At 27.5% G+C, this 52,629-nt stretch overlaps 3 protein-coding genes and 1 long non-coding RNA gene across 17 annotated transcripts; 1 reads left to right on the forward strand and 3 right to left on the reverse strand.

Annotated features, from left to right (window-relative positions):
* Window positions 1–24,218: 24,218 nt before the first annotated feature.
* Window positions 24,219–24,767, reverse strand: LOC126554339 (serine/threonine-protein kinase fray2). The gene has a single exon (XM_050209424.1). The coding sequence runs from the start codon at window positions 24,765–24,767 to the stop codon at window positions 24,219–24,221; it is 549 nt and encodes a 182-aa protein (XP_050065381.1).
* Window positions 24,768–26,910: 2,143 nt separating this feature from the next.
* Window positions 26,911–29,886, reverse strand: LOC126554334 (uncharacterized). Of its 2 annotated transcripts, XM_050209419.1 has the most exons (6): window positions 29,388–29,886; window positions 28,851–28,964; window positions 28,070–28,396; window positions 27,839–27,971; window positions 27,527–27,705; window positions 26,911–27,450 (listed from the first exon to the last, which is right to left on the reverse strand). In XM_050209419.1, the coding sequence occupies exons 3-6, from the start codon at window positions 28,138–28,140 to the stop codon at window positions 26,982–26,984; spliced, it is 852 nt and encodes a 283-aa protein (XP_050065376.1). In that variant the 5' UTR covers window positions 28,141–28,396; window positions 28,851–28,964; window positions 29,388–29,886; the 3' UTR covers window positions 26,911–26,981. The 2 variants fall into 2 exon arrangements, with proteins under 2 accessions (XP_050065376.1, XP_050065377.1); XM_050209420.1 differs by lacking the exons at window positions 28,851–28,964; window positions 29,388–29,886 and having other exon boundaries at window positions 28,070–28,559.
* A 1,807-nt stretch (window positions 29,887–31,693) lies between these two features.
* LOC114124800 (uncharacterized) lies at window positions 31,694–37,238 on the forward strand. 6 transcript variants are annotated; one of them, XM_050209415.1, is made up of 15 exons: window positions 31,746–31,764; window positions 31,901–31,979; window positions 32,445–32,504; window positions 33,474–33,606; window positions 33,672–33,899; window positions 34,033–34,203; window positions 34,279–34,375; window positions 34,442–34,543; window positions 34,843–35,043; window positions 35,118–35,204; window positions 35,392–35,677; window positions 35,812–35,923; window positions 36,418–36,482; window positions 36,592–36,760; window positions 36,834–37,236. In XM_050209415.1, the coding sequence occupies exons 2-12, from the start codon at window positions 31,970–31,972 to the stop codon at window positions 35,835–35,837; spliced, it is 1,401 nt and encodes a 466-aa protein (XP_050065372.1). In that variant the 5' UTR covers window positions 31,746–31,764; window positions 31,901–31,969; the 3' UTR covers window positions 35,838–35,923; window positions 36,418–36,482; window positions 36,592–36,760; window positions 36,834–37,236. The 6 variants fall into 6 exon arrangements, with proteins under 6 accessions (XP_050065373.1, XP_050065374.1, XP_050065372.1 ...); XM_050209416.1 differs by lacking the exon at window positions 31,901–31,979 and having other exon boundaries at window positions 31,694–31,764; window positions 36,834–37,237; XM_050209417.1 differs by lacking the exon at window positions 31,901–31,979 and having other exon boundaries at window positions 31,695–31,761; window positions 36,834–37,237.
* On the reverse strand, window positions 33,156–40,103 carry LOC114124807 (uncharacterized). Of its 8 annotated transcripts, none has more exons than XR_007606652.1 (10): window positions 37,290–40,101; window positions 36,608–36,795; window positions 36,182–36,542; window positions 35,414–35,569; window positions 34,793–35,070; window positions 34,687–34,728; window positions 34,268–34,559; window positions 33,912–34,196; window positions 33,665–33,829; window positions 33,156–33,576 (listed from the first exon to the last, which is right to left on the reverse strand). It is a non-coding gene; the product is annotated as an uncharacterized LOC114124807 (long non-coding RNA). The 8 variants fall into 8 exon arrangements; XR_007606649.1 differs by having other exon boundaries at window positions 34,268–34,710; window positions 36,182–36,333; window positions 36,403–36,542; window positions 37,290–40,100; XR_007606651.1 differs by having other exon boundaries at window positions 34,687–34,710; window positions 37,290–40,100.
* Window positions 40,104–52,629: the final 12,526 nt, after the last annotated feature.

Consider the following 52,629-nt stretch of genomic DNA (forward strand, 5'->3'; position numbering starts at 1 on the left):
ATTTTTTTATTAATTTAATAATGACAAATATAAAATCAATTACTGATTTAGATATTTGTACAGAAATTAAGGAAGATAAAGTGCTACGTGAAGTTTATTTTAGGGTATTATCTAATAAATGGCCGGATAAAATCAAAAAAGTAAATGATGAATTAAAACCTTATTTTAATCGGAAAAATGAATTAACCATTGAAGTAGGGTGTTTGTTATGGGGGCATAGAATAGTAGTACCTGGTAAATTTCAAAAGGAATTGTTAAATGAGTTACATCATACTCATATGGGCACGGTTAAAATGAAATCCGTGGCTAGGTCATATATCTGGTGGCCTGGCATTGATAATGATATACAGAACATCACAAAAAGTTGTGTTGCTTGTTTAGCTCATAGTAATAATCCACCTAAAAGTGTATTACATTGTTGGCCTTGGCCCGGAAGGACCATCACAACGTGTACACTTAGATTTTTTGGGACCTGTAGACGGTAAAATGTTCATAGTGATAATTTTATTGATGCCTTTTCTAAGTGGTTATATGTTAAACATCTACTTAATATTACTACAGTATCAACTATTAAAGTGTTAAGAGAATATTTTTCAATTTGGGGAATTCCTAAAAAATTAGTCACTGACAATGGACCTTCTTTATGTTCATATGAAATGGAAGAGTTTTTAAAAATTAATGGTGTGACACATATTAAGACTCCACCATATAGTCCTTCGACTAATGGAGCTGCCGAAAATGCAGTTAAAACCTTTAAAATGTTTCTTAAAAAGTGTGCTAAAAATTCAGATATAGAGGATAATATAAGTAAATTTATTCTAGCATACAATAATACTAACCATTGTTCAACTGGAGTGAGCCCTGCTGAGTTACACATTGGGAGACAGTTGAATATAGCTTTGGATAGGTTATTAGTCAAGGCAAAATATAATTATTCAAAAAGTGTAAGAAGAGCCAAGGAAAATTATTATAAGGGTGGTAGAGTAAAAACTTATGAAATTGGAGATGAGGTAATGTGTAGAAATTATGGAGAAGGGAATAAGTGGATACAGGGAAAAATTATACAAAAATTATCACCTGTTACATACTTAATTAAAATTATTAAGGGTAACATTTATAAGCGACATTTAAACCAAATAATTGATTGTATGAATAAAAATGGAACAGAAGTAGAAATTAATGGAGATGATTTGTTAAAAGAATTACAAAATGCTGATAATAATAAAAATAATATTAAAGAACACATAGTAGTAAGTGAAAGTGTTAGAGAGTTAGAAAAAGAAGTAGAACTGGAAACCAAGGATAAAGTTGAGGAGCTTGAATTAAGGAAAAGCTACAGAGTTATTAAACCACCTATTCGTTTAAATTTATAAAATATTGAATGTTAATTTATTATTATTATTTAATTATAATGTTCAAATTAATATTATGTACAATTACTATTATATTCATTTTAAACAATTCAAGGGTATTACCTATTTAATATTATGTTTTTTTTTATCATGTTTATTATGTATTATTATTTTTATTATGTGATTAATACTATATTATATTTAATAATTTTATATGAAACTTAATTCATATCTAAGTCGAGAGGACTGTTATGTATGTATTATTCCATGATGAATTAAGTTTTTAGTTTATATTTTATTATATTGTTTTATATGCTGCCTGTTAAGGAAGACATTAACTTTTATATTATATGTATCAGTAAAGTATTAAATAAAAATGTCTGTTACAATATACAATTCACGTGTTAATTATTAGTACTCGGTACACTTAAACTTAACATACATAAGTACATAAGTACACTTAACCTAACTTAAACTGTTTGTGCAGTTTATGGTTGTACGAATAAAACAACCAATAAAAATGTATCATTTTACCGTTTTCCAAAAAAAAAAAAAAAGTGCAGCAACAGATCTTCAAAAACTACTAGAGGACCAACGAAATATGTGGCTGAAATCCTTTCACAGACTTGATTTGAAGAATAAGCAGATTGATGCTATGCGTATATGCTCTTCTCATTTTAAAAGTGGTAAGAATTTGTGTAATTTATCAGTTTTAAAAGTGATTTTGTATGATGTTCTTACCTATTTTTGTAATACTTGTTCTTTGGGTAAACCTGCTTGCTGTACCAATAACAAACATCCTGATTGGTGTCCATCAATAAACATGGGCTACAAAACTAATAAGGGTAATTAATCATTTTATGTTTTATAATAGGAAGTATTAGTTATACATCTTTAATAAAAATATAATCATGCCATTTGATAGATTACAATTAAGAGTTCAATAACAAAAAATTATCATTTACTTTTTTTAGGTTGTAGATTTATCTAACGAAAGTTTGATTTTATTTAAAACTTATATAGGTGCTGCAACTACACCAGATATTAAGAGATACCATAGGGCTACTAAACGAATGGCATTGACACCAACTATTTTGAAAACCTTGAAAACTCGTCAGTATCATTATTTGGTTCTTCTTCAAGTAATTCATCAAGTGCTGTGCGTTTTTCTGTAGGTATACGTACATCAGTATTTCTGCTCAGAGGCGTACTGGGAGGTGTCCGGCCCAGTGGGAATACGGGGTTACCAGCCCAAATAGAAGTTGAATATGAAGGAGCATACCCCCCTCCCCCCTCAAAAAAGTATACATATTTTCTTTAAATCTTAAATCACTTCTATATTGTAATAAAATATATTGCTAAGGTCTTGTAACTAAACATTTTATTTATATTAGAAGGCAAATACCGTAATATACAATATACTAATCAACAAATAGTCAATATTAGGCTCAAATGAATTTTGTTTATGTTATCATAATTCATACTATGCATTATAATAAATTAGTAACAATAAAGTTGAGAAAAATTATTATGTTAAAATGTATTTAATAATAATCAAATGTTATTTTTTACAATGAAAACATATTTGACATCACAGTTGAGCTAGCTTTTAGGTAATCAATAATATTTTCAATTTTGATTTCATCGAGTAATTGTTTTTCAACACTCATAATTAAAAGTGCTTCTAAATTATCTTGACTCATATTAGCCCTAAGTCTGGTTTTAACAAGTTTTAGTTTGCTGAAAGTTCTCTCACAGTTTACCTCGGTGACTGACAATGTAAGAAAAAATTCATATGAAGCACATAATTGAGTATAAGCTGAGACATGCATGTTTAAATTGTATAACAGTTTATATACACATGGTAGACAATTGTTAGTGTCATGTATGATGTTTCTGTTATTACCTGAAATCAAACATAAATTAAAAAAAAAAATAATATTTCAAATTATTTATGAATAAATAAAAAGTACAAGCTTACTCACAAGAAAATGCTGTATCAGAACATATATTATCTTCATCGTTATCTGTATCTGAATCAGTATCAAATTGACGGTAGATTTGTTTGGTTTTTTCTATTGTAGACATTTTTAATTTGGTATATACTTTAGAAAAATTTTTAAGTTCTAAACAAAGTAATCCGTGATCTAAATTCGCTAAATTTGCCAAGTGTTTTAAAGCTGTATTTGGCATTTGTTCTATTTGTTTAAAATTTTTAGGGATCAAGTATTGAACATCTGCTATCAACTGATTATTGTCGGTGAAACGTTCATTTAGACTATTAATAATCTGATCAATTATTGTTTGATATGTTTCAACTCTAAATTTGTCTAATGGTAACTCCGGTGTTTCGTCTTCACATAGCTCATCATACATTCTTTTTTTTCTGATATTCCTAGTAACAGGTAAAGAAGATGATACTAATAAATCTTCAGGAAGATTCATACTATTAAGTGAGTCATTCATATTGTTCGAAAAATTGATAGAACTTTCTAAAATACTGTCAAAGTGAATTTGTCCAATTTCTAGTTTAACAGATTCTATCATACTCCAAGCTGATAATAAATCCATACCTCTTGTCTGAAGATAACGTGACGTTGGTCCAATAATTTTAAAGATTTTCAAAAATATATGAGCTGTGAGAATTATTTTAAAATTACATAAATTATCTAATAAAGAAGATGCTTCTGAACAAACTTTAGGTTCAAAATTTTTGGAAATAGAAATATGATGTAAAGCACTAATAACTATAGGAAAAAGACATTTATCACCATCAAAAATCCAAAACAGAGCTTTTTCTCGAGACCACCATCGCGTATTATTTTCTCCTATTTTTTAAAGCTTTTTCAATTTATTTGATCCCAAACTTGAATCAATTTCATTTAACCATACGTGCATACGTTTATAAGATTCACTAAAAAATGTTGATAATCGATTCAAAAATCCAAACAGTTTTTTAGCTTCCATACTTTTACATGTATCACATACACATAAGTTAAGCACATGACTGTAGCACCATATATAAATACTTTTTTGGTTTTCTTGACTTTTAATCTTAGATTGTAAACCTGAATACTCCCCTCTCATGTTTGCTGCTCCGTTAAATGATTCACCAATAATACGATCAAACTTAATGGAATGTTCAGAAAAAAGTTTTTTTAACATATCATAATAGCCATTTCCTGATGAATCAACCACTTTTAATAAAGCAAATAGTCTTTCTTTTACTTCACCTTCATAAATGTACCGTATGCACACTGCAGCTTGATCTACAACACCAACATCTTGTGTACTATCAATTTGTAAGGTGAAATTTTGTTCACCCAATTCCAATTTAATTCTATCCCTTATTGACTTCATGATAGATAAAACAACTTTATTCACGGTAGTTTTAGACAGTAAAGTCACCAGTGAACCCCTACCACAAGAAGTTAATGATTTTTTTTCCAAGTTTACTTTGCTGCGTTTGCTGTCTCTATAGCGGAATTCAAATGTTTGTATAACGTAGCATCACGTTTAGCTGTAAACTTCACCAACTCCAAAAAATTTCCTTTGTTCAAATTGTCTTCATCGTCCCACTTATATAAGCTTTCAGAGTTCTTAGGACCTCTGAATGGCAAATTTTGACGACCAAGAAATTTAACTATTTCAAAACATTCATTAAAACATGAATATTATCTAGTATTTGATTTTTTTTTATTGCCATTAAATTGTTATTGATACCAAATTCAATAGATTTATCATTAGATGATTATAAAAGCTTTACTGAGTGCCTGTGAGTTGACGATTTTTCGTGTATTTTAACAACTTCATGAATATGTTTGAAATTATTACAACCGTTAGAAAATGTAGTAGCAGATGAACTAAATGCAATGCAAATTGGACAGTATATAGCTTTAAGCTCAGTATTAACACATAGCACTGATAACCACTTTCGTGCAATTTTTTTGTTATCTGGTGTCTTTCTAAAATAAAGCTTTTGTAGATCTAATTGGATATTACTGAAAAATGATGGCTGAATGGGATGTTGTTTAACAAAGTTTATTTTTTAAGGATATCAGCATTATTTTCTAGTTTAAATAACTCTTCATTAGATGGCAAATGATACTCAAGAGATTCAACTTCCTAAAATATAAATCATTTATCATTAATAATTTATCGTTTCAATCATTTTAATAATATAGATCTTATACTAGTTATACTATCTAACTATACAAATTGTATATTAAATAAGGATTAATAGAAATACTCTTTTAAGTTAAACCGAATTAAAAATCATTTTAATAGATAATAAAATATTTTTTAAAAATGTTTCAAGCAAATAGTATTATTAAAAAAAATAATCAACTTTAAAATCAAAATTCAAATTCAATCAATTATTTATAATTTTTATTTTTTTATTAAATAAATAAATGATTATGAATATAATATACTAATATCAATATAAATATAAAAATTTAATTAAAGACCATTTTAAGTGCATTGTATACTATATTAATATGTATAGTCAAATGTGGCTATTTCATAGCCCTAATTATAACATTAACTATAAACTTTAATTTAATTAATTATTGTTTTTATATATGATTATGTTCTTTTTTTTATAAAGAGGTGCTTGGATTAGAAATAAGCTAAAAGAGGGATGTAAAAGTATAAAAAAAAAAAAATTGAAAGTTTAAATGATTTATCGAATTGGATATAATTAGAAAGAATACTCTAGCATATTTTTATAAAAATTTAGGGGGGCCTTATTATCCCACAATTCAAGCCACAACCACTGTTTTTGAGTAGATTTTCTAAAGAATAACAAGTATTTAAAATCAATATATTTAATTGTCAATAATATTAAAAACATTACCAATGATTTTTCTGTAGCTGTGTCTGTTTGATTTTTAGTCACAGTAAATGCTAAATTTGAATCAATATCAATGTCTCTTATTAAATCATGCTCGTTTTGAACTATAGCAGTAGAATTCCTATCACACTAAAATTTAAAAAATATATAATAATATGCTAAATAGAAAATGTTTATAATAAATAATTAACACATTTTTATTCATTTTTTTTTTTAAAGTTGAATTATTTCATTAAAAATTGGAAATTGATAGTTATACTAAGAAACTTACCAATAACTTCTCTGCAGCTATATTTATTTGATCACACTAAAATGTAAGCAAATAAAATCTAATTAATATGCTAATATTAATGTCAAATATATGTGTGTAATAAATTACATTAGGTAGGTAAATATGTAAATAAAATTATAAAAATAAATACTTACTGGATTTTCATTATTTGACTCATTACCACTAGGTTTTGTTTTCTTAAATACATCTAATATGTTTTGACATGATTGGGCTGCAATTTGTAATTTAATTTTCTTTTTTTCGCGTTCTTTGGCAGCTCCACCTTTTGGCTTTTTAGAATTCATTATTTAAAATTGTTACAAACAAAAATAAAAAGCGTAAATATATCCAATATAAGGAATGATGCGCTATTATAATATGTCTTAATACAGACTAGTAGACCATAGATAATAATACTATTATAGACAAGACAACAGTTTGTAATTTGTAGCGTTTGTACTCAAGCAGTAGTGTGCACAGTCGTCACTTCGTCACTCGTCTGTCAGCAATCGGAAATTCTGTACTCGCGTAAAAATAATTATTAATGGTTATTTTTGGATGTATATGGTATATTATAATAATATGCTCATCCACACTTATATGATTTTACACATCTACACAAATGTACAATGAACATTAGACCGTCTAGAACACTATACAACAAAAACCCGTCAGCCACCACCAACCACCCGGCGACCAAACGATGACCCGCATTTAAATGGAATTATTATCCATATTACATTGTTTATTAAAAGTTATAAATAGAAGTATCGCCGTACCAAGCTGAATTAAATGTATAATATTTTCTTTATTTTGTATTAATAAAAACTTGCATTTATATTTTATAACCATTTTATAATATAAGATAATCATAATAGACTTATTTTCATATAATTATTATTATTTTATTTTAGTTTAAAGATTAACATTTTAAATTTACATGGTTCGGCCCGGCGGCCTTAGAAAGCCTGCGGCCCAGTAGGACTTTTCCTACTGTCCCACCTGGCCAGTCCGCCTCTGTTTCTGCTTAACAAAACCATTTTTGAACGTACTATTTGTTTAATACGATTTTTAATATTTTCGGAAGATTCAAATGACATATTTTTGTATCTAGGATCAAATGCTAGCCATTTGAGTGATACTAATTTCTCTTTTGCAATCGTTGTCAACATCAATTTCTACAGAAAAACGTGTTGATAATTCGTGAATAATGGTCTCTTTGAATAGAGTTGAAAACCTACTATCTAGATTATTGGGTTTATAATGTTTTACAATAAGACTTTTAACAATTGGTAAAACCTGAAAATAAACACAACAATTTTATGATACTTACAAAATAATAATTATTGTTGAATATTAATTTATACTTATAATTTTTAATCAACTTACCATTGATATAGTGACATTTTGATCAGCACATAAAACTGTTGTTGCTGTTTTTAATGGTTTCAATAAAGTAACAAGTATTTCTATTTTTTCCCAGTCTTCTTCTAGTAATTCTTGATCTTTCGCGATCTTACTATTAAAAAATGTCCGATCAGACATAATGACAACTACAGCTGAACGAAGTTCCAACAATCGTTCTAACATATCTAGAGTAGAATTCTAACGTGTAGGGCAACTTTGTACAAGATTAAGTTTTTTGCACTCTTTCTCAGCTAAATAATTTTCTAAGGCATATGTTCTTTTAGAAGATTGTCGAAAACTAGCAACAATTTTTGATGCGGTTTTTAATAAAGGACGACATGTATTTAAATCTAAACATTTTTTCACAGCTAATTGTAGTGTATGAGCAGCACAACGATTTGAATAAATATCTTGATCGTAAAATAGTTTTACAGCATTTGAAATGTTTGCAGCATTATCATGACTAATTCCCGTTATTTTATTATTTAAATTCCAAGACTCAATAACATTCATAATAGGTAGTGTCTTTTAAATTTTCAGCCGTATGACTTTCTTGTATTTCTTCAATTGAAAGAGTTACACTATACAATTTCCAATTATCATCAAAATAATGAGCAGTAAATGTTAAATATGAATCAATTGCTGTTGATGTCCAACCATCAGTTGTTAAATAAATATAATTAATGTTTTCTATGCTATTTCTGATACTTTGTGATTTATCTATATACATTTTTTTCAATACGTGTAGTAATGCTTTTTCGCGATGGAATAGTATAAAGTGGCTCAATTATTGAAATTAATGAACGAAAACCTTTATTTTCAACTGTACTAAATGGTAACATATCAACAATTATCATTTTGCAAATACTTTGCGTAATAATTTCACATCGATTTTTATCTAATGGTCTTGAATTTCTTTTACAAATGTTATCGTTATGGTAGTGCTTTTTACGTTTTAAAACAGGGCTGATTGATGATGAGGAAGTTGACTGAGAAGAAATGAAAGTTGAAGATGTTGAAGCTATTTGTTCATTATCGCTATTGCTCTCATTACTATCAATTTCTCTACAAAAAAATATTTTGGGATTTTTAATCTAGTGTAATAACAATTATTCAATAATTAAAATTAAATAAAAAATCGCGAGACGTACCGTAAAAGTGAGAACTATATTTTCAGGTTAGATATTATGATGACATGGTATGATAAATGCAAAATATTATTACAATATAACAATCAAATATACATATATGTCATCTTAAAATTAATTATTTTCTACTAATACAATGGTAACACTTTCAATAGCTCGTGCAGGTTCTACATTAACTTTTAATTTATAAATTATCACATAAATATTGACTATTTTCTTCGGGTTCAACAGCAACGCTTTCAATATTTGGTACAAGTTTAACATCAATTTTATTATCATTTACGGGTTCAATCGTAATATTTTGTCAATTTTCTAGTGAAATTGATGTAACAATGGGCTTATGATAACTATAATACAATATAAATGTTTTTGATTCAAGAGTATCGATAAATCCAGAGAAAACTGCATATAATGTAGTGCCATATCTTGTTGTAGATTGCAAGGGATCATTATTCATTGTCATGTTATTAGATTACCTCGTTTTATTAAAAATCAGTATACTGACGGCAGCAGTATATTATTATCAGGTAGGCAATCTATCTGCGGTAGATCGCGGACCCCGTACTGTTTGTACGTACCTAAGTGTATGATTTAACTGTAAAGTATCAAAGTTTTACCAAGTTTGTTATTTTTACTTAATTCCGCCTAAGTTGGATTAATATAATTAAATAATACAAAATCCTAAACTAACCTAACCGTACTAAAATACAATGAAAAAAACCAAATTTAACACTCTTTAAATTAGCCTATCTTCTTACCAGAGGTCTAATCTACGCACAGACATTCATTTATATACATAAATATGTATATTGACAAAAAATAATAATAGAAATCAACAAATGTGCCAGATTAACCAATAGCAACCAATTATATATTTATTTACGCGGACGTTCAACGAAATAGGTCCCCAATTAAGCGCATATAGCGCATATTATAGCGCAATAAAGTTCTCACTTTAATAACTAATTAAAGCACAAACAGTGTAGTATTAATAACATGCTTACCCTGTATGTTCTTTAGCGTGCTGTTCTTCATTAATTTCGTTTGCAGTGGGCTTATGCCACCGATTATAATGCGACCATAAAATAGATGTAGATCCCATATTTTTTAAAACGTCGTTGCATACAGAACATATAACAGTTTTATTTGATTCGCCACGCGTAAAAAAATTCCAAATTTTACTTGGAGGCATTATAGTACAATTATTCAATGTTAACACGTTTGATGCAACAGAAATACTATTCCTACAAATATGTCTCCACTCTCCACTTGATATTTTTCGATAATTTTTATTTGATAATTGTAAAAGAACATGTCCGAGTAAACAATTATATCGATAACAATTATTGTTGTAAGATAAATTTAACTTATCTTCAAAAAACCTTTTTCAATGACCATCCGAAGGTTATGCAGTAAAGATTAATTAATTGGGTATACACTATACTTATCTATTTGAAATGTATACATTTCGAACGATTTTTATGATACGAACTTTGATATAATATAACATTTTGTTAAATTTTCATTATAATAAAATAATTTATTTTACCATACATTAAAAATATTTGTAAGTCTGAAGTCACATAAAAAAGCAAATCCATAAATCCGGATAATCCGGATAATTCGGATAAGAATTTGATTCAAATCCGGATTTGGATATCCGGATATTCGGATTTCATGCCCATCCCTAATCGGGACCAACAAAATGCGTGGGAAGAAATCGGAAAAGAGCTTAAAATAACAGGTAATTAAATTATTATTTCTACTATTTTTTTAGATTCTGAAGAAAAAAAAATGTTTTGATTTTACGAAGATGATTTGTTTTATTTATCTGAGAACAACGGTAGGTACCATCAAAATATAGCAATACCATTTATTTTAGTACTAGATTATTTTTATTTAGGAAAAATCCACAGTCCACTCATTAAACGCGATAACCAAATAAATATCTCGTAGCTGGACGCATGTAAAATCCCGGAAAATAATTGAACGGACTGTAGGATTCTGGAATGTAAATATTCAGACCGTAATATCACGGACAGTAAAAATCTGGAAAATGGTAAACCGTAAATTCCCGGACCGTAAAAACTCGGAAAATAAAAATGAACCGTCATATAGCGGACCGTAAAAATCCGGAAAGTAAAAACATGCGAACCATTATATCCCGGACCGTAAAAATCTGGAAAGTAAAAATGTACGGACTGTAAGAATCCGGAAAATCAAAAAAAAACGACACCAGCGCTCTCAAGTAGAGTGCCTTAACAATACAAAGTAGATATTTAAACTATTTAAAGCGGGGGTATTATTGATCTATGATAATATTGTTCCGCGACATGATATAATATGTGGTATATTAAAATAAAATTAGTACTAGTGTATTAATTCAATAAAATAAAATAGATAAAGTAAATAAAGATACAAAAATGATTTGAAAAATGATAAATGAATCGTTAAAAAATAATTAAAATAATAAATGAATATACTCTCAGTATCCATTTAAAAAGTTAATGCTATTGTTATAAAAAACGAAAACAAAACTAAATATGTATTTAATATATATTTATTTTTTTTTTGCTCTAGTAGGTGAACATTAAAAATAATAAAACGGAATATCAGATATACTTAGTATTTTTTAAACTATATCACAAAATATAGAAAGATAACATTTCGTTCTATGAAAATCAAAAATGGATTAGGTATCAAAATCAAGTGTTATTTTAAAACAAATTGCCGAAAACATATAATATGTTGGTATTTGTTTTTTCTTGTTATTTCTTAATTTACTTCTTTTAACGGAGACTATTCCACATATTCTAAACTAACTCATATTGTAGGTACTGCGATATTTAAAAGTGAGGAAAAACTTTTGTACAAATTTCTGCGCCCTTTCTTTAATATTTAAGTCAAAAATATTAGAAAAGTGTATTAAAACTCGATGACTTTTTTAGAGAAATCATTTATATTTTCTTATTACCTAGCGATTTGGGTTAAGGATGAAATAAAGTTACTTCTAAATTCATACAAGTCCTTTTTACCTTGTTAGTTTTTTCATAATAAACTATAGATGATGGTAATAAAGTACACTCAAAATGTATAATCGAGATAAATCAAATCTAATTCCAATAGCTACTAAGGTTCTGGTAGTTATTAAAAATGGTTTAACTACCATAAACTATTTTGAAATAAATTTCAATAATATAACTTGTATTCCATTTTCAATTTCAAAGCTTATAATATTTTTAATTTTATTGAATGTATAATTAAAATGTATGACTCAAATTAATTTCAAGCTATAAAGTTCTTAATATTTAATACCTAATTTGAATACAATTTATAACTGTGTCTCGTTTAATTTCGCAAACTCTGTGAAATACCAATATCGGAATCAAGTCCTGATTAATGGGAGTCCATGGAGGAGGGCACGGCAAATTAATAGTATTTGCTATGATAAAACTTTCCTTGCTTATTTACAAGCAAGTACTGCCTCCATTAATCACTTATGCCTGCCCTATTTAAGGTAAATGTGTACAAGCTCACCTTAAAAAAAATGCAAACATTCCAAAACAAAGTATTAAGAACAATAACAAACGCGCCATGGTTTGTAAACCTAAACATACATAAAGACCTCAAAATTCAATACCTTTAAGACCACATCAAACACTTGGCTGTGGGCTTCTTCAAATCTTTCCACAAGTGAACTGGCTCAATGTACTACCACCTCAACATCAGACCAGATCCGCTACGCCGCCTTCAAACGTGGACGCCCGCATGACCTAGTTCCTCAAGAAACATTGTAATTTAATCTTAAGTCTATAACTATAAGTCATTATCACTTAACCTAAAATTAACTAAATTTAGATATCGCACTTAACAAGTCAAACTCCGTATTATTATTTTTAATATCACTAGGTATAGTTAGTTCAGAATTAGACAAAACAATTGAAGCTTACAAGTTTGTTTCAGACAATTTTTTATTTTTTATAAAGTCGTGTGTTCCAATTATTGACACAATTAATTAAGAAGATGATATTGAGCAATAAGTATTTAGAAATTTATATCGACCTACACAAGGAAGATGTATAGATACTAGATGCTTACATAAAAAATTTAATTAAACATTTTCAAGAGTATTTTCCCTTATGCAAACCATCAATTAAAGACTGTGAATATTTTAGTATAGGTAGGTAATACTGTAGTAACTAGTTGGTACTTGATGTTCGGAAATGGTTTAATGAAAATTAAATAATTGATGTATTTTCCAATTGATATATTACACTTTAAATTTATTTAACTATACCAAGTTCAAATAGTTCAGCCGAAAGAGCTTTTTCAAAATTTAATAGAGTCAAGAAAAAATACAGACTAACATATCAATTCAAGACAATTTAATTGCGCTTATGATATTGGCATCTGAAAACGACATTATTTAAACTAAAGAAATGCCTTCCTTATCAATGGTTTGAATGATAAAAAACAAGTTAAACATTACATTATACTTGATATTTTATTTTGTAATGATAATACCCATAATCTTTATATTTGATCTATATCATTACGTGCTAATAAGTGTTTTTTTTTTATTACGGTCTTTACGACGAATGGTCTTTTTAAGACAAATGAGTCGCTAAAAGAATTTCCACGTCATAAGTTCGTTAACTCTGAACTAGGTACCCACACTTAAGTTAGAGAAAGCAACGATAAATTTCTTAACTATTAAAGATTGCATTTCAAAATCCTTATAAAATACGATTCACCGATATATTTTATAGAAATTATAATATAAAAACACTACAACTGTCTAAAACAACTTTATGCTAAGGACATTTTGCTAAATTTATATCACCTGAATAATTCAGGCTGAATTATAGCAAATTTTTGTTTAATCATAATTATCATACCCGTCAAAACACACTTAATGTTTTTAAATTAAATAAGTAGAATACAGTGTTTGATAAGCGTTAAGGACGCCGTCCGCCCTATCTACCGTAATATGTACGTGTGTGTAGCGAGTCAGTCACTGCTCCGAGTTCGATAGTGGTGTGCCGAGTGCGACCGTCCGATAGTCGTACCGCATAGTTACCGTTCACGCTTTACCGTAGTACCGTTACCGTCTATCATCACCTGTCTATGGTTCACGTCTCCCGGCACCTGTCCACTACTCACCGTCTGTCATCACCGTCAACCGGGACTGCAGCCGCCGTCACGGTTTTTATATATATATATATATCTGTGTATTATTCATTATTTATTATGTTAGCCGTAATATCAATTTAATACCCTTTTGCTGGCCAGCACCTATTGTGCCCTCTACATTTATTTTATTTTCTGTTTTGATTTTGTTAAATAGTAGGCCGCAGCCCGGCTCTTTTGAATCATAACAAATCGTGTTATTTATTATTTTGATACGAGTCTACCAGGCACCTACCATCATTGTTTTTAAACCTAATACAGTCCACTCTACCATTGAAGTACCGAACATACAGAATTTTGGAAAAGTGATTATTTTAATATAATTAGTACTTATTGGTATATATATGTGTAAATACTAGATAATCAATTTTAATAATATTAATGTAGTTACAATGAACTGCATATTAGTGTAAAACTGAAATTTGTATTGAAGTGTTACCCATGTCGTGGTATTATCTTATAACCTGCAGTTATTATTATTAGAAATTTTTGTTTTTGGATTGTATATAATATTTATATAAATAGTTTTATTCGTATATTGTATAATATAGGTATTAGGTATTCTAATATTTTACAAGTTTAACTAGTTATAGAACGTTATATCTTCTACACAAGCTTGCAGCATTTTGGAGACATCATCATTTTATATCATATTGTTACATTTAATTTGTGTTTATTTGTGAAATGAAAATTAAACTAACGTATTATTATTTATTAATATATATGTGTATCTAATTTATTACCTATTAACCTATTTGATATTTTAGATTCTAAGCGAATCGTTATAGCCTGTAAGTATAGGTAATTACTAATTACTAATTAGGTTATAGGTATATTGATTTGACAATGATTTGTGCTTTTCTATTTTTTGTGACAGCGTATGATAAGGTATTAAAATTGGTCTAAAATTTCGAGTCCACCCTATATAGTAAAATAAAACTAGTAATATATTATTTATAATTAATAATATTTCTATAGGTACCTAGTAATAAATCACGTATTAAAAATATAATTAAAATAATCTCATGGCAACCTCATATATCAAGTTCGCGGCACATATCTGTACACTGTACAATGTACAGGTATGTTACCTCAATGGTCTCAAACTCAAATTACCAACGGGCTATATATATTTACGTTAAGTAGTACGTTTAAGAGTAAAAAACTTTTTTTTACTCGTTTTAATACAAAATCTAAAAAAAACAAAATTAAATCAAAATTGTTTAACGAAATATATACATCGAAAGGGCCGCGTGTTTGAGACCACTGGTGTACCTATGTCCTATACATAGGTACAATATTATGTAGTTGTAATTATATATGCTTCAGATTATATACTTCAGTAATTTTTCTGATGGTGAAGTGAATCTATAATTGATGCATTCCAGAGATCAGAATATAAAATGCCAAGTAGTATTTAAAAAATTATATGTATTTATGTATTTATGTCTTTTCAGTATGTACCTACATAATGGAAAAAAATATACCTATTCTACATTTAATAATTAGTATAAATAAATAACTAACACCTACTTAATTTCTACTAGACTTAAATGATGAATTTAGATATATTGATTCTATAACTGTACATTTGTACCTACCACCTATATGGATTTCATACTTGGTAATATTGTCTTTTTGTACGTAATTTACGATTCGCCACGGTAAAATGTAAATGTGCTAATGCGTGCTTCAAATTTAACTTGTTTATCCAAATTCAAATTAGTTTCTTTTGAATATTATAATTTTATAATTTATATTAAATATAATTTATTGTAATAAAATTCCCTGATGGAATACTTGGAACACAAATTTTCAGGTTATTACAATTTACAACTACCTACTACCTATAAAGTTTAAAATTGTGTATTCCCAAAATTGCTAATTGAACTTGGACGATAGTTAGGGCGGACTGGCTCCTTCAACTGACCGGAAATTTTTTTTTAAAGTGTCTCAAATACAATCTATTATTATTATCTAATCTAATATCTAAATACAGCACTTATGTTTTCTCAGTTGAAAATTCAAAATATAAATAATGACAGTAGATAGATGACAGGTTTTAGCAATATAGGTATGGTAATGATTATTTATTGTCTCAAGGAATTAATAATAATTTATGAAGTTTAGTTTTTTAAATTTTTTAATCTGCAGTGTATATTTTTTGTTCTAATAGTTTTACAAAATATAACAATTAAGGATGTTTGATTTTGATTTATCCAATGGTGAAATAAGGATTAATAAAATACAATAAAACCTCTACTCAATTTTCAAGCCTTAATTATTAAAATTATATGAATTTTTTAAATCCAATATCCCAAAAATATTGCCCTTTAATTATTGTTTTTTTAGTTTTTATCAACATTTTTTTTTCGAATAGTATATAAATATGTGGTATTACAAAAACGTAACAATTAAACAATAGGAATTATAATTTCTATTTATAGTAGTAGGATTATTATCGTATTATTTATGTGATATTTTATAGATTATAAATAAACCAAAAACTATTATTATAATAGAAAAATTATAATAAGTTATTTATACAACCAAACTAAACAATATATTATGGTGAAATTTCTATTGCTGGTAAGTTAATCGTTCTTTCGATTTTCGACATCCTTAAGAGTCAAACCTCAATTAAATCGATATTTTTTAATTTTTTTAATTATTCAATTGAAAAAAAAAATTGAAGAAAGTTAAAAATGCAACACCTTGGATATAAATATGATAATAATGGCATCAAGAATGGAACAAGGTAAGTATTTTGAATATATTCTGATGTTTGGAAATTAAATTTAAAAACTTCTATAATAGAAATTTCTGCCCATCAAAGTTTTTGAAAAAATTTAATAAATTTTAACATTATATAGGTACTTAGGTAGGAAGTTATATACAGAATTTCGGTATATTATGTAATTTTATTAGTTGCCTACCTACCTATTTCTTTCAAATGCAGGTGGTTTTTAATTTTTTATAGTTCTTTTTAGTTCCTATCATCAATTAACAATTTGAATGTATATATTTTGGTTTAATAATAATAACTAGGATAAGAAGTTGATGACCTTCAAAACATTAAAAAATGACCTAAAAATTATAAATATTTATTTTAAGTTATTAAAATATATTATTTAAATATTTTACTCTAAAATTCTGTACAAATTTATCAATGCTTACAAACTACTCAAAATATGATATAAAAATGAAAAAGTCCATAAAAAATTAAATAAAAAAAATTACAAATATTTGTTAAATTTCCAAGTTTTAAGTTATCGGCATAATAATTGACAAGAAACGATAAGAAGTGAACTAGTGTAAAATTAATAAAAAATTACTAAAAATTTGGGAAAATGACGTAAAAGCAATAAACACCAAAAAGATAAATATTAGTTATTCAGATTCACATGCTAGAGAAATACATTTATGGCCAGGAAAACATCGTTTAAAATGTTCCAATAAAAAAAAAAAAAATGCAATATGCATCAACTTCCGAGGACTAATTTAATAATTATTAAATTATTGGAAGATTGTTTTATAATATAAAAGAAAAAATAATTAAAGAGTTATATCATAGTTTAACTTTGTTTAGTACCATAAATAAATATAACAATTTAATAGAATATTATGCTGAATTATTATAAACAACAATTGGAATAATCACTTTTTTACAAGTAAAAATAAACATTTAAATTATAATACAACTATACATATTACATATATTATATTTTTAAACTAAATAGGTTTTTCAAATTTTAGTCCTTTATACAATCATATGTTGTTAGTTTACTAGATTTACTATCTTTTTCAAAACTACTTGGTCTTAATGTTTATATATTTATGAATATACCTATTTCTTAATAAATCACTGCTATATTAATATTTCAGTTATTTTAAATGCAGCAAAGCTCGCACACATTTTTGTACCGGTCTTTAAAAAGATTACCGAATGGTCAAAAAATTGTTCTTAAACACACAATCACGATCCAAGTGAAAATGACAATTTAATTGTAAATTTTCGTGGAGTGTTGAAACAAAGAGCTTCTACAGAGAATGGGCTGTTAAAAATATATACGATGAAGAGGCAAGAAGGTAAATCACTTTAGTTTAGGTAAAATGTATAACAATTTATTAATATTATATTAATTTCATCTGAAACAGGCATATGGATACAGCAGCATTGTACCCATGGTCTACTGCTGAATCTATCATGCGATATAGTAGACGCAGTTCCATGCCTACAATGCCAAATTCTTTAGAAGACTTGGTGGCACAGTTTGAAAATGGAGAACTTCAACGTTTTTCTTGTTGTAATGCTCCATTTTTTAAGGCATGTGTACAAGATGTTGATGGTAGGAGAAACGTTGTTTTAGCCTGTACTAATTTAATCCAGAATGTAGTAAGAGATGGTATTTCTGAAATACATGCGGATGCTACATTCAAGGTGGTACCCAGAAATATGGGCTATCAATTGTTTACTTTTCACTGTATGATTCAGAACTATGTAAGACATTATTACATACACCTATCAAAATAAAATTTATAAAAATTAGATTTTAAAATTAGTAATTAATTTTAAATACTTACTTAAATATTTTTAGTCTATACCAATTATTTATGTATTGATGGAGAGTAAAAGCAGAAACTCTTACGATTGTGTCATTCGATTCATTAAAAATAATCTGTTACCAAATTTGACTCCTGAAATTATAATCACTGACTAGGAAATAGCTTTGAGGGATGTACTGATATCCATTTTTCCAGGAGCTCGTTCTGTTGGATGTTGGTTTCATCACAATCAAGTAAGTGGTACCTAATTAAGTATTACAAACAAATATGAATGTTTGTATAAATTGTATTAACATTCCACTTATGTTTTTTAGGCTGTTTGGAAAAAAATGCAGAAATTGGAATACTTACATCATATTAATAGCAACGAAAATGCATTGAAGGCGTTAAAATTTCTGTTATGCCTTCCATTATTGCCTGCCCAAAACATGGATGAAGGATTTAGATTAATCAGAGCTTTTGCACTAAATCTTAGGGTACATCTGGAAAGATTGTTCAGTTATTATGAAAGGTAATTCATTTTGTAAAGTAATACATTATATATTTAGTAATTATACCTATAACAATTATCTATTTTATAACTCAAATATAAGCAGGCACAAATCCAGAGCAAATATCGGTGGGGGGGGGGGGGGTGCGCAACAATTTACAATATTCACTTTATTCTTAGTTTGAAATTTTTTATATAATACTATATTGGATATGGTAATTCTTGTCTAACTTTTTGTAATTGTGTTATTACTTCAATTCTATTGTAGTCTGTTTCGAGTGGGTAAATTTTGTTGTCTAAAGGTTGCGTTGCCTCTGTTCCATACATTAAGTAGAATGGCGAGTAACCAAATCTTGCGTGCGGGTGTGTGTTGTATGCGAAAACTACCATTTTGTAATAAAGCGCCCAGTTTTTTTGATTATTGTCAACGTAATGTGTTAGGGCGTTGCATATAATTTTATTCATCAGTTCGGTCATTCCATTGCTTTGTGGGTGGTATGAAGTAGAAAAGATTTGAGTTATTCCTAATTTTTCGCAAATGTTTTTTACTTCATTGTTTTTAAAATGTGTACCTCTGTCGCTTGCAAGATATTTTGGGGTGCCGTAAGTGGTTATTATATCTAATAAAAAGTCGATTGTTGCTGCTGCATCTGCGTTTTTGACAGCTTTTGCGAAAGCCATTTTGGTTGCATTGCATGTTGCTACTATTAAATATTTTTTACCTTTTGAAGTTGGTAGGGGGCCTAAATAATCAAAACACAGTCTTGTTATGGGTTTGGTGTCGATTAACGGAATAGGTTGTAATAAGCCTGGTTTTTTACCGTTTTGGTTTTTCGAAAGTTGACATGACATACAGGTTTTTATGAATTTGTTTGTGTCTACTATCATTGTTGGCCAGTAATATTTCTTCTTTAATCTTGCTATTGTTTTGGTGATTCCGAAATGTGCTGATAGCGTTGATTCGTGATAGGATTTTAACACTACGTTAACTAGTTTTTTTGGTATTACTAATAATATGTTAGTTCCATTTGGTGACCAATTTTTATAAAATAACATATCGTTTTTTATTATGAATTGCCTGGTTTTCCTTTTGTATTTAGAATTATTGTCTCCATTTATTGCAGATATGATGCCTTTGCAAAATTCGTCATTTAATTGATTTTCTTTGATTTTTTCTGTATTTATTGTGTCGAAATTTATTTCTTCGTTTTCTTTGGTTTCGAAAATATTTTTTACCTGTAACGTGTCTACCGGATACCGTGATAAACAGTCAGCGGCTGTGTTCCAAAGGCCGGGGCGATGTTAAATTTCAATATCAAATTCTAATAATTTAAAAATGAATTTTGTTATACGGGATGATGGATTTTTCATCGTTTGGTAATATTGTAAACTTGAATGGTCACTAAATACTGTTACTTTTCTGCCTAATAAATATTCCTTAAAGTAGTTTACTGCGAATACAACTGCTGACATTTCTAACTCTGTGGTAGTAAAATTTCTTTCTCCCCCTTTTAATTTTCTTGAAGCAAATGCTATAGGGTGTCGTTTTCCATTGTTGTCGTTTTGTTCTAAAATTCCCGAGAGCCCTTCAAGTGATGTGTTATCTTGGGAGCTACTCCAATGAAATTTATTTTCCTTCTTTGTTAAGTCAGTTAGGGTTGTTGCGATTTTTGCAAAATTTTTAATGTATTTCCGGTAATAGCTTGTTAATCCAATGAATGCTCTTACGTCTTTGATTTTTGTTGGTATCGGGAAATGTGTTATCGCCTTTATATTTTTCTCCATCAGTGTAAGTCCTTTATCGGATATTTTATGACCTAATAATTCTATTTCTGTACCTAATATTACACATTTGCTAGTTTCTAACTTTAAACCTGCTTCGTCCAGTCTTTTAAATATTGCCTCTAGTCTGCTTAAAGCTTCCTCGAAATCATTGACGAAGCAACATATGTCGTCCAAGTACGCTATCATTGTTCTATATAAAAAGTCACTGAATAAATTATTGATAACTCTTTGAAAAATTGGACCTGAGTTTTTGAAACATTAAGGGATTCGTTTAAAATTATATAGTCCGAAATCCGTGATAAAGGCCGTTTTATTTTGGTCTTCCTTTTTTACTGGTATTTGAAAAGTACTGTAATATTTTGCACCTTCCAGGCTTCTAAATAGGTCTTGTGATCTAGGTATAGGGTGTTTGTCACTTATAGTCTCGTTATTTAATTTCCTATAGTCCACTAAAAATCTGTATTCACCTTTCTTCTTTTTGGGTATTAAAAATACTGGTGCCGCATAATTGCTTCGACTTGGCTCGACGATGCCCGCCTCTATCATTTTATAAATTACTGTTTTTAATTTTTCTCTTTGGATTGGGGGTGTTCTATATGGAGGCTGGAATATAGGTTTGTCAGATTTTAATTTTATCTCGCATGGTTCCACGTTTGCACATCCTATGTTTAATGGGTCGGATGTAAATAAATGTCTAAACTTATTTACTAATTTCGTTGCCTTGTTGCGTTGATCGTTATTTAGTTCCTTAGAAATGTTTATTATTGTACCTTGATCGTCCTTTATGTCGTATTCTTTAGTCGTGGTTTCATTATTTAGGTTAATTTCCTTTGATTCGTGTTTATTATTTAATATGTTTAATTCATAAATAGTCGCTATTGTCATTCCTTTTGAAATATTACTGTATACGTTGGAATGATTGTATAAAATTACTTCGTCAGATTTGTCTATTATCTGGGTTTGTAGTGTCAAATGTTTCTCTCTGTGTAAGCGTTCTGTGGGCATTATAGCATACTGGTTTTGTATGTTTTCGCTTGTTGTGTATATTTTTAATTTTACCTTTGATTTTGGTGCAATAGTAATATTGTCATCGGATTTAATTTTTACCTTATGTTTGTTATTTAATGTATTACTCGTGAAGCTTCTTGTCGTATGGAGATTTATATTGTGATTTTCATTATGTTTGTACCATATTTCGTCCATTTTTATAATATTATTTCCAATTTGTATATTTTTATTTTTAAAATCGATTTTTAAGTTATATTTAATGTTGAAATCGTTTCCTAATAGAATTTTGCAATTTAGTCCTTTAATAACGTACACTTTAATTTGATATCGGATTGAGTTGATTGTAATAATTAATGTAGTTGTACCAATTTGTATTAGTTCATTATTATCTGCGCCCGTTATTATTAATTGTTCTTTGGGATTAATGTGTTGTTTATTTTTTATTAGGGAATAATCTATGCATGATAGATTTGAGCCTGTATCTATTATTGCATTTTTCTCGTTACCGTCTAGTTTCATTTTTATTGATAACACTCTCTGTTTTCGTTCTGTATCTGAATCTATGCTTATATTATTTGTATTGATTTTATTTTCATTTTTGTGTTGAATTAGCTGGTCTTTTGTTTCTATGATTTCTTCGTCTTCTTGTATAGGCCGGTTCCGATATTCTCTTACGTAGTTTCCGCATATTTCACAAAACATAATGTTTCCTCCTTCACTCCAAAACTGTTCCTTGTCATCATGGTCATCTCGTATATCCTGAGACGTGGACAAATATTCGCAGTTCTGGCAAAATTGTAAGTACCATATAGTTGACGTGTCGTTTTTTAAATTGTTGTCACTATTGTTTTTTGTAATGGGATTTTGTTGTGATAATTTTAAGTGATCGTAACATTCATGTAAGAAATTATCTACATTTTTTTCTATGGTATTAAAATCCTGAAAGACCGTATTTATTATTGTGTTATTGAATTGACGCGGGTTATATGTTTCTGTGATTATTCCTGGTGTCCAATGACAATTTTTATTGAATATCCCTATGTTTTTCCTATTTAATTTCCAGTAAATTATAGCATTTGTGTATTCGGAATTTTCATGTATTATATATAGGTTGAAATTAAATTGATCACATATAAACGCTAGATCGTCATCTTTGAGGTAGTAACCCGATTTGCAATTAGGAATTCCGAGCATGTTTAGTATTTCTACCGTCTTTCTATATATGCCATGTTGTTTTAAGCATATACGTAGTGCATGTGCACCACAGTCACCGTCTGCGGGTACGTTTTCAGATTTTATAAATGAACCTGCAATTTGTTCGATTTCAGCCTTTAATTTATTGTTGATTATGTTATTGAAGTTTTTCCCTAACGTGAAGTCATTGGTTTGTGGGTCATTGTTCTGTAAGTATTTATTTTGTTTTTTGTCGTAATTCCCTGGTAATAGGCATATTAAAATTTTTATTTGTGAGTCTTGAAAAATTTTTATCATGGTAGAAATAACCTTCCAATCTTTTTTATCTTGTCTAGTGCAAATTTTTGGTAGTGCTAAAGTAGTAATATATTTTCTATGCAAAATTCTCTAGTATTAATTAGTGTGTTAAAAATGTTAGAATACGCTGATTTATCGTAATACTTATTTTTTGTTATGAGGTATAGAATCCATTGTCTTCCGTTTTTCAAGTAAGCAATTTCGGTAGTCTTTTTCTGTTGGGCTATTAAATTTTGCACGTTATTGAATTTATTTCTAAATTGTAATGCGATTCCTTTTGACATGGTAAGGCATTGGCTTATGCAATGACCGATTGCGATATCATTAGGTAATGAAAAAATATCTACTATTTGTTCACTATAATCGCATAGGAAGTTGGTTCTATTATTATTGCTGAGTAGGAATTTTTGAAATTCATTTAGTGGGTTCAAACTACTTATTCTTACGATGTTTTCTATAATTTTTTCGTCTTCGTTGTATACTTCTTTATTTATTAATTTATTTGAATTTAATGATTTGTACCAATTTTCTACATATTGTATATAATTATTTTTTTCAGTTTGCCTATCTTTATTAAATTTTGAGGTGTCGGGATTAGTATTAATATTATTTGTTTCCCGAGTTAGATATTCCGATTTTTCATTTAACTCGGGTACTATTCGTTTTTTGAAAAATGGCAGTCATTTGCATAGTGTCCTTTTTTGTTGCATTTGTAACATGTTATATTATATTTCTCTGGCGTTATAGATCTCGAGTATCTTTCTCTACTGTTTTCCCTACTGTATTGTTTGGTATTTGAATTATTTCCACGATCTTTGCTTCTATTTTTAGACCTGTCGTAAGAGTTTTTCCTCTCTCTTGAATAAGACCTATCCCTATCTCTACTGTTCTCTCTGTATCCTTTATTATCGTATGTATCTTTACTATTATCTCTGTATCTATTATTGTTATACCTATCAGGGTAAGGACTATTTTCTCTATAATTGTTCCAACCTTTATAATTTGATTTGCCTGAATATGGACTTTTATCTCTGTTGCGTGATCTATCTTCAAAATTTACTGTCTTGTCATATTTTTTCAAATTACTCATTTCGGTGCATAATTTATCAATTTTATTCTTATAATAACTGTCTATTTCTTCTAATTTTGTATTTAAACGTTTAATTTCTTGGTTACTGTCTCTAGTTTCGGTATTCAATTGCATAACTTGTTTGTTAATATTGCCGTATATTCGTTAAGTCCTGAGGTTCTTGAATTAATTCTAAATTGCATTAGTTCGTATTTTTTCAAATTTTCTTTTAACTTTTTTAAATTACTGTTGTCGTGAAGCGAAATTGCGTGTAATATAGGTTCTCTTATGCCTTTAAGTATATAAACACAAATATCTTCCTCTTTCATATCTTTGTCTACTTGACTACATAAGTATTCTATTTCTGTAACAAAACTAGAAATTGACTCTAAATCGTTTTGTTTCCTATTTTCTAATTTGTCCTTTAAAATTATGGAGTATCCTATGGGTTGAAATTCGTTAATAAATTCACTTTTTAATTTTTCCCATGACCAGTTCCGTCCTTTGTTCTCCAAGTTTTGTAGAAATTTATTAGCTGTGTCTTTTAAAAATATTGATAAAAATTTTATTTTTTCATTGTCGTCCCAATTGTTTATTTGTGCTGCTTTTTCATATTGTAAAATAAATGTTTTAATGTCCCCTTGTCCGGAAAAGCTGTCTGGTTTAATTATCATTTTTTCCATTTTGTGTTTTGAATTTTTTTTACTATATGTAGTTTTTCGGGTGTGGTTTTCTATTACAGATTTTGAGTTACTAAAAAAGGTAGTATTTAAATTTGATTCTGTTTTATTTGCACTTTCAATATCTTCTTATATATGTTCTCTTTTTGTTGTTTCGGTATGATCTAAGTTTATTAAGTTGTTATATTTATTATCAGGGTCTTGTTCTAAATTATTTTGATATAGATTATTACTAGTGTTTAAACATTTATCTGCCTGAGTTATTAATTTATTTGCGTTATTTCCTAATATGTTAGATATTTTTAAAAGGTCGTTAGCAGTTGTTTTTGATTTATTATTAGCGCTATTACTTGTTTCCGGACTTGAATCACTTAAATTGCTTTTTATAAGTAATTCATTAATATCAATTCTATCTGTTATTGAATTTTTTTGAACTTGGTGTTTTTGTGGCTCGCTTAAGGTTTCTTCTATGTCGTCTAATTCTATTATCCCCTTATAATATTTAGATAATCTAGCCCTTAGGTTATCTACGGTTCCTACACTTTTTAATTGTTTAGATTTGCATGCTTCAATGAGATTTGGTTTCTTTTGTAAATAGATATCTGTTAGTTTTGTAATTTTTTCCCCAAAAGCTATAAGATGTTCGTCATTCATATCATAATAAAATTAATTTACTTAACTTATACTTAAAACTAACTATTTAATTTTATTTTATTTAAATTTAAATTTTTGCGGTCATCTATTATGAAAAAAAAAAAATCCTGTCTAAAAAAAAATAATAAAAAAAAATCCTAGTCTACAATCCTAATATTAATATCTATGTATATTACAAATAGTTGCTCACCTTGACGTATACGTCGTATTGACTGTAGACGGTTTGCAAAGTTGTACTCACGTAGCACAAGCGTTGTCTTGTCGGCAAGACAAAAATCGAGCGTGTATTTGTTACCCACACGGTATACGTACAAACACACAAAATTGCGTTCTGGGTTTCTACCGAAACGTACACAATTGTCGTACTTCACTTGTACCAAAAAAAAAAATTGGGTGTGAATCCAGACCACACGTAAAATTGTTGTACTTCTCGTACATATACACTTCGAAAAAAAAATCGTGCCAAGGTTGAGGTACCAGGGCACACGCACAAAAAAAAATTGTCTCCGACCGTGGATAAAAACCCCGTTGGGCGCCACTTTGTGGTATACCGGTATTTCAGTATACACGGTATAACCAACTAGGTAAGTTTTACCCCCGTATTCTCTAGTTAATGACACTCTCTAAAATGAATTAGAATGGCACTGTTAACTAGGGAGGTACCAAAGCTGGGCAAGTTAGTCATTTTTTTCAACTTGTTGAAGTTAAGTTACTTTAATAAAAAAACTAAATAAGTTAGAATATAAGTTAGTTTCTGAAACTGTTAAAATTTCTAACTTAGTTAGTTAGAAGTTAGTTTGGTTAAAATAGTAACTAAGTTAGATTAAAAGTTAGAAGTTAGTTTATAAAAATTAAAAATTTTTTTGTTAAAATGTAAATAATAAGTTATCTAACTTCAATTATTACAAAATAAAAAAAATATAGAACAGTATGACAACTTGAAATATTTTATATTAATATTTAATAATAATACATAATATAATTTAAATGACTACATCATATATGCTAGTATATTTTATTCAAAATATTTGTTAAATTTTAACAGAAGTGACATTTCAAAATTTTCATCGGACATAGACCCATGCCTTTCATCGAACAATTGGCCTCCTGCACTAAAAAGTCTCTCGACGTGAGCACTAGAGGGAATACTTGTATTATACTTAATATATAATTTTTGTATTTCTTCAGAAAATGATTTTAATGGTAGTTTAGGAGAAGAGTTTGAATATTCATTATATAAATTTTGAAGTTTATCTGTTTCTGGATTTTCTATAGCATCGAAATGTAAAAAATCATCATATGTGACTTCATTGGTTTTATCATTCATAATACATTCAGTATTTTCTGCAATTAGCTCAGACAATCTTGCTTTTAAACATTCTTTCAACTCATTGACCATTTCTACTTCAGCCCAATTCCACTTAAACTTTGGTTCTAAAGTAGCAGCTAATTTCATGTCTGAAGATTCAAAATTTGTATCAAACCTATAAATGAAATATTTTATAAATTATATTTAAAATTAATAAAATTTCATTAATCAATTTCAAAATCATTAATCACCGTTTTTTTAATCCACTGATCAGCACTTCAACTAATGGCTTGCAATATTTTAGGTTTCCATGCAATAAAAGTTGATTTAATGATTTTTTTACAGCTGTTAATGTAGGGAGAAGATAACCAATAGAAATATATGTTTCTCCTTGCAGTATATCTAAAGCTTTTGCAATAGGTTTCATAACCTAGAAAAATTAAAGATCAAAATAAAATAGTTTATTTATCAAAACATATTGAGATTGTCTATTGGTTAAATCATTACTGCTTTAGGCGTTAATAATATTATCAACATTTAGATGTATTATAATTAAAAATTACTTTGCAATATTCGTTCAAAAAATCTGTTTTTTGTGGTTTACTTAGGCAAGGCAACTGAATATCAGTACAAATATTCTCTACTTCATCAAAGTGGCTCACAATAAAACTCAAAGAGTCATATAAAGCATTCCAACTACAAAAACAATAAGAATAACTAATAGGCATATTCAAAATAAATATTAGTTATATCTTATATAGATGTATATTACGATAGTTAGTCATTTTAAATACCGTGTATCATTTGGCGTGATTAAATATCGACCTAGATGATTTTTAATTTTATCTGCCACTAATGTACTCATATTTTGTTTATTGAAAAGTGTATTACACTTTCCAAAAGCCCCTCTACTTAATGTTTTATATGGTCCATCTTTAATTTGTAATTTATTCACATCATTAGTAGCCAGCAAATTGAATGTATGTGAAGCACAGCGCAGTTGTTTAGGCAGCCTAAAATTTCTTTCTTCCCCTTCACTTAAAATTTCAAAAATATCCGTTGAATATATGAGTGAGTCATTTTCTGGAGTTTCTATTTCATCTTCAGTAGTGCTATAAAGTCTTATGAGAAAATTGTAATTGTAATCAGGGCTTCAAACCATAATGATTTTTTGTGGTTAATGGTTTTAGTTCGTTTACTATTTTTTTCGGTTTTAAAAACTGGTTAATATTGGTTTCATATTTTATAGTTTTTTAAAACCGTTTTTAAAATTAATAAAACCGGTTAATTTTGTTGTTTTAAAAATATATTATATACTTTTTTTTATATAACAACTTTATAGATACCTCAAACAATTTGTTGTCATGATTATGAAATAATTAACACATTTTTAAAATGTAATCTTTAATTACAATATTGTCAATATTGTGTGAAAATATATAATATAGTAATATAATACAAAATAAAAAATAAAAATTTCATAATAACTCTTGTATAGGTAATAATAATAATAATAATAAAAAAAAATGTATGTATAAATGAAATAAAATTTAATCTACTGAAACTAATTTTTACTTTTTAGTTGTTCCCACGGATAACCATTATATCTTCTAATATCGTTTCATCTAGGCTAGTTCTTAAATCGCTTAATATATATTTTAAGCCAGAAAATGATCTCTCAACACTAACCTAAAGATTGCAAATAAATAAAATATAAAATATAAACATTTATATATAGTCTATATATAGTATATATTATGTTGTATCCACCTGATAAAATTTTTCATTTCATAAAAAATAGCCACTTAATGAAACTATGCCAACTATGAAAGTTTATAATTTTTAAATTTTTATACAATATTGAATATACCATATATAGGTACCTGCTTATTTGTATTATAATTTATAATAATATTATACATATTAGTCATTCTTATTACAAAATTGAAAATACAAATAACTTAATAAATTTATAAATTAATAAATAGTTAAGTTATAATTTATTGATCATTATAGTATTATAATTATATATTCAGTAACCAGTAAGTATAAATCACAATTTTTAATGAATATAACATTTAAAATTTAAATTAAATTGAAATTAAATCTTACTTGGGTAGATGGGATTGCTAAAACTGTTACTGCTAATTTATAAAGTTCAGGCCTAGATGCTTTTTGAGAGATCCACCATTGAAAGATGTCTGTTTTATGATGTAGACGAGGAGTTGAACCAAATGACTCTAACACAATATATTTCTGCACCTCTCCAGTTCCACACTGTTGAATCTCTTGACAGAAGGTACTAGATTCTTCACTTGAAGTTAGTGATTTTGTTTGAATTAATTTTTCTAAATCATCATCAATATCACTGTTTATTGCATTATTCGTAGGTGAATTATTTGATAATAATTGATCTTGGACACAATGACTATTTTCTAAAAATTCTTGTGCCTCCCATACTTTGCATAAGTGTTTAATGGCTTTTATTTTACTATCAGCACTAAGAATGCATTGATACCGTGCATCAAGATATAAAGCTAAAATAATTAAATTAAATTTGTATTAAATATTAATATTTAAATTTAAAAATGCAATACAATTTATTAATTTAACAATGATAATTAAACATACCTGATGAAAAAACTTCATTTTGCAATAGAACAGTTTCACGAGTTTCCATGGCTACACATAAAGCATTTGCTATTGTAGAATTAATTTTTTTTTGTTTCAGCAAGACACTGCATCCAAATACCATAGAAGTCTCCCAATGTAATTTTATGATCTTGTAGCTTTATAGTAGCAACTTTAGCTGGTTCAAGTGAAGTTACAATTTTTGAAAAACAATCCCAATCATAAGCACTAATATTTAATTCTATTATATCAGTGTGGTCATAATAAAAAGCTTTTAAATTTATCAAATTCTTTAACATATCGTACGTAGAGTTCCATCTTGTAGGTATATCAATAAATGGTTTTCTTAACTTTAATGGTTTTATATATTTAAGAACATTTGGTGTACGTAACTTTTTTACAGCACTTCTGGCTCTATTTATTTGGTTTTGTATAGTTTGAGTTTTTAATGAAGACAGCACACACAGTTGCAATGTATGTGCAGAACAACGTACAGAAGTGGTTAAATTTGGCTTGTTATCTGTATGCATATTTAATTCATTTTCAATGTTTATAATTTCATTTGAAAAATCAACTGTATCTGCTTCAATTTCACTTCCATTTTCTTCGTTAATATCTTCTTCAAGTTCATTGCTTATAAGGTCTACCATTTTTACCATATTTGCTCCATTGTCAGTTGTAACAGTATATATTTGTTCCTTGAGGATATTATACCTCTTTAGAATAGAAAAAACTTCATATTTAAGGTTTTCTCCAGTGTGCTTAATTTTGAGCTCAACCATAGCTAAAGTTTTTAAAATCAATGCATCATCATGTATAATTTGAATATTAACTCCTAGAATAGAGCGATCATGTCTCATTACGCAGTCCATTTTCAAAGATAAAAGTCTATTTTTTACAATGTTTGTTATCTCTTGACGAACTCTTTGTGCTGTAGGTGAAATCTGATTCCGTATGTTTTGAGAATTTATTGAAAATTTATCATTGAATCCTTCTAAAATTGGTTCTAATAGTTTTTTAAAACCACTATCTTCTATTAATGTAAATGGACGGCCATTAATTGTAACTAATTCTACACATGCATCAATTACATTTTGTTTTGTCATTTCAATAGATATTTTTTTTTTTACTAGCATATTATTCAAATTAGTTTGTATTAAATGACTTGATTTGTCGATATCTGAGGACATTCTTAATTTTTTACAACAGGTTCATTTTGTACATTACTTTTTAATTCAATTAGTTTTGTATATTCGATAGGATGCTGACTTTTGATATGACGTTCCATATTTCCAACATGAAACCCAACTAAAGATTCACCGCATCCTTCCACAAGACATTGAGCACGATTTTTATCAATATTTTTAGAAAAATATGAGTAAACCGGGGTTTTTTTATGTCGAACCATAATAAATTATGAAGAAAAAAATAATCGTAAAGTTGAAAATGTTAACGCAAAAACAAACTTAAACTTAACCGATCACAGAATAAAGTATAACGTATAACACTCGTAAAGTCATAACGAACAATATAATTGAAAATTCAAATATTTATTATCGAGTAATATTATTGACGATAACACAATAATAAAAGGTGGTATTGTAATATACTGCGTTATTGGTTATCAATTATCATTAATCGTGATCGCGTATTTTCTATAAATAGTGTGGTGGGAAATTAGTAGCCAGACCACAGATATACACAATAACTAGATATATATATATATATATATATATATATCTGCGAGCCAGACTACAATATTATTAAATCGTGGTTCGTGCACGATGGCTGGCAGTTGTCCGAAAAGTGATAAGGACCCGAGAATCGAAGGACTACCAACAATTGCAATCGAAATGTTGTAATATAAATTATTATTAATATATTGATAAAAGTTATACTATGATAAAAATTATACTATGATAAAAGTTATACTATGATAAAAGTTATTCCCGCGTTTTAGCGTTTACGATTTTTCAGTTTTTCACTGTTTTCAGTTTTCAGTTTTTCACTGTTTTCAGTTTTCAGTTTTTCACGCATTTAACGTCTAAGTTAAACGTCTAAAAATGGATCTTGGTAATTTATTTGACCTTTATTATGGTAGTAGTAGAAATACTCAGTGGGGTAGCCAAAATTATTAAATGGGAAGGTTTAAGTATAGATTAAAGTAGGTATAAGTACCAAGGAAAATTGAATTAACCACTACAGAAAATATGTTTTGCATTTTTTTTAACTAAACTTAACTAAACAGTTTAAAAACAAAAAATAACATGTATCATTTTTTTTTTTTTTTTTGATAAATAGTAAATAAATACACTGATTTTATTCAATTAACAATAACCAAACAATATTTTACCAATATTTACTTGATGATTTTTCTAAATCCCCTTGTCAATTGTCAAATACAATTAGATTTAGATCAATTTATTGACAAATGACATTAATTAATTAATTGGTACTAAATGATAAGTAGGTTTACCTCTAAATGTATTCACAATAATTCAAAAGGTTGTTATAAGAATTGTTTCTGGTACTGTTTAGACATCATCAATCATGATCACAATTATTTTGGCGTACAAGAACCCGTTGTCGATCATAATGGTATGTATACAATAAACACATTTTTGATTGTAAATAAATATATTAAATGTAAATCCTTCATCTCCTGAACTTATTGCAAGTATTAAACTATTAATTATTTTGATTATTTACCAACTATTGGAAGCAGGGTCATATTAAAGGGGTGGTCTGGGAGGGCAATAGTCTACCCTGGCTTATGTTAGGGGCGTCAAAATTTTTACGGCGATTCTAAAAAAGTAAAAATGTTTACAAATAAGCAATGGAAAATTATAACTAATAGTGAGTATATAATAAATGAATTGTGTAATACTGGTTCCCAATCAACAACTGCAACATTTTTTTGGGCGAAGTGAAAAATTGTTTTTTTGTTTTTAAAATGATCTCTTGTTTGTCTAAGTACTAAATTGGACACCACAAATCCATATAATTAGTTTGTGGCTTATACCACATAGGAGTATGCAATAGAAATATTATAGGTAGATATCTAATTATTTAACTTTTTCAAAGGTTACTCGGCAGATGTTAGTACATTTTTAAAATGGGTAGTTTATTTATATGATTGATATTGGTTACATATCACATTACTATTATAATTAATTGAAATGTGGCATATACATTTTTTACAAATATAATTTATGGGCGGAACAGCTAGTATAGAATATAATAATTGAATTTAGTCTTCTATAAAAGTTTGTTATATATTATAATTTACAATTATATTTAATTAATTATAAGACACTTATTTTTAATTTTGTGTGAATAATAATTATTGAGTAAAAATACTGAAATAAGAAAATATATCCAAAGCCAGTAGCGCAAAAATGTTGTTGCCAACAGCGACCACATCTTAAATACAGCCCCTGATTGTAAGTGTTTTTCTTTAATTAAACCACTGGTACAGAAGTTTTATAATACATTCACGATACGGATTCCGGATGGCCATTTAGTATGCTTCTTAGGTAACATGTTATTTTTAATTGTTAATATTAGAACCTCTGCTTCCGGTTGCCGTAGCAAGACCACAGTCCTACACTGTAGTTTTAGGCATTCAAAGAGGCACAGAAATTATAAGGGATAATCTTGGGTTCATGTACTATAAGAACAAAGTAACAGATACTAAAATGTGAGTATTAACTGTAAAATTTATTATTAAACAAAAGTATATTAAATTATAAACATACATTTTAGTTACTTGTCATGTTACGAAAAAAAATTGGAAGGACAGTGCCATGCAACTGCTCATATATCTTCGGACCGCAACGATAATAGGTTGACACTATCAAAACGCCATTTTCATGGTGTCAGGGAATTTGACCTCAATGTTCCACTGCTTCGACAAGAAATAACTAAAAGAGCATTAGAGAAAACTATAAATTCATATTCTCCACGGGGAATTTATATGCAAACAATTGCAAAGTTAGTACCTACCTATAAACTAGTTTATTGCTTATTTTGTAAGTTTTTACAAAAGGTATGCAACTATGCATAGGTGATGGTTAGTTTTGATATCCTTATTTACTTGTTTTTGATAATATGATGTATGAATTAGTTTTCCAGAGGCTGCAGAGAATTATACATTTCTACAGAGTGTAGAGAGGATGCGGCGTTTAAGACGAACGTTTTTCCCTCAGACACCACGAAACATGGCAAATTTGCACGATTTATTGATGGCTGCTGATAATGAGTGTTTTGCAATGACACTACAAAATCCCCCTAACAGGTTAAAGTATATTAATTATTTTCATTTATTAAACACAAAACATAAGAAAAGAATTAAAACAAACCATTTTAATAGGTTTTATCAAGGTCCATTGCTGGTAGAGGGAACCGTGAGTGGTGTCATTTTTTGTAATGTAGCCAATATAAATTTAATTGCACCAGATTTGAGAAATGTTGGTCACAGTAAATCAATAATGTATATGAATGTTATTTAATGAATTATTATTATGAATTTTTAGGTCCGAGTAGCAGGATGTGATGGAACATTTAAGACCGTTCCAAAATTTTTAGAAAATGACGCCTACCAGTTATTTTCTTTCCAAGTTGTATTCAAGGATGTTGTAAGTTTCAATATATCTGTGTAGTGTAGTAGGTAGTATATTAATTTATTATGACTAGCATAATAATTTAGTATGACTCAAATTAAGTAATAATAATAATAATATCCATATTATTTAAATTAATATTTTATTCCACTACTCACTGTTAAAACCTTATATAGTATATCCTGTTAATTCAACAAATACTAATTTATTTAATGACAATTATTTTATGGAAATAGAATATTGTTGAATATTGTTAATACTTACAATGACATAATATATTCTATAGAATAATGTAATACATTATCTTGTTCCAGAGCTTCCCTTTAGTTCATGCCCTTCTAATTGGAAAAACTCAACAAATTTATGTTGAGTTACTTCATTACATTAGAAATGTGCTTCCATTAAATTATGATCAGCTCACAATTATTACTGATTTTGAGCAAGGGCTAATCAATGCAGTAAATGTAGTTTTCCCAGAAAGTAAACACCAAGGGTGTTACTTTCATTACTGTCAAGTAAATAGCTAATATCTTCCACTGAACCTTTTAAAATTAATAGTATGTAATTAATAATAAATTAATTATGTTAGGCAGTAATCAGATATGCCAGAAACAAGAGGAACAACTTGTTTCAATTGTTCAAAGCTGACAATAATGCTGCTCGTGTGCTTCGAATGGTAATTTGTAAAAATTAATAAAAATTATTATAATGTATAATAACTAAAATTTGTCTATAAAATGAACTATAATTTTAAATATCATTCATTATTTTTAATTTAATCTTTAGACCTTACCCTAACCACATTAACAATACACAAATTATAGTAACTAATTAATATATTTTTATTTTGTTTTTACACTCAGATTTTAGCATTACCATATTTACCTGCTACACAAATTGGTGATTTTTTTCCTTCAATGGAGGATGGTTTTAATTGCATAGTTGAATATGTAAACCAATTCCCATATTTGGCATTACAATTAAACCAATTTATGTTCAATTACATTTGGGATTATTGGTTTATAACAATGGGACCAGCAGCTGTAACAGTATTCAACCAGGACATTAGGACTAACAACTATGTAGAGAGCTACCATGCTTCGTTGCTAAGGCTGATAAAGCCTCATCCCAAAGTTTGGGAGTTTCTAAGTATAATTTAATATTTTTTTAGATAATATGTTTGGTGTAGCAAATTGTTTTATAATATTTAATATTATATTAGTAATATTTATTTAAGTGACTAACAAAACCTAAGTAATTTATGTTTTTTTTTTCTTTTATAGAAAAGGAGAGAAAAGTTATACATTGATGAAGCTTGTAAATTATGTTGTTTCTAAATGTTGCATGATAAAATCCATGTTTAACTCTAACCAAAGCTATATGTTTGTGTCTCAGGTAAGTATATTATACACACCGAATACTGCAGATACAGGTAAGCACTATATAATATGTATGATGTATATGTTAACCACCAACACTTAAGTATCAGTGTTGAGAAAATTTTAGAAATGATCAATAAAGAATGAAAATATTTGGCTAGGTAACAGTTTTAAAATATAATAGTAGTATTATTTAATTTGACTAACAATGAGAAATTCTTAATTAATAATTTTTTATCATATATAGAAAATAAAAGAAAGAATAAATCTTTACTTGTAAACTTGTATATGTTGTTGTATCTAAAATATATTGCACAATACAATCTATGTTGAACTTCAATTAAAGCTTTATGTTAGTGTCTCAGGTAAGTATACAGGATCCTAGATAACCTTAGAAGCTTATATTATCTTAGTATCAATTAACAACTATAAATCATAATGTAGATATTATAATATAATAATATTATTAGTAGGTATTTCTAATAAATAACTTACCTTAATTTATTACAGTTCAGTTACAATTTCTGGAAAACCAGCAGTATATTGAATTTCGTCAGGCTAAGAACAATTTAAATGTAGGTGTACCATTCACCATATTACATTATACAACTCCTCGTGGATTTATTTACCTAAAACTAAAATATTGGTTATTTTATTTAGAGTATTAATATTTGTTTTATACAGATTCGAAATGGAGTACCAGCTAGAGCAAGAATTCAAAACTCTAATGCAATTAGGAACTTCCTTCAGGACCTTGCTACAGATAAAAGTCCTAATCGTGTATTCACATTTTTAAGGCGTGCTGGTCATCGAGTAGATGGGTATATAGCCCAAGAAATTGGGCCACATCCTGGTATGTTTTTCAGTTTTTGAATTGCCATTTTATTTCTATAAAAACATAAAAATAAACATGTATTTACTTACAGGCGAAGAAGAGCTTCTTTTATTAGAGGCTGTGCAATAAATGTAAAAATATTATGTTTGTAAATATTGTAAATTTGTAATATTTTGTATAGTTTGTAATTTGTATATATCTTAGGTATGTACAGTTTTGTAAAGTATTTGAGTAAAAATACTCAATAACTTACTAAAAAACGTACCAAACTTTATGAGATTTATATTTGGATGGTCAAAATTTACATAATATTGATTATTTGTTTGTGTACAGTAGGTAATTTACAAAAAAAAAAAAATATTAAGCTGATATATTAAAACTTGATGTTACCAGTTATTGCCATAATGCATTATATTATTTTTAACAATAGATTTTTTTGTGTAACTTTAAATATTGTCAATAATATTGTGTGTAGGTACCTATACAAATAATAATTGCACAATCACAAAATAAAATATATTAAACAACATAACAACATGCTACTTACCACAATCTACTCTGGAAATAAATTATTATTTGAATCTGATTTTTGAAAAATTGAAACTTGAAAGTTTGAAAATAATAAAATAATAAATTTTAAATGTTGGCCGTTGCCCGTTTGGCTTTTAGTTTTTACAGTTCAAACTTCAAACTTGAAATTCAAAACATAACCTCAAATATATATTTGAAATTCAATTGGTAACGTTCTTAAACCTGAACCCTGGTTAAAGTTAATACATTTTTATCAAAGTATTTAGTTGAAATAAGGAAAACACTACTTTCTTGAAGAGAATTATAATATAATATAATATAATATGCCAAAAAATACCAAGTTAGCTTTGAACTTCAGACTTCTTGTTGTACCGATTGTGTATAATAGTCTACAACTAAATTAACTCTTACACCTCTGCTTAGTGCTGTAGGTCACGGCACACAAAATTATGCAATAGGTACCTACCTATTTGTAATAGTTTATAACGTTAATTCTTATTGTATATGGCGCACAAAATAAACTTAAGACACGCTGTCTTACTCATGGTAGATTGGTAATAAATAATAATTAATTTATGACGTACGTATATTCATAGTAGGTACGTTAGTTTTCCGCAAAACTGATTTTGAGTGTGTGATCTCATTATTACACTTATAAAAGAAATAACTGCTAATGTGAATACACCTACTGCTAAATATATATACTTTGTTTTAATATTAAAATGTATAGGTAACTTGTTTTATATCATTTAAGATCAATTATAACACTTAAATACAAAATCTATATCTAAAATCTATTACTAAATAGGTAGGTACAGTTAACACTATAAATGAAAATGAAATATATATGAAATAGGTATATACGATATGTCATAGATGTATTGAACTATGTGGCTATGTCTACTGTCTACAGTTATAATATTGTAGAAAATTTTCTTGTTAGACAATTTAAATTGGTGTAGTGTAACTAGTGTAGTACATATAATAATTTTTGATTTAATTTAAATACAAATATGATCTCCAGTCTCCACGAATTTATATATCATTATAATAAAATATATCTGCAAACTTCACCATGCCCCCAAAAAACTTCCAGTCGAGCCTGGGCACTGCCGGTTTATTAATTTGAAAAAGTAAAATTTTTTTATCAAAAATTAGAATTTTTAAAAAGATTACACCAAATAATTTAATTATTTATTACTGGTCAATTTTTAAATGTTTACTTGTATAGCTAAGTATTGAAAATTTGATACAAGGTTCCACGTAACACAATGAATCTAATTTGATTAATTTGGAATTTATTTTATAGATTCCTACATTTTTTTTTTAATCATATAATTAAATAATTAATATTGTATAAAATATCCAAGACTGAGACTTCTCATCTCCGATCAGAATCGTTTTTCGTATACAATGATATTATATCATTGAATTCAAATTTAATACCATCCATACTTGTAAACTAGGTACTGTACAGCAGAGCGACATCCACTTACTGGCCCGCTTTTTTAAATTAATAATAATAATTTGTACATTTACGGTTTAGTCGTGTATGTTGGTTGATACCTAGGGCACTTAAATAACTTTAAAATAAAAAAACTACGTCAAAATGTTGAAAAGTTTTGAAGATACATATAAAAATACGTAATAAAAATGCGTTTGGTTTTGATAAATAAAAGTTAATTGTCAATGATTTAATAAATAAAAAAGTTAGAGTCTAACTGTTACACCCACTCTTTAAACTGTTGAAGTACACCAGATATACAGAAGCTAAAGGTAAATAATAATAAGATCGGATACATGTAAATATGTATAATAATATAACAAATAACAATATGTCAATATGTATAATTGATATGAATAACTATAGTGCTCTGAGGCGTAATATAAAACAACGACTATAAATTGTCTATCATCGTCCTACAGGCTACTAGTGCTACTACATAGAACGAATAGAACGAATATGCTATAGTATTACAAAATGTCTATTCAGCGTACTATTTCTGCTGTACTACAGTGTGAATAATTTTACTTATAACCAACATACTATAGGGTGTTTTGTTTACATTCAACATAAACTTTAAAGGGTTTTTTTCATCATTTTTGGTATTTTTTATATTATGATGTCGGCCTGTCACTTGCCACCGAAACACATTGTATATACATTTGTATATATTATTACCTATACAATATTATATGTCTATAAAGTATATTTAATATAAACGTAAAGCTGAGAACATAATGCTTATCTATTTTGCTCAATATACATGATTGTACAACATTTTATTGAAAAAGGTTTATTTTTTTTTATTTTTTTTTTTGGGGGGGAGGGGTGCACAAGTCCCCTGTGCACCCCCTTAGTTGCGCCAATGATTATGATACAAAAGGCAGTGTTTGGTTGTTATTGGATTCATGAATGATATAGTAAAATAAAATATTAATTAATATAGTAAATAAATAATTAAATAATTAATTGTTGCAGTTAATATGATATTTATAGACTTTTAGGTAGTTATGAATTATGACTTATGAACTTTTGTAGCGTAGTAATAAAGTTATCGTTACAATACGAAATTTCCATTGACTTTAAAAATTAGATCTTATGTAGTTGTATGAGCTCCAATTTTAAGCAAATGTAATTCATAAGTCATAACTAGACCGTCTTTGTAAAAAATACTTTTAAAAAATATTCAAGTACAGATACTAATTTTGAAAAGTATGTTAAATACATATGTTTAAGTAATTAAAAAGTATTTCAATATTTTTGCTCAAGTAATTTGTAAGATTATATCATAGCTGATCTGAGTCACAAAGATTGAATTTTGTTTTCCGATTTATATAGTTTTTGAAATACTAATACCTACGTTAAGTCGTTTAGAAATCCTAACTTCTTCAATATTGGTCTTATCGTCTTGAAATCTTCGAGGTTCAATTCAGTGACACCTCTAGATGAAATTTCTGTTCTAAAAAAACTCGCATCTCGATTTTAAGATGGAGAATTTTGCAAAACAAAATTTCCCGCCATTTTTTTTTTTGAAAAATTCAAAATTTGAACCCGACTTTTAGCCCCTTAATATTCGAGTTTAAAAACTTTTTAAAACTGAGATCTGTTGTAGGGACTCTTCTGATTCGATACTCGAAGGTTTCATGACGATACAACTTATATTGAATGATTTAGGTTTTTAGATATCTTTTTAAAATTCATATTATATCGAAATCCTAAATCATTCAATATAAGTCGTATCGTCGTGAAACCTTCGAGTATCGAAGCAGAAGAGTCCCTACAACAGATCTCAGTTTTAAAAAGTTTTAAAACTCGAATAGTAAGGGGCTAAAAGTCGGGTTCAAATTTTGAATTTTTCAAAAAAAAAAATTGGCGGGAAATTTTGTTTTGCAAAATTCTCCATCTTAAAATCGAGATGCGAGTTTTTTTAGAACAGAAATTTCATCTAGAGGTGTCACTGAATTGAACCTCGAAGATTTCAAGACGATAAGACCAATATTGAAGGAGCTAGTATTTCAAAATTGACCTCCAGCCTTTCCAATTTTGTATTGTTAGCTCAAATATATATATTATATTCTTAGAGTGAATTGACCTATTATTAAATAGGTTTTAATATTTTATTCTTATATACCTATCGATTTACATTTACATGAATAAAGAATGAGCTACACACCTACTAAATGAAAAATAAAGTTCAAAAATATTATTACTCAAAAGGTTAGAGATACGTTACCATAAGGAAACATCAAGTATACACAAAATAACATAATTTGTTTTTCAACGTTTTGCTACTCCGATTACGAGCGAAATAATGGCCGTACGTACTTCAAACATCATAGACCCATTTTTAATTCTCGTACGCCAATAGACTAGTATCTCGAGGTTAGTAATGATGGCACCAAACCCCAAAATCCAAAATACATGTAACTTTGTTATTTTAGATTCTGAGTGTAGCGAAGAATGTATTGATTTTACTATGTTGTGTGTTTTTTTTAATTTTTACTTAAAATATATTTTAATATATTTTAATATACTTAAATTAATTTATGGACGTACCTATGCAAAGTCAAGACGTAACTAACGTCTTAAACTATGCCTTATGTGACACATAAATTGACTTTAATGCATACGTACATAAGACATACAAGTGTTAAGAATAGTTATTACAAAATAGTTATTTAAATAATTTGGAATTTTCCAACTACTACTCACTAATTGGTAATCTGGCTGATACTTTAAAAAGAAAATGGATGAATAACTTGTTTTTAACTGAGTTGAATTTGTAATTGTTTTTAAATTAGCTTTAAATTGCCAATGATCAACTCACCTTAAAGGCAATCTGATATATAGCGTCATAGTCTATACATAATCTAAAACGTTATGTACCTATGTTACTTTATCCACTGCAATAAAGAATTTTACCACCAAATAATAAACAGTTTATTGAGTCATTTCCATCTCTATTAATATTACCAAAAGGAAACTCTTCAGATAATAATATTAGGTAAGTTGTTGTATTTTTTTATTATTAAATTTGTTACTTTTTATTTAAATTAAAGTTATGGTTATTTATTGATCTTAATTTTTTGATTTAAATATTTTATATTATGATGTATTTGAATGAATTGACTTTGCATCATGACCACTGTCCATTGATCTCACACATAATTAATTGTTATATACTATATTACTTAAAAGTGTAAAGTGCACTTTTCCTTTACTACATACAAGAATTTACTATTGTTCATTTTTCTTAAATTATTAAAAGGTAAACTCTAAAAGTCTAAAATAACAATTTAAATACCAAATGTCCTGGTTTACAGGTGTTCAGTGGACCATACGTCCATACTACCATTATGTCTATTTATTTTTTTTATCCACCCACGACCCCACAATTTTTGCATTTTGTGTAAGCCAAAATTATATATACAATATTTGTCATTATGTAGCTCGTTAAGTGTTAAATCGAAGATTTTTTTCTGATATCGAAATCGAATTGATCTCACTATCTTAGTAGTGTTCAGCCCAGGCCCTATTTTTTAGTGAACCCCGACACAAAGTGTGTAATCCGAAATTGAAAGTGTGCACTACGGATTCGAGAAGTGTCTACTAAGTTTATAAAATTATAACAGATCGGTAGTTACCTAATAATAATGTACCTACACTTAGATTAGGTAATAAAAAAGAATTATTACTAAAAAAAAAGGAAATTGACATTGTATTAATGTAATATTGCGTATAATAGTATAGTCATGGAAGTTTTTAGAGAGGGGTATGGGGGCTTTGCCCCTACGGCTCGGTAAAAAAATGTGTAGAACGAATTTTTATGAAAAATAGAGGCTGGTTCAGCCTTGGGATAACTTTTTTCATTTTTTGATTTCCTAAAGTGTTGGTATTCGACATTTTTGGTTTTTAAAACCTTAGACCCTCATTGATATTTTAAAAATATCAATATTAAAACTGCAATTAATTCAAAAAAATTAAATAATATTACTAGAAATCGTGAGTAGGTACCTACTTATAAAATAGCTGTATTCTAAATTATAATATGAAATTATATATAGTTAAAAGTATTAAAATATGAATATATTATTTTGACCAAATGATAAAAACCTAACTTCACCGATTAAAATCTAAGTAAACAGGGTTTTATTTTGTAGAAGACAAGATTTCTCGCATTTTTTGAAAAATCGCTAGGTATGAAACCGAATTTTTATTTTTTTTGTTCTTATCAGGTTCACTGTTATCAATTGTTATCAATATCGGGATATCATTAAATATAATAATTATCAAATAATATAATAATTATCATAACGGTAAAACAGCCTAACCCCACAAACATAAAAATTATTGTACAATATAATTTTTAGAAATGTAATGTTGGCAACACATTTTATGCCGCCGTCTTTCGACCCGGGTCCTTATCATTTTTCGGACAACTGCCCCCGACCCGTTCGTGCATACCACTATAATTTTTCATATTATCACAGATTAAATAAAACTAATAAATTAATTAATCTGTGATATTATTACAAACATGAAACAACACAGTCGGACCAACTTAACAAAATCTGTAAAATTAAATATTAATATATTATTATTCATAATACCTAATTAAACATTTTTTTTATTTCCGTTTGAGAATTAAAAATATTTCTGGTTAACTATTTCGTTTTCGTTCTATAAAATAACTAATTTTGGTTCCGTTTTTGTTCTTGTTCGTATACATTTTCCAATAAAACCGGTTAATAACAAAAACGGTTTTAACCGTTTTGAAGCCCTGGTTTTAAGTAGCAATTTTAATTATGTAGATAATAAAACAAGTATAATTTCAGATAGTTGAGTAAAAAATAAAACAACAATTTCAAGTATCTAAAGATTTAATTTATTTTAATGGTCAAAACATTTCTAATTATTTTATATTTATATATTAAATTTGGCATTAATGTGTACAAACCTTTATTCTTATAATAATTACCTAGTTACTTTATAGAATAATCAAATAAGATTGTTAATGAATCAATTAGGTATTAAGTATAGCCTTTAACAGGGGCCAGGGGCGGCCAAACAGTGATCTTAGACAACTTCAAAATCGATCAGACTTAGAATTTATTTTTATTGATTAGTTTTATCTAATTCCGGCATCATATTATAGGTGCATGAAAAGAAAACCCGTACTAACTATGGTATCTTTTTTTTATGGAAGTCGATCTTCAAAGGAAAACTATGTTCTTAGTAGATCTTTGCCAATAAAAATTTGTCCGCCCCTGGCCTATAGGTACATTATTTATATTCTTTATATTATGTTGTAACTTATAATAATAAATAGTTTATACTATATAATATACAAAAAATATTGTTTTATTTATTGTAATACAAAATATTATTCTTGAATTATTGTCTACAGTTAACTATATACCTAATTATATAATAATAAAATAATTTACTTAGATAACCTACAAATGAACTGTTTTGATTGTAGTTGGCTGTATGCAATAATTCAAGAAGAATATTTTGGATTACAATAAATAATACAATAATAATATTATTATAATTTATAATTATTTAAACTTAAAGAATTTAATACTAGTCATTTTAATAATTTATACCTACCAAAAGTTTTTTTCATTATTCAAGCTTTCTGTTATCAATAACTAAGTTAAAATAAAGTACTACTAAATATAAATATGTTTTTTTATTAATTAAAATAAATAAATTATTTTAATACATTCTACATTAGTAGAATACAATTGTATATAACTGAATACTATTTATAGCGAGATTAAAAGTTTTAAAAAATTGTATCCTTCAGATCACAGCATTATGCTTTTAAATAAATAAAAATAATTTAATTAGCACTATACCTATAAAACTGAAATGTATATAATATGTTTTGTAGTTTAAAATGGCACCAGGGAAAAAAACAGTTTTTAATGTGGAGTGGTTAAAGGATGAAACACTATCTCCCTGGCTCAAAGAAAATGCTAATGACAAGTTTTCAGCATATTGCTCTTTTTGCAAGAAAAGTTTTTCACTCAGTAATATGGGAAAACAATCATTGGCTAGTCATGCACGTAGTTCAAAACATATGAATATAATTTCAATTGAAAAAAAGAATTACGGAATGCACATGTTTTTAAATGCTAAACCACAAACACCAATTGTTCAACATTTAGTGACAAGTCCATCCAATCTTAATAATACACAAACATCTGATCACAATTCTATAGTGCTAACACCAGATGTACCTAAATCTGTTGATCTTGGTATACTAGGAGTAAAGAATATAACAACATTTTTTGAAAGAGATGCCACTACAAAAGCTGAAATACTTTGGGCTCTACAGTGTGTATATAGCCATCTATCAATGTCTGCAGGAGGTGCATATGTAGAAACAATGAAACTGATGTTTCCAGATAGTAACATAGCATCAAATATTAAATTGCAACGTACCAAATTGACGTATACTATTGTGCATGGATTAGCAAAACATTTTCTAAATGAACTTCAAGCTTATTTAAAAAAAGTTGATTGCTTTACAATAGCATTTGATGAGTCTCTGAACAAAATATCCGAAAGAGAACAAATGGATATGTTCATTCAATATTGGGACGATGAGAGCAACAAAGTGGTATGTCAGTACTATAATTCTGCTTTTTTGGGACATACAACAGCGGAAGATATTGGATGCACTAGTTTTAGGTTTACAACCATTGAATTTAAAACATATTATGCAAATCTCAATGGATGGTCCGAATGTTAACATCAAACTTCTTCGTATTTTAAAAGAAAAGTTAAAAACATCAGATTTAATTGATCCAACAATTATTGACATTGGGACATGTGGCCTTCATACATTGCATAATGCTTTTAAAGCTGGCATAAAGGCACCTAAATGGGAAATAATAGATTTTTTAAGAGCAATTTATAATTTATTTAAGAATGTTCCAGCTCGCAGAGCAGACTTAAGTCACTATTTTGGTGCATCTGATTTTCCATTGAAATTGTGCTGTACGATGGTTGCAAAATATTATTGTGGCTGAAAGAGCTGAACAATTATTGCCCAATTTAAGAGCTTACGTTGAAGGTGTAAAAAATACAAAAAGAGAGCCAACATCATACAGCTATAGTAAAATGGTGAAAGGATTAAATGATCCATTTATACGACCCAAATTGGCATATTTTAAGACCATAGCAGGTCAACTTGAACCTTTTTTGAAACAATTCCAAAGCGATGAACCTCTTGGTCCCTACCTTTACACCGATTTACAAAATATTTTACAGTTTATGATGAGCAGCTTTGTAAAACCAGAAATAATGGAAAAAGAAAAACTTACAGAAATTGATGTTTTGGATAAAACTAAATTAATTGGTGCAAAGAAAATAAACCTTGGTTTCAGTACAAGAGAAGCTATTCGTTCAATTGATAAATTAACTGACAAAGATATTTTAATTTTCAGAACAGATTGTCAATTAATTTTACAAACAATTTGTTTGAAGTTATTATTAAAATCGCCTATTAAATATAAGATGGTAAAAGGTATATCATTTTGTGATCCAAGCATAATTGTTTCATCTGTAAAAGTGGCAAATTATAGATTTAAAACTTCCTTAGAAATATGTGGAAAATCATTGGGTTAGTGGCATAGTAGGTGATAAACTTGAAAGAGAATTTTCTATTTTGTGCTCAAATAAAAGTTTTATAGAAAGAGCAAAAAATTTTCCCGGCATGAAGGAAGACTTGACAGTTTTTGGACAAATATTGGCATTGTTTTCAACCTATCATCTGCAATGATGAATATATTAAAAAAAGTTCTTATATTTTCACATGGTAATGCTTCTGTTGAACGTGGATTTTCTGTAAATAAAGAATGTCTGATAGCAAATTTACAAGAGGAATCACTTATTGCTCAACGTCATGTATGGTCGGCTATTAATAAGGTTGGTGGTATGAGTAACATAGTTATCTCTAAAAAAAGTGGGCAAGTGAGTACCGCTCTGCTGTACATTAGGTGCCGTATGGATCATTATTATATATTATAGAAGTGTTAAATTTGAATCCAATGATAGTTATCATTGTATACGAAAAACGATTCTGAACGAAGATGATTTGTCAGCCTAGGATATAATTTCTAGTGGTTGGTAAAAAAGGTGGTTTAAAAAAACCAGCTTATATTAAAAAATATTTTGAAAATTAAATCACGTAAAGAAAACGCGAATCTTAATAACTGGTAAAATTTTCAAGTATCTACGACTTATACTTTTTGAATAATAACAAATATTTAAAATCGTTTGAGGATAAATCGTTATCGTTACGCTATTTCGTTAAAATTTAAAATTCAAACGCACTTAAAATTTTTTTCCTATAATGATGTTTCGAGTTTTCTCTATAGATACTTGAAGATAAACTTATGGAAAACTTAGTGTTGTATTTTTAATCCTTAGTTATAAACACAAAAAATTTTATGATTTTTCAACTTCAAATATTTCGCAAATATTCATAATTTTGACGAATTTTCGTCAAAATTTGAACTTCAAATGCTAATAAAAAAAAATTGTGCCTATGTATTCTTATAATTTTTTAATCACTATAAGAATAACATATGAGAAACTTTGTATTAAATTTTCAAGTATTTTGATAGGGCCAAAAAAATTTTATCGACACTTCAAAAATATTTTTCAGAAAAATTGAAAATTTCAGTTGTCTATAAATAGCTCAAAAAAAGTCAAAATATTTTGAAATTTAAATCACGTAAAGAAAACGCGAATCTTAATAACTGGTAAAATTTTCAAGTATCTACGACTTATACTTTTTGAATAATAACAAATATCAAAAATCGTTTGAGGCTAAACTGTTATTTAACGCGGTTTTTGTAAAAATTTAAATTTCAAACACTCATAAAATTTTTTTGTCTGAATCCGGTAGAGTTTTTTTTACAGATATTTGAAGAAAAATGTATGGAGAACCTTGTAAAATTTTCAAAACTTAGTTATAAAAGAAAAAAATTTTATGATTTTTCAACTTCAAAATTACTTGCAAATTTTCGCGTTTTCGACAGATTTCGTAAAAATTTGAACTAAAAACGCTTATAAAAAAAATTGTGACTAACGATTTTTAATTTTTTTTAGCTACATTAAAACAACTCATAAGGAACCTTGTGTTAAATTTTCAAAACTTTTTGGTCATCCAAAAATTTTTTATCGACACTTTAAAAAAAATTTCTCAAAAAAATCGAAAATTTCAGTGGTCTATAAATAACTCAAAAAAAGTCAAAATTTTTTGAAAATTTAATTATATACAGATACCGCTGACATTAACATTTGGTGAAAATTTCAAGTATTTTCAGTGATTAGTTTTTGAATTATAACCATAAAAAAAATCGATTTGGTCGAAAACTGGGTTTGAGTAAAAATTGCCGTTTTTCCGTCATTTTTTTTTTGTTTTTCTCGATTTTTTTGAAAACTGTTGGAAAATGTTAACTTTTTACCTCTATAATGCACCAAGGATATTCACTTTTACATCGGAAACCACCCCCATAGTTTGAAATTGGAGCATTATTTCGACTAGTTATGCTGTACACAGACACAAAAAAAAAAAAAAAAAAAAAAAACACACATCATTGTAAAATCAATACATTCATCACTTCGTTCAGAATCTAAAATCACATTAACGTATTTTTATAATTTTAATTTACTTTTGATAAAAATTATAATACAATATACATTTTTTTAATAATAGTAATTTGTGTTAAATTGTTGATAAATGTAAAACTTTTACTTAAACTTGAACAATAACAAACATTATTATTATTATATATTATATTATATTATATATTATTATTATTTATTATATTATATTATATATTATTATTATTTATTATTATAATATGTAAGCTATAAGGAATTTCACTATATTTTATTTATTCATAACCTAAATTCTAAAATGTGTAAAAAATTGATTCTTGGCTATGAGAATAAATAAAGTCTAAAATGTATAGTGGTCTGTGACGTATCGAAAGTTCTCAAAGTAGTTCACAGTGTCAAAAAAAATTAAACCACTGATTTAAATATCTTTCAAAATAGTATAGACATAGTAATTTGTATTTTATACTCAGTTCATTTATTTTACTAATTTTAATCTCAAAATATTATCCAATAAGATATATTTGTGTGACATTGTCACTGATGTCATGAATACCTGTACGGGATCCCTTGCCCAACAATTAAATTAACTCACGATAAGTACACACTGTTAAGCATTATACATACTTTTTTTTGTATAATATGTAAATAAAAAACAACGGTCATCTTTTAAAATTATATAGATTACTTTTTCCTGTATTGTCTACATACTTCTTTTGGTATTATAAATATTAATCACATATCATACAATCATGTGTTTATTTTAATAAATACACATCAATGTTTCTTTTTATACAACCATTTATTTATGTACTGAAATACTATTGTACAGTAATGAAATAATGAAACTACAAAATATAAAATATCAATGCCCCAATGCACTTTTAATTTATTATTAATTTTTATTATGAATAATTTAAAAAATATTGATGTAATTTTCATGAAATTAAATTAATTTTATAATAAAAATAAATTAAATAAGCATTATTTAGGGAGTTTTATTTAAATGTATGTATTATCTCATCAAGATGATTAGATTAAAAATATATTTATTATCTTATGTAGATACCTAATTATTTTATTTTTATGATCTTAACTCTATTCATATGCTAAACAAAATACCATCATTCAAAATTTGTGGACCTTAAATGATTTATAATTTATTAACAATATCAACTTTGAAATTATATATTTAATATAGTTATTTATGTATTATATAGATGTCTACAATTGTGAATAATTACTATTATGGGGGTGCTGCCCCCATAAGCGAAGAAAAAAAAAATAGTAAGCATGAAAAAGTAAATTATTTAACTTCAAACTGATTAATTTCTATTTTTTTTTTTTTTTTTAGATGACAATCAACAAAAGGTTGAAAAAAAAAATAATAAAAAACCAAGTATGTATATTGTATACCTATTGAGTATGCTATGTGATTAATTTCACATACCTAATTTATTTAATTTTTTTTTTTTTTAAGAATGTAAGATATGCAAAAAAAACATTTCGGCAAATGCCGAAAACAACAGGCCAATAAAAATAAAAGTTAGTATACCTATATTGGATATTAAATTTTAATTAATTAAGCAATAATTAACATGTATTTTGTTGTTTAAATCAGAATGTGATATATGCAATGGTAGCCACAGAGGCCAATGCTGGTGGCGGAATGAAAAGCCGGTAATTATTGAATTCAATAAAACAGTTTTCTGACTAGGTGCAATTTGAATATGATTATTTTAATAATACAATTTTTTAAATTTTAGAAAACAAAAACCAAGGACCTGAGAGCGGTCCTTGATGCAAAAAAAAAAAGAACTGGTAAGTTTTTTTTTTTTAATACTTAAATATCACTATGCACATATCGAATATTTAAATACAATAATATTTATACTAAGTTCCTGTTAATTATAATCAAACCATGTCTTCATTTAATTTATTTATCAGTGGAATATCCAAGAGAAAAGTTCAAACTTCAGGAAATATTAAATTACTCTATAGTTAATTAAATAATAGGTATATGATAGTGCAATTATTGATATTGCAATTCAATTGAAATCATGGGCGCCCATTGGGGGGGCAAGATAGGGCACTTGCCCCCCTGAACAAAAAATATTATGGACTTGTAGCTCAATAAATATTACCATAATATTATTATTATCTTTATTAACTTACATTTGAGAATTTTTTTTATTTTGACACCCCCCCCCCCCTAAAATGTTACCTATGGACGCCCATGATTGAAATAACTAAAATGGCTCACTTTTGGTTTTCATAATCACACAATATCAAAATACATTCCACATTCAGACTCTCAAATATTTGCAACCAAACATTAAATGTGTATTTATTAAGGATTTTTTTTGTAATGTAACTAAACAACCACCCTCTCTCCCAAAAAAAATTCTGAATATCACTGATGTTCATAAAAAAAAAAAAAATAGGATAACTATCAACTTCAAACACCACAATGGTGTACCACTAAAGAATATGTGTATACACTGAAGAATAAGTTTATTAAAAATATTATGTCATAGTCAAACTAAGCATTTTACTAAATGACAATTAGTCAACTAAGTTCATTTTTTATTCAATTTCACTACCAGTCTAAACATTTAGTTAAATGATTTTAAGAAATTAAAAAATATAACGATATTTTCTATTAATTATTAGGTACTAATTAATTTATATATTATATAAAAAAAAAAACCATTAGTGATGATAGTGAAATTATACAAAAAAGTAATTTAATAAAATGTCTGATTTGACTATATGCCTATCACATATACACTATTCATAAAACTATAGTAAATACAAAATATTATCTAATTCTGTTGTAGAACAAAGAAGAAAGCGAGGAAGAAAGTAACAACATGGAGGTGGAGGAGGACCAGGAGGTCCGACTTATGTCTTTCGAATAAAAAAAAAAAAAAAAAAAATCGTTTTAGTTTTTTTTTTTTTTACATCCTACCTATCTACCTATATTCATCATGGATCATTAAAAAAAAAAAATTCTACCTATAAAAATTACAAAATTTTATAGTACCTGTTCTTATTATACGTTGACTAGTTGGTTGTGAATGAGTTGCTGGTTGAAGCAGGCAGATATGCTAGCCAGCATAACGTATGCAGACATGCACTAATAAATAAATACACTTTTTTAAATCTGCTTCCTCAGGGTTATAGGACCTGAAAATGTAGGTGAATTATGTTAATGAGTAAGTCAAAGACAAATGTGTCAAAAATTGTAACTCTCAGTGTAGGTATACCAATAAAGTTCTCGTCGAAAAGAGTATAACATTGTTAATAATACTTACCTATACATTGTGCTATTTCAATTATTGCATTGAAATGTCTAGTCCATAGTAAAGTTGCCCATAATCACATCGGTTGGAGTAGGAAGTTTATAATTTATTGGCCAAAATATATTTTATTTCGACAAAACAATTTCAATGAAAAAAAAAATAATAATAATAAAATAAAAAAATCACACGTGCAGGCTACAATTAATATTCGATTCACAACCAGATTACCAGAAACCACTATTAAACAAATTAAAATTTAAAAAGTAAACATACCTTGACGAAATGAGAGGTATTATAGGTTATTATATTAAATATAATATAATATTATAAGTCTATGAATATACTCCGGAATATACCATTACAATTAACTAAATATTTTGATTTTTGATAATCACAATGTAGGTACACTATAAAAATAATTTGAGCATAGCGACTGTCAGTGAAATATTCAAATATCACGTACCTATAACATAGAGTAATACTACTACTATATAATAATAGTACTCTATGACCTACCTATAATGTATAAACTTACTATAAATGTATAATAATATAACATTATTTTCGAAAATTTTAAATTACATATTGGTACCACTGTATAGATTATAATGTTCAAACCACGAATTAAAATAATATACTGGATACCCAACGAGAGGTGATAAGGAGCTCCCAAAGTGACTTTTCATGTACAAAGGACTACTAGCGCTTCAAGGGAATTCAAAATATACTAATGTCGTTGTAATCAGGAATTGAATTATATAATATATATATTTCCTAGCAGTTTTATTAATTAATTTAATTCGTGGAATTTAAACGTTGACGGTAAATTATCTTGAAAAAAGTCGCCACTAATATGATTACAAGTGCTAGGTGTAGTTTGCAACAGCTGTTTTAGCGAGTCAATT

The sequence above is a fragment of the Aphis gossypii genome, unplaced genomic scaffold (genome assembly GCF_020184175.1).
Source record: "Aphis gossypii isolate Hap1 unplaced genomic scaffold, ASM2018417v2 Contig00469, whole genome shotgun sequence".
Taxonomy (NCBI): Eukaryota; Metazoa; Arthropoda; class Insecta; order Hemiptera; family Aphididae; genus Aphis; species Aphis gossypii.

Bases quoted from the DNA above. Each gene is read 5' to 3' on its own strand.
- LOC126554339 (XM_050209424.1), bottom strand. From the start codon at position 24,767: ATGCAATTGAATACCGAAACTAGAGACAGTAACCAAGAAATTAAACGT.
- LOC126554334 (XM_050209419.1), bottom strand. From the start codon at position 28,140: ATGAGTACATTAGTGGCAGATAAAATTAAAAATCATCTAGGTCGATAT. The intron at 27,972-28,069 runs GTATTTAAAATG...TTGTTTTTGTAG, and splicing joins ATCACGCCAAATGATACACG to TTGGAATGCTTTATATGACT. The intron at 27,706-27,838 runs GTAATTTTTAAT...TAATTTTTCTAG, and splicing joins TTTTGAACGAATATTGCAAA to GTTATGAAACCTATTGCAAA.
- LOC114124800 (XM_050209413.1), top strand. From the start codon at position 32,366: ATGATAAGTAGGTTTACCTCTAAATGTATTCACAATAATTCAAAAGGT. The intron at 34,376-34,441 runs GTTGGTCACAGT...ATGAATTTTTAG, and splicing joins TTGCACCAGATTTGAGAAAT to GTCCGAGTAGCAGGATGTGA. The intron at 35,678-35,811 runs GTATAATTTAAT...TTTCTTTTATAG, and splicing joins CAAAGTTTGGGAGTTTCTAA to AAAAGGAGAGAAAAGTTATA.